The sequence below is a fragment of the Onychomys torridus genome, chromosome X, assembly GCF_903995425.1.
Source record: "Onychomys torridus chromosome X, mOncTor1.1, whole genome shotgun sequence".
NCBI lineage: Eukaryota > Metazoa > Chordata > Mammalia > Rodentia > Cricetidae > Onychomys > Onychomys torridus.
Genome location: NC_050466.1, coordinates 35651350 through 35720300, shown reverse-complemented (window position 1 = coordinate 35720300; position 68951 = coordinate 35651350). Strand labels below are relative to the sequence as shown.

Below are 68951 nucleotides of genomic sequence, written 5' to 3'. Positions count from 1 at the left end.
CGTTTAGATCCCAGAGTGGCAGTAATTACTCTTAGTCCCTCATGTCATCCCAACTGACCATAACCACAGTGACCTTGCAAGTATCTGTAAGCATTTCCTTACAGTGGTCTGAGTTGGAAGGCAGGTTCATGAGCAATCCTGTGCTTCTGGCTATCTTGGCAGGGTTGCGGTTCTCCCTGGTGGCAGGTTCCAGAGGACGGTTTAGGTATCTATCCTGCTGGAGGAAATGTAGGAAGGACCCACGTCTCCCATCAGGGTAGACCTCTGGAGCCAGATGCCTGTCAGGAAAGGCACGAGAGTAGGCAGGCCCTAGGAAGTCTGGCCTCTCTTGGGAGGAAAAATGCCACAGCTCTTGAGGATGTGCAGAGGGGGCCTTGGGCATAGACAGTGGGTACTGATCTATAGCCTTAGGACCATATTCAAGCAAGCTGCTGCTGCTGCTGCTGCTGCTGCTGCTGCTGCTGGTGGCACCATGTGCAAGAGATGCTTCTGGCCGTGGCTTTGTCCAAGAAGAAGTGAGACGCCACTGATTCGGGGGCATGCTGCTATCTGGAAAAGATTCAGACGTTATGTTAGGTATTTCCTCCAAATGTCCGAAATAGAAGTACTTTATTATTTCTGATTCAGGTATTATATATATAAACTTAATTTTATTATTTGTATATGAGAGAGAGGTGTGTATATAAGTTCAGGAGAATGGCCATAGCAGAGGCCAGAAAATAACTTCCCTTCCCTGATGGGTTGAGCTGAAGTCATCGGACTTTCTTAGCAAGTGGTTTTTACCCACTGAGCAATCCTTCCAGCCCCATAGTATATTTTTTGACTTGAAGTAAGCAGAAAATGTTTTTTAAAACCCACATTAACCACCATGTCCATAAATAGCTACTGCCCCCTCAAGATTTGTTTATATTATTTTTCAGACTGATTTTGCTTCATTAAAATATCATGAATATCATTGAGTGTGGTGTCACATGCTTATAATTTCATGCTCAGAAGACTGAGGCAGGAGGATTGGCTTGAGTTCAAGGCCAGCCTGGGCTAAACAGAGAATCTAAGAGTACTCTGGGCTACAGTGTAAGCACTGTGTCAAGAAACAAGCAAAACAAACATCCTCCCACTTTTTTTCAAGTTCTAATTTAATGTCATTACTTATTTCCAAGAGATTTATCCACAAACTTAAGTCCAGAAAAAAATTAAGGTAAAAACATTAAACATTCATTATTTTGACTGAATCCAGAATGACTGCTGAGAGGTACAACATGATTTAGAACAAGATAAAGTGGAAAGGCATCCCTCTTCAGGACGAGATACAGAAGCATGACTTTATTTTCATCAGGATCATTCTCTTTTGCTTAAGGACTAAGCTGTATTTTAGTTCTTTTTACTAAAGAAGTCTTTACATGGTATCAAGTTATTTGAGAGGAGATCAGCACATAGCTAATACAAACACTAGCTTTTACATGGCTCTATACTATTCTATAATAAGGCAATAATAGACTAACAAAGGTTCCATTTGTGGGCAGCTCACTTGTTCCCATTTTTTCAATATGTCACTGACATCTCAGTGAACAACTTTGCACATGTATCTTTGCACCTCCATGAACATTGGCTAACTAAGTGCTTGTTAAGTTGTCGCTATTGTTTAGCTCTATCTTATAGCTGATACTTTAAATATAGCAAATGGAAGGACTCCACAGAACTATATAAAGAAATTAGTTCTTACCTTTATTGGTCTTTCACACAATCTAGGTACTGAAACCTAATCTTAGACATGAAAATTGTAAGAAACTGGGCCATGGTAGCTAAGTATAATGGGCTGGTAGGGAACTGAGCAAGAGGAATGAATTCTGGGTAGGAAAGTAGTTGCCTGGTCCTCATCCTGCACCAGTAGAATGGTGACACTGCTTCTACTTGTCAAGTTCATGTGAACTGACTAAGGGATGGAATCTTCTTCAGTCCCTGTTCCAATTGCACTTAGGGGAACAGCCCTCTCTGAGATCTCAAAAGTCTACCATAGCCCAGCACATGAATGGATATTTTCCCATTTTCAGCATCCACTCAGGCAAGAGCAGGGAGCAAAGTTCTGCCAGAGGGTGCTTAAAGCCTGGAGCTTCTCATCTATCTAAGACAATGGAGAAGTGGGCAGGGAGGGGGAGCATGACTGTGATGACAAAGGAGAATTGGCTAGCAGGGGAGTCTGTCTGCGACACTGGTGCCCTTTCCCTCCATGGGCACCTCTTTCATCTGTCCTGAACATTTAGTTTGAATGGATTTTGTATAAAATGAAAAAGTATCTTAGAGGTCAGTGCAGCGCTGCTAGAGTGTCCCTACCCACAGTAGCTTTGCCCAAAATGTGGATGATAAACATAAAAGAAGCCAGATCACCTATGACACAGGCATTCAGATCAACATCTCATACCCCTCACAATGAGCAATGGTCATAGTAGGCTCTTCTGATGAAACAAAAGACTGGGAAATATATTGGGATATATTTCCTACAAGTAAATATTACTTTTGAAAGTGGATATTTCTAGCTACTAGCAACTCAGGGCACTGTGTGCCCTGGAACAGAATGATTAAGCTGATTTCATATAATCAGTGCCCATGCTTCATATTTAATGGGAGTACTGCATGTCCTAAGCACAAATTATAAACAAAGCCCAGCTCTGACAACTGGACATTTTCCATCTTAACTGGCTTTACAGATCTCATACATATGCCTCAGGTACTCACTGAATGTCTGAGATATGGAAAGCAGGGCCACAGAGGGTTTAGATTATTATTATTATTATTATTATTATTATTATTATTTAGATTATTTCTCTTAACTGTTTCTGTTCCAGTTAAGGGGACCTAAGCAATATACCATTGTCCTAAGTTCCATGTAGTCACTGGGTGTACCACAGTACAGTTTAGATGGGAGAATGTCATACACCCCAATGATTGTGAGTGGTCTGAGAGACCCACTTTCCTAGAGCAGGCTTGGATACTTGTGGCCCATTGAGCAGAGACCCTGCATTGGGTGGGCTACTCTTTCTCATGGTTCTTGGGTAACTATGCCTGTAGCACCGCCCATCTACTCTGTGGGCACAGGGTGATACCTTAACCATACCTTAGACTTTTTCAGGGTTGCTGCGGTGGTGACAATCTTACCCAAGTGCCTCCTCTTAATTTCTTCTGGATGCATGTGCAAGAGACCCCAAGGGATGACTTTGATGCTTTCTCAAATCCAAAGTGACTTGAATGGGCAGAGAGCATTTGAAAACATGGATTCAGGGCCACTTGAGGTAGTTTAGGATTTTTATTTCAGTAAGAATATACATGGCTTCCACTCAATAACTCCAACCCTAAGCATCTAGACCCCACCTCTTAGTTCCACCCATGACTGTAGAATTCCTGAGGCTGGTCGGTCTGAAGATCAGGAATGTCCAGAAAGTCTGAAAGTGTTACTCTCCAGTTCGCAGTAGTTAAGTTAAAGTGGTAGCCACTCCTCCTTCTCCCAAGAATATTCATAGATACCACCATTCCCACCCATGCACACTTTTGGAAACCCCAGAACCTTCTTGAAGGCCTTTCTTATACTATAAAGTTTGCATTCAAATCAGGTAATGATCCTGCCTCCATGCTTGGATGGGAGCCCAGAACTTCTATTCTGGACTAGTTTCTAGATGCACAAACTCTAACATCATCTTAGAAATATGAATCTCCAGTCTAGAGTGTATCCTGTTACTCTCTGTGGTTGTAACCTGCTTGTTTCCTTCACAGCAGGTTCTGGCTACATATCCCAGTGAATGTAAACACATATATTCAGTCACAAGCATTGGGGTATGTGAATACACACACACACACATATTAAAATTGCAAATATTTATATACACTCACAAATGTGTGCATGCATACACACATGCACACATAATACACACACCTCTTCACTGAACCTTTCTATTTTAAGGTAAGCAGGGAACTTGGCACTTTTCCACATTGTTAAAGCTGGAGGAATGACAGATTGGCATAACATATATACATATATATATATAATATATATGTGTGTGTGTGTGTATGTATATGTACATGTATGTATATGTATATATATATATTTGTGTGTATGTATATAGAGAGATATAGATATAGATACATACAGTCTGAACAATTTGTACAACCTCTTGACTGGGTATTTTACTCTGTTTGCTGTTACAACACGCCTGAGACTGGGTTTATTTAGCTCATAGTTTGGGATGCAGAGAGATCGGTCAAACACCAGCACTGGTGAAGCCACCCTACTGAATGGCCTCATTACAGAAGAGTGTATAAGTCTGATTCCATAGGGAGACAGGAAGCCAGGTAGCACCTTAGGGGTCAAACTCACTTTTGTATAAGAGCTCACTCTCTTGATAATTGAGGACTAATGCAGAGTCTCAGGAGAACTGCTTTAATCCCTTCTGAGAGGAGCAACCCACCTCTTAAAAGATACCGCCTCTCATATCAGCACACTGAAACATTACACAGTCAATGTGTAACCAAACTATAGCCTTGGTCACCTCACCAACAACAGTTTATCTTAAGGATATAATCAAAGATACAAGCAAAAAATTAGCTTCAAGGATGATTAAGGGTCTGTTAATACTATACTGAAAGGTTAGTGATAATCTAGATGTTATAAAATCAATGAATGTGGTTCTTATAAAACATGATGCTCTTAAGATAAAAAATGCTGTCATAGAATAACTAACAATGACACAAAGAGGTATCATTCTGCTTATTGTCAAATAAAAAGAGATTACAACCTATTATACACAAAGTGGCTTTGCGTAAAATTTGAGGTGTGTGCATTTTTGTTTTCAAAATTTTCAAAATGAGCATATTATTTTGAAGGTTAAAAAATTCTGTTTTTTGGGTTTTTTCCTTTTTTAATTTATTATATTTGTGTTTTAATTTTACACATCAGCCATGGGTTCCCCTGTCCTCCCCCCTCCCGTCCCTGCCCCCACCTTCCCCCAGCCCCTCCCCTCCATTCCCATATCCTCCAGGGCCAAGACTCCCCTGGGGATTCATTTAAACCTGGTGGATCCAGTACAGGCAGGTCCAGTCCCTTCCTTCCAGGCTGAGCAAAGTGTCTCTGTGTAAGCCCAAGGTTCCAAACAGCCAGCTCATGAACTAAGGACAGGTCTGAGTCCCACTGCCTGGGTGCCTCCCAAACAGTTCAAGCTATTCAATTGTCTCACTTATCTGGAGGGCCTGCTCCAGCTGGGGGCTCCACAGCCTTTGGTTCATAATTCATGTGCTTCCATTAGTTTGGCTATTTGTCCCTGTGATTTTCCAATCTTGGGCTCAACAATTCATGCTCTTACGGTCCCTCCTCTTTCTCAACAATTGGACTCCTGGAGCTCCACCTGGGGCTTGGCCAAGGATCTCTACATCCACTTCCATCAGTTATTGGATGAGAGTTCCAGCACAACTGTTAGAGTGTTTGGCCATCTGATCACCAGACTAGGTCAGATCAGGCTTTCTCTCGACTATTGCCAGCAGTCTACAGAGGATGTATCATTGTGGATTTCTGGGGACCTCTCCAGCACTCTACCTATTCCTGTTCTCATGTGGTCATCATTTATCATGGTCTCTTATTCCTTGTTCTCCCTTTCTGTTCTTGATCCAGCTGGGGTCTCCTGCTCCCCTAATATTTCTTTCCCTCGAGAAGAAGGATGTGGAGCAAGGGGAACTCTCCTCCATTGCTGGTGGGAATGCAAGCTTGTACAGCCACTTTGGAAATCAATATAGCACTTCCTTAGAAAATTGGGAATCAATCTCCCCCAAGACCCAGCAGTAGCACTCTAGGCATATACTCAAGGAATACTCAATCATACCACAAGGGAATTTGCTCAGCTATGTTCATATCAGCATTGTTTGTAATAGTCAGAACCTGGAAACAACCTAGATGCCCTTCAACTGAAGAATGGATAAAGAAAATATGGTATATATACACAATGGAATACTACTCAGCAGAGAAAAACAATGACATCATGAGGTTTGCAGGCAAATGGATGGATCTAGAAAGAATCATCCTGAGTGAGGTAACCCAGACTCAGAAGGATGAACATGGTATGTACTCACTCATAGTAGGATACTAGATGTAAAACAAAGATGACTAGACTGCTACACAACTCCAGGGAGGCTACCTAGAAAATGGGACCCTAGGAAAGACACAGGGATCGCCCAATGACAGAGAAATGGATGAGATCTACATGAAAATTCTGTTATTTTAAGACCATCTTACTATTCTTCCCAGACTGGCCCTGAGCTGGTCTCAAACAATCCTCTTGCCTTAGCTTCCTAAGTAGCTGGGACTACAGGTAAACCTCACTGCATCAGCTACGTGATTTTTAAATCCAAAACCAAAAAATGACTTGACTCATAAACCACCAAAATATGAGTTACAGGTGTGAAAGTAAATATATGATTGGTTGATTGCCTTTCTTCTGACTCTTTCACATAGTCTCCATCCTCCTTCCTTCTCCTCCTCTTTCCTTCTTCCTCTTTCTCTGACTTTAATACTAGTGCATTATAACCCCATGTGGCACTTTGTCTGAAACACACACACACACACACATACACACACACACACACACACACACACACACACACACACACACACACACCTTACAGCAGAAAAGTCCAACTTTTGGCCCGCACATTCTGCACATATTGACTTTGTGCTCTTTGTCCATGTGATTGGTGACACATGTCCCTTCATATTTTATTCACCCCAACAACAAAAATACATGATCTTTGAACTAACTAATGACAAAATCCCAGCAGAGTTGGAGAATCAGCTTAGAAAGACAGTCCTATTCTGGGACATCAAAGAGTCCTGGTTAGTCCTATCCTCTCTTTCATGGTCACTTCCTTGGGACACCCAGTCTCTCTTTGCTAGATATCCAGGTTCCTTCTCCTAACAGGAATTTTGGATGCAGCATGTAGGCTTGTATCTTCAGGTTGAGTGGCTGACAGCACTGCACAGGGAATCCTACCTTTGTGGTAAGATTCTGGACAGGTGACTGGACTAGGCACCTCAGTTTCCTCACCAGAAATATGGGTATGGTAATCAATAGGGTTGGTGTGAAGATAAGGTAAGATAAGCCATATGGCAGTTTCCAGCAAAAGGCCTTCACATGATAGTCATGATATATATGTCACAATATATAGATCCTCTCAGGTGCCCTCCAGTTACTGCCACCACCCCTAAAGGTAAGCACCATAGATTTGATTTGCTAGTCATTATTATTATTACTACTACTACTATTATTATTACTAACAAACTCCCCCAAATATCCTTCACTGACCTCAAACTCTCACTCACCCTACTTCAGTCTCCCAAGTACTGGGATTGAGATGTGTGCACTACACTCAACCAGCTTTGCTCATCTTTAGATTGTCTAAACTGTGGTCACTTTTGAGGAATGGAGTAAAGGCAGTTATTTCATGTGGTATCTGGCACCACACAGAGGCAAGGCACACACAGGCCCAAGTCCCCTTTTCTTACTGGAAAGGAAGGCACCAAGTTGGCAGTGCTCAAGGGACCATAAGCAAGTAGCAAGACTTTATGTCACATAGCTGTTCTCTGGGGATGAGAAGCATGGTGTTTCTTTGCCATCCCACTAATGGCGGCAGATAGGAAGTCTTTGTGATTGACCATAGAGGACCTGTACAGGCTCATGTCAGCACCCCTGACCTTCTCTTAATAGCCCTTGAGCATGTTACCAGGTCTAAGAATGTACCTGGGACTGGGGCTAGGAGAAAGGGGATAGGAAAAACACAGGTTAGGACAAGCCCTATGAGCACCACGACCATACCCTGACTCAAGAAATCAAAGCTATTGAACTTTGCCCAGATACTGACTCTGAAGTCCTCAGTGTCCTCTTAAAGAGGAGGTAACTCTAAAATCTCTTCAGCTATTTTATTTCCAAATGTACGCCTATTATATATTATACACATATAATTAAAAGAAACAAACAACTCAGACTTAGGGGAAGAAGCCAGGAAATTTGGTGGCATTTCCATATAGTCTCTATGTTTGGACCTTGCATATTTGGCTTGACAGAGTGCCTTTAGAATGTGTGCAAATCTTCTATGGGTGCCTATGAATGGGGGCCTGTTCTCCTCTGCCTGGCTGAGTGGTGCCGGGGCTGCCTGGGGTTGGCCTAAAGGGGTTGAGAGAATGCTAAGCAGCAGTCAGTAATGAAAGGCCACTTCATAAATACCCACTATGTTTGAGGCTGGCTGTGTGTCATATAACACCACCAATGAGAACCTCTACCAGCCTGGATTTCTTTCAAGGAGACAACCAAGCTTAGGAGAAACCTGACTCCTAGCTATGATAAGAGAAGCCTTGAGGGAGACAGTCTTTTCTTCAGTTGCTCAATCAGCTAATGAAATATTTGCCTAGTCCCAAACCAAATGAGACAACGTAAGGGGTCTGTGAGACTGTTGTGAAGAAAATGCAAAATCCGTGAAGCTAAGTGGAGAAGAAAGCCCTCATCTCTCTTTGGCCCAGGGAAGCTGGTTTTCTAAAGAAACAAGGCTATGCCCAAGGTTCCCTAGTAGGCAGCAGCTCCCTAGACTCATACAAGGTGAGGACACAAGTCCCAGAAAACACTAAAACAGCCACACAGTAAAGCCCTGTACAGCATAAAAGCTCATGGGAGGGGCCTGATGCTCTCTGATCCTAATGCTTTGAATGTAGGCCATCAAATCCATAACAGTCATTCAAAACAGCATGGCACCACCCTCACAAACACAACACTTGCTACTTGTCACTTGGAATCCATTATCTCACCAACTAATTGCAAACATCCTTTTGTAGTTTAATAATTGTCCATTAGCATCAAGAAAGCAGGTACAGGCAGATGAAGTGACCTACCCTGGGATCACACTCACAAGAAGTAGTAGAGCTGTCTGGCACCAAGGCTAACTGGTTCTAAGGCTATGCATCACGAAGCAGCCCTTCTCTGTAATGACCTTACCTATGGACTCAATGTGACTTGTCTTCTCTGAAACTCCCATTGGATCTTAATCTCTCTAGAGAGGTATTAAGAGGTACAAAATGTAGTTAGTCTATTGTGATTATAGGAGGGGCTTTGGGAGACAATTAGGGATTCAATAACGTCATCAGAATTGGTACTGCATGATTAAACTTCAAGTGGCTTTATGACAAGAAGGAGAGAAGCCACATAATATACATACTTTCCTGATCCCTTGCTATGTGATGCACTGCATTGTGACTCTGTCAACAAGAAGACAATAGCAGAAATAGGCCCTTGACCTTGGATCAGAATTCTGTGCCAAAATATTTTTCTTTTCCTTTTTTTGAGACAAGGTCTCATGTACTTCTATGCTGGCTTTGAACTCCCTATTTAGCTGAGGATGACTTTGAACTTCTGGTCTTCCTGCCTCCATATTTCACATGCTAAGATTATAAGGATGTGCTACCATGCCAGTTTTTGTGGTGCTGAAGCTCAAATCCAGGGCTCCAAACATGCTAGACAAGTACTCTACCAACTGAGCCACATCCCTAGCACAAATCCCTTTTCTTTGTAACATATCCAGTCTGTGTCGTTGTGCTGTGCTCCAAATCACAGTTCCATTCACCCAACCGGTATTTACTGAGTGACTTCCGTGAGTCAGGCATCATGGTAACTAGTTGGGAAACAGCACTTACCAGATTGAGTACCCACTGCCATATGCTCTTCCACATCATTCTAACCCACAAGATTCTCTGAGAAAATCACATCACTTACCTAGAAAATTGAGTTCTGTAAAAGTAACACATCAGATACACACTGATGCCTTGCCTACACCAGAAGAACAAAGGCAGGATGATGGACTCTGAACATAGGTGTCTTTGCTTACAGAAAGGAGCTTCACACATCTACTTTGCATAAACTGCCCCCAATTAGAGCCCCCCATAGTCAGCCTATAAAACAAGGTATCCAGCATGTGTGCTTGGCCACAGAAATAGCGAGCTCCTAAAATCAGTTGGGCCTCAGCCTGCATGAACATGTTGAGATAAAAGGGACCCACATTGCCTAACTCCATCAGACACAGGAGCCACAATGTCTAGAATCCAGGAATACTTTTAGAAGTCCAGAAATTCTTATTTTGAAACCAAAAGATTATGGAACTGATATTCTACGTATGAAAACAATTGCATACAGTCTGAATCAAGTCCATTTTTATACAAACAAAATTATAAATTGCAATTTTTGTGGAGGAAGGGACCTATGAAGGCAAAAGTGCTTAAGGTCTATGAAAGGCATACTGTGGCCCCTGCTCTATGGCCATGGCTTCCCCCAAACAAGTATTTTCATCGTGCATTGTGACATAGCTCTCTTGAGCAATAGACACCCCTGATCTTGTGAGGGGTGGGAGAGGGATGTGGCAAGACTTCTCATGGGCCTCCCTCTGGCCTAGCCTTTGCTTGCCAGATCATCCATCCACTACTGGCTGGCAGGAGGCTGGATTGTCCTTTATCTTATCGTGGATCCTTTGGTGTTCTTGCCCTCAGGCTAATAGTAATAATAATACCACTGATAAGCTGGTCAGAGTGGACAATGGCAGAGCTCTTAGCCTGTGCAGACTAGAACTCAGACTAGAAAACATAATCAAGGAACTGATGACAAAGGTGAGCTCATTTCATTAGGCACTGTCCATTTTACCCTAAATGTCTAATTGGTGTTTCTCAGTAGGCAGTGTGATGGGCCTTTGCCAGGCACACAGATATTCGAGAATATGGAGTACCACAAAGAGCCCCCTCCCTCCTACCACTCACCATTCCTGAGGATCACATTGTCACCCTGGCTCAAGGAACTCCATTCCTGGGGCCTCTTGAGCTTGCTCAGAGCTCTGGAGAAGTGCTCATCCACCACACTGCTGATGTCCCCTTGGAAGTAGGTAAAAACGACAGACCGGGCATTCCATTCCACCTTTACTGGTTTTTGACTGCTTTTGGGCATGCGGACACCAGTCTTCTTCATGTCTTCCATTGTGAGTGAGTGACACAGGAGATAGCTGTGAACCAAATGAAAAATGTCACTAGCCCTATTTTACCAAGTGGCTCAGTTGAAGTTTTGATGAATGGCATTCTTTTCTTTCTTTTTTTAATTGACACTTAGAGCATCAGAAGGACATTTTCATATGGATACATAATTTACTTTGACTATGTTGCCCCCATTCTTAAGGATAAACCAGTTTGCTCCTACAAGTACAGGTCCTCAGTGACCTCACAAGGAGCCACAGGGTTCTTGAAAAACAGCGAGCCCAATATAATGAGGGTTCAGGAAACAGCTTTCCAAAGTTTGGCCAAGCACTGATAGTGGCCATCTCTTACAAAAGGGGATTAGCAAGCAGCCAGACTAGAAAAGCACCAGGAGAGCATCGAGGCAAATAACATACAGAAGTATGTTCCTCCCAGATGGTCAGTCCAGAACCACCTCAGGCAGACTCCCTTGAGAGCTTGACGAAGCAAGCCAATGTGGTCTAGATACTGTCTACCAGCACTCTTTTCAGCCTGACTACTTCCATGCAAGAAAGTAAAAACTCCTGTGATACTGTCCTACAAAGAACACTGTCCATTTTAGAAGCTAGCAATTATAGCAGCACCAGCTCAAAGGTCTTCAGACACCCACATTCATAGCCAAAAAAAAGCTCTCCAAAACCCACTTTTATGACAGTATATGATAGCCACATTATTGGAAAACTAAAGACTGGATGTTCTGTTTGCCACTGCTCACCAGCTGTTTGCTGTATTGTCTTGGTGTTGGACTGCATTAATCACAGAAGCATTCCAACCCTGCCAGTTCCTTCATGTCCTTCCTTCAAGTTTGAATCTCTATTTGCACCAAGACTCCCTTTCCTAGGGGAAGTAGCCTGCTCCCTTTTCCTAGGAGAAGTAGCCTGCCTGGGACTGCATCTTTACCTTGAACAACCAGACTTGCTGTGTACTCTGGCTAATGGTATATTTAATCTATTCAATTTTGTGAATATAACAAAAAAGTGACTAGAGTTTTATATATTGCCTTTCTGTCTAGTCTATGAGATCCTATGTATCATGAAATCTTTCTTACAATTTTCTTGATGTCTGAGCACAAATTGGTGCTCAATAAACAATGGCTGAATACCATTTCACATAGTGGAAGTACAATGCAAAGAAATCATAGATGATTAGGAGTCAGAGGCATAACCTTGAGGTAGAGGGTAACAAATCCCTCCAGGTTTCATATTGTTCTTAGAAGAATTTGAATAGTGTGAATTCTTCAGCTAGTGTTCTATGATTCTTTTATGGTTAGATTATGCTAGGGACATTAGGAAGAAATCTGGAAACAAGAAGGGGACCTTTCTAATTAGTTTTGTTTTGGTTTTGATTTTTGAGACAAGGTTTCTCTGTGTAGCCATGGCTGCCCTGGGACTCATTCTGTAGACCAGGCTAGCCTCGAATGGGGATCTTTTTAAATGGCTCACTTTTTGGATTATTCTACCACAGCCATGCACACACAAATATTTCTACATAAATATTCATGACAGTTTTGTTTACAACCCCCCCCCAAGAAACTGATTAAATAAGTCTATTACTGGGAAAATACATTTTCTGTGATGTATTCATACCATGGAATATTACTTAGTAGTAAAGTAGAACAAACTAACACTACATAAAACACCAATGAATCTCATTATATTGAGTGAAAAATATCACATATTATATGATTTCACTTATATGAAACAAGCACAGATAACCTACAGTGCTCGAAGCTGGAATAGTGGATGCTTGTGGCATAGAGACTGAGGAGGAAGGGGCAAGAAGGAACCCTCACCACTGCTGAAGGTGTATACAACATGAAGGTGTATAGCAAGGTCTCTCTATGTAACCCTGGCTTATCTCAAATGTATACTCCTCTTGACTCCAACTCCTGAGAACTAGGATTGTAGGCACTGAAACACCACATGCTTGGCCATGTCTTACCTCTGTCTTTATGAGGGTGGCAGTTATTACATTAGTCAAAACTCATCAAACTATATACTGAAGGTCTATTTTACAGTAGGTGAATTATTACTCAATAAAAATACAATATATATTCAGATTCTTTGAGTTGTCTATACAAAGAAAAGGTATTAGGGATGATAAAGGAACAAATATATGGAGATGCTGGCATTTTAAATCTACAGTCTACAACAGCTATTTGTGCTGGAAGCTGTCCATGTTGTCTTCTCCAGTGTTTTGACCTTCAAAGTAGACATTATCACGCCCATTTTCAAATAAGCAAAGTAGATGTTAGAGAGGGTGAAATAAAGCTAGATAGTAGCAATGCTGGCATTCAGATTCAGGTCTCTCGGACTCTAGTCTGCCTGCCTCTAACTGTTCTGACTGATGAGTGGCAGTCTCCCCCCGCCCTTCTAGTCTCAGTCTCTCCACCTATCAAATGTGGGGATGGAGCAGACCTCTAGTCCTCTGAGTCATGAGCCAGGACACTAAAGCAAGGAATGCCAGCAAAGCCCCCAGTCTTCTCCCTCAGGGCTTTCGTTGGAGGCTCCAACTGTCTGATGCTGCAGGTGCCTCTTATTACCTTTGCAGGACAGTCCTCTCGGGCTCTGCCTTACCAGCAGCCCCTGTGGTTGGCTCTGGCTTGACACAGCTTGCAAACTCTTAGCTAAATTCCCCTGAAGCCACACAGAAAGAACTAGCCAGATTCTTGAGATAGCATGGCCACAATCACATTTCTAGTCTCACTGGGAACGGACTAAGAAAGCACATGTCAAATGACCAGGGAAAAGCTAGAGATCATGCCAGCTCACTTGGAGAGCTCACACTATAAACTATTAGAGACACTGAATCAACCACAAGTTCTACCACTGCCTCTTTTTTTCTCCGCACACACAGGAACACACAGTCAGCAAGTGTGACTTCTCTGCATCCAGCCTACAAGGAATTCTCTGGGCTACACTTGGCTCCATTGGAAATTGCAATTGATGGATATTTAAAGCCAGAGAGTTAAACTGGATGTTGTGACATATTCATGTGGTTCCAGCATAAAAAAAATCAAGTAAATCGACTCTAAAAGGACACACATTCTGATCATTGTCATTTGTTTTAATCCTATGAAGAACTAAATTTCACCACATCCCAAATCTTGAGTGCTTCATCTTTCAATGAAAGAGGCGTGGTCTGACCCGAGTCACAAAGATACTGCAAAGCTAACTCTAAGGAGATGTCAAGAACAAAAATAAAGACCCAGAGTGTTCCAAGGAGACCCTGAAATATTATCCAAACTACTGTAGAACATCTCCGAAGAAGGACTCCAAAGCCAGAAGCCTACCCTCCAGTCGTCCACACGACACTATAGACGCTTTTACCACACTCCTGCAAAACGCATCAAGTACTCCCGGAGTCGGGTGCAGAGTGAATGATGGCAGTTGTCAGTGACTAACTGGAGCGAAATCCCCCGAAAGACCAGATGAAATCGCACTGAGCACACTGTATCATGACTTCCAATTCACTCCCATGGGAATTCCCATCTGTCTTCTCACTCTCAAGTCCCCAGCTTCTCTTACCTTAATTCTCGGCAGTTACCTGAGACAGCAAAAATCCTCCTCCGGTTCTGAAACAGCTCAACAACTGTGGAAGCAGGAGCTGGGGATGTGGACCCTCCCTATGAGGTTTTCAACCCCTCTAGCTGGGGCTGTGAAAGGCGTTTCCTGCTAGCTATCTATTAAGAATGCAGAAAATGCACTCCAGCGAGTCAACCTGGTTGGGCACCTGCAGGAATGAGGAAAAGAGATAGCTGTTCTGTATTTCTCTACTTTTTTCGTTAAAAAGCACATTGTGGTATTGTCTCCTCAACTGGAAGCCAATTGTTTGCCCAAAACGTCTGTGCACAGAATTGGGTACATCTAGACATTGTTGTGGGGGTTCCATCAAACTGATGTCACACCACATTTCAGGAACTGAGAGGTCACAGAGGTTATCTCTAGTTTCTTCCCTTCTCCTTGAGAAGAAAAGGAGAGTCAGGCCCCTCAAATTCTGGTCTTGTCACAGCCTTCCATGGGCTGCAGAGGGAGCAAAAACTTTTCTGAGCCTGCAGTGCATAGAGATGTTAAAGCAGGGGTCTCCCATCTTCGTTTGAAAACCCTTCAGTAGTAATTATCTCAGTAAGTGGTACCTTTTATTTTGGCCTCAAAACTTGGATCTGTTATTTGATCCTGTGTTAAGCAGTTTTCTATGAGTGTGTCCAGATACCTCAGAACCACAACGGCAAAGCAGAGCAGCAATTCTCAACCTGCTATCTCAAACAGATATCCTGAATATCAGCTCTTTACATTATGGTTCATAACAGTAGCAGAATTACAGTTATGAAGTAGCAACGAAAATGACTTTATGGTTGAGAGTCACCACAACATGAGGAACTGTATTAAAGAGGTCACAGCTCTGGATAAGTGAGACAGTTGTTTAGCTTGAACTGTTTAGGGGAGCCCCAGGCAGTGAGACCGGGACCTGTCCTTAGTGCATGAGCTGGCTTTTTGGAGCCTAAGGCCTATGCTGAGACACTTTGCTGGGATTGGAACCTGCCTCAACTGAATGAACCAGGCTCTGCTGACTCCCAGGGGAGACCTTGCCTTGGAGGAGGTGGGAATGGGAGGTGGGTTGGGGGGGGAGAGGACAGGGGAATCTGTGGTTGATATGTAAAACGAATAAAAAATCTCTTAATAAAAATAAAAGAAAAAAAAGATCTTAAAAGAAAAAAAAAAGAAAGCTGAGAAAAGAGGGCTAGAGAGATGGCTGTTCTTCCAGAGAACCAGGGTTCAATTCCCAGCACCCACAAGGCAGCTCAAAATTTTCTGTAACTCTAGTTCCAGAAGATTTGACACCCTCACACATACACACATATAGGTCAAATACCAATGCACATAAAATTAATTAATTAATTAATTTAAAAAAAAGAAGACTGAGAAACACTGACACTTAGAGTGATTTATTTTGACTTAACAGTTTCTGAGGTTTCAGCTGACAGAGCAAAACATCATGGGTTAGGAACACATGTCAAAGGAAGCTTCATACCCTCTAGTGACCAAGAAGTAAAACAAGTAATAGGTTTCAATATTCTTTTCAAGGGTGTGCCACCAATTAGCAAACCTCTTTCTACTAGGTCTCATCTCCTAAAGGTTCCACTATCTACCATTATGCTTTATGCATATATATAATCTTTATATATACATATATAATACATATCACATATACATATATAATATGAATGTATTGTATATGTGCATATATAATAGTATATTTGTATATATAATGATATATCTGTATATATCATTAGGTGTGATAAGCACTGTGAAGACAAAGTCAGTAAGTAATGGGAAATAGGAATGCTGGAATAGGGTGATCATTCACAGAGTGGAGTGAAGAAAGAGCTTTCCAATAATGTGACCTTCAGCAGAACCCCGAGGAGAAAAGCATGTGGACCTCTGCTTCCTGATCCCTAATGGAAGTTCGTTTCCAAGAGGGAAGATCATATTTTTTCTGCTCACGGTACAGTAAAGAGACAGTGTGGCTGGGAAGGAAAGGGAGAGGGATGTCTTAGGAGGGACCCTATGTCATAAGCTCTCACCTGCCACACCAAGGTTTTTTTGGCTTTTTCTGTGTGTAATAAAGAAATTCAATCCCCAGGGGATTTAAAGGAACACATCACAAATTCTAAAGGTTCTGCCTTCCAAATGCTTTCCAGGTGATGCTTTCTCATCATCACCAGGACAACATCTTATCTTAAATAGATTCCTGCTTCTACTTTTTCGCCTTCCAACCCATCCATCCCAAGACAACCATGATGATCATTTTTGAACATACACAGACTCCAAGAATCCCTGTGCAAAAGCTTCTATCTTGCAAGAGCTCAGCCTACAAAGCCTTCCGTGAGCCAGCATCCCTTCATCCCTGTTTTCATCTTTTCCCAATTTTTATTACTTTTAGGTTAGTATATAAAGTAACAGATTTTATTATCACACGGTCATACATGTCATTATGTTTTGCTGCTATTTGTCTCCCTCTCCCGCTATCTTTCCTCATATCTGGTGTGCCCTTCTGGAGGGTTCCTTTCCTTCCCTGAGACAGTAACTCACTCTGCTTTCTAGCATATATATTCCATTGCCCTCGCTCTTCTCCACTTCTCTAATGTTTTTCTTGTGTGTGTGTGTGCACCTGCACCACGGAAACACACATATTTATACACGCACACCGCAGAAAGAAACATATATTTACACACACACACACACACACACACACACACACACACACACACACATATATATATATGTGAATTTAAATCTAGGTTCTGTATATAAGAGAAAAATTGTCTTTATGAAACTGGCTTATTTTGCTTAACAATTTCATCCATTTTCTTGCAAATGCTTTTATTTTTATTTCATTCATGGTTTTATTTTTCTTTATGGCTGTGTACATTTTTATTGTGAGTGTACACCATATTTTCTTCATCCTGCCATTTACTGATGAACACTTAAGCCGATTTCATATCTTGGCTATTGTGATGGGTGTGTAATTGTCTCTGTCATATGAGGGTTTAGGGTCCTTCACGTATATACAAAAGTGGTATAGCTGGGTCATACGGTAGCTCTATGTTCAGGCTTCCTGAGAAACTTCCATCCCTCTATCACTACCTCTTACTACTCTCCTTCCTTTGTACTATGACGTACTGGCCTCCTGGAATTTTGAACATGTTAGGGACCTGCTAGTCTTTACCCTTGCTACTGCTATAACGCTCACACTCCAGGCATCCCCATGCCTTGCTCTCTCACTTCATTCAAACAGCTGCTCAGTTGCTTCTCTATAACTCTCCTACACAGAGCAACAGTCTTTTTTTTTCCTTTTTTTTTTTTTTTTTTTGGTTTTTCGAGACAGGGTTTCTCTGTGTAGCTTTGCGCCTTTCCTGGATCTCTGAAGACCAGGCTGGCCTCGAACTCACAGAGATCCGCCTGGCTCTGCCTCCTGAGTGCTGGGATTAAAGGCTTGCATCACCACCGCCCAGCAACAGTCTTTTTTTCTGTTCTGTTCATCCACATTTTATTTCATTGTGGCACTATCTTTGGCCATGTTGCATATTTATTTAGAGTTTCTCACAATTTATAAAATAATGCCTAATACATAATAGGGACACAGTAAATACTTATTGAGTGGACTTATGAGATATGAAGAGAGAGATGAGTTCTTAAAGTGTTCACATAAATAACTGCAAAGGTGATGAATCAATGATGTGTACTAAAAACGCTGTAGGAAGGAATCCTGACTTAATCAGTGAAAAAGGAGACTCCTCTCCCAGTAGAAGGACTGCTGGAGTGTCAGTGGGGTGACGAGGTCCCAAACACTGAAAAAGAGTTGACAAGAGGAGCAAGGGGTGCTGTAAGGTGAAGAAACAGTTGGAGTAAAAACCCTAAGGTGCCAGAGAGGCCTGGCAGATCTGAGTAGCAAGACAAAGGGGGTATATATAATTTGTTTTGTGTGTGTGTGTGTGTGTGTGTGTGTGTGTGAGAGAGAGAGAGAGAGAGAGAGATAGAGACCATAAATTTGAAAGGGAGTGAGGAGATACATGGGAGGATTTGGAGGGAGAAAAGGGAATTATATTTAATCTCAAAGGAAAAAGAAATAATAAAAATAAAAAGGGACACACACACACACACACACACACACACACACACACACACACACTGAAAAAGAGGCCATGAATTAGAAATAAAGCGCGGGGGGTGGGGATACCTGGGAGGGGATCTGGAGGGAGAAAAGGGAAGGTGAAGATGATGTAATTATATTAATCTCAAAAAGTAAAATATTTTAAAATAATGAGCTGGGAAGGTAGGCATGGCCCAAAATGAACAGAGTTTTAAGGCCACATTGAAGAATTTATCTTTTCCCTAAAATACTAAGAAGCTCTTCATGGGTTGTATAGTAAGGAGTATGGGCTAAGAGAGGCAGCATCTTCGGCTGTGTGGTTTTTGAGACAGAGTCTCTCTATGTGACTCTGACAGGCCTGGAATTTGCTGTGTCGGCCATTCTGGCTTTTGCTTCCTGAGTTCTGGGATGAAAGATGTGCACGACCACACCCAGACAGATGTGCATTTTATAAACACCAGTCCAGCCAGAGTGAAGCAGAAGGAGTAAGGTAGTCAGTGATTGGAAATAAACAGAGGGCTCTTCTCATGACTTACTAAAGAGACGATGTTAGCTGCATGTGCCCACATAAGTGGGCTTGGCAGATGCCTATCTACAGAACAAAATCAACAAGGCTAACCCCTGGACTCAAGGACCATATGAGTCAGTGGGTGACTGTGCCTTTTTGCCTGAGCCATGGTACACTGGAAGACTGTTGTTGTCTTTGGAAAGAAAAGACAAAGCTCCACTTTGAGAATATTCTTTTGAAGAAGCAATGAGAATTCCATCAGGACAGATGTCTGGGTCAGAGACATCACTGTGGGATTTTATAATTTTCTAATTTTTTTTTAAATATCACAAGCACTATTGGGAAGGAACAGGCAAGGAGGCAAAACAGAAGAGTGCCAATATCCTAGAGCCAGACTGCCAAACAGTGCTAAGACACAGAAAGTTTGGACAGTTGGGACTGGAAAGGGTTTGCTAGAGTCAAAGCCTAAGGGATCAGACACGACCTTAGTGAGAAGTGTATGCTTGAGTGATAAAGACAAAGAAAGCATCAAGAGGGATGGGGAAATGGGAGAGGAAGAGCTAGTATTGATGATATACAAAGAGCTTTGCAGGAGTTTGAAGGGGAGAGGGGAGAAACAGAACAGAATGTAGGATGAGAGGATCTCCTGTTGCTTCTTTTAATTAAAGGAATAGATTTTAGTGTGATTAAAGGCCAATGGAAAAAGTCCAGCTGGGAGCAAGAGGGTGAGTATACTAGAAAAATTATGTTGCTTGCAGGAGAATTAATCAAGTGGAGATAATCATTGCAAGCAAATCAAGCCAGCCTCAGACAAATGCCATATGTTTTTTTTTTTCTTATCTGTGGTTCCTAGGCTTTATATCATGAGATAAAATCATGCACATATACATAAAATGAAAGCAGAAGTAAAAATGTCTAGAGGAACAAAGGAGACATCTAGGAAGAAAAAGAAAAGAAAAGTTAGGGTGTAATGCGAATCTTAAAAGGTCTTATTAATAAAAACAAAAAAACAAAAAAACAGTGCCAGCTATTGGGGTAAATTCTGAAAGATCAGAGAGACAGAACAAGCCACAGCTAATCTTACCTCGCCAACTTCTCAGCCGGTCCTGTTTCCTCAAACTGGAAGCCTCTGAGTCCTCATCTGAGTGGATCTCAGCTGAACTGCTGCTCAAAGCCTAAAGGCTTAAAAGCCTCTAGTTCCTGGTCCTCACACCTTATATACCTTTATGCTTCCAGCCATCACTTCCTGGGGTTAAAGGTGTGTGTCACTATGCCTGGCTGTTTCCAGTGGCTTTGAACTCACAGAGATCTGGATGGACCTCTGCCTCCCAAGTGATAGGATTAAAGGTGTGTGTGCCACCATTTTCTGGCCTCTATGTCTATCTAGTGGCTGTTCTGTTCTCTGACCCCAGATAAATTTATAAGGGTGCACAATATATTAGGGAACACAATATCACAACATGTCCCATTTTTTTGTCTAAAATAAAGAAGTTATAACTAATATAAGAAAAAGTATATACAATAAGTATATACAATATACACAGTCAAGAATTGCATTAACAATGTCTAGTCCATCAACATTTGACAGACTCAGACAAAAAACTCTATTATATAAATTAACAATGTCCAGTCCATTAACATTTGACAAATTCAGACAAAATATTTCATTATTCATCCTATTTTGGTGAGTCAAATATGAAGTTTGTATATAATATACAAAAATCTAATCCAATATAAAATAATTAAAACAAGTAGTTCCTGCCGGGCGTAGGTGGTACATGCCTTTAATCCCAACACTCAGGAGGCAGAGCCAGGCAGATCTCTGTGAGTTCGAGGCCAGCCTGGTCTACAAAGCAAGATCCAGGAAAGGTGCAAAGCTACAAAAAGAAACCCTGTCTTGGAATAAATAAATAAATAAATAAATAAATAAATAAATAAATAAACAAACCAAGTAGTTCCTTTATAAAAGTAGATTCAATAATCTATCTTTTTATCTTATCATATCCATATTCTTTCTTTTTTCTTTTCATAGTAGATTCAATAATCTACCTTTATCTTATCATTTCTATATCTTCCTTTTTTCAGAGTAGATTCAATAATCAACCCTTTTAACACCTCTTGGGAATGTGGGCATCATTTTCTTAAAATTACTTCCTGCTTTCTGGGGGTGAAGACATCTTTATGAGATCACGAAAAGAAAATTTTGGGGTTAATTGTCAAGTCCTGAAAGAGGTAGCTGTATCATTTGTTGTCCAGTCTCTGCACAATCAGAAGGTGCAGGGCTTGTCTCAAGTCCTTGCTCGAGTTGTCTGTGAATCTGGATCATCTCAGCTAGCCATCTCAAAATTGGCCTGGGCAGTTTGTAATCCAAATCAGCTTAATGGCTTTATCATAGTTTATGTGGAATCATCATTGTGGGATCCCTTCATCTGTTTGGAAGACTTCAAAATCTCTGTTAGGCGTGGTCATGCTTCACCGCAGAAATTTTTTCTTTGGGTGCCTCCTCTGTGGTTTGGAGCACTATCAATTGTATCTGTGGCAGAATTGTGTCTCACAGCCAGGCCCAAGTTTGTAATACAACAGGTTCTGTTCTTCTTCACCAAGATATTGATTTTAAATCTCTGGCTTTCCTTGGGTACCAACAATCTCCATGTGAAGAAGGTAAGACCACTTGCCATGGACAGAGCCAGTTTGATCATCCCTTCCACTGTAACAGTGTATCTATTCAAGTTATCAAAAAGGGATCCATGCTCATGGTAATCCAATACCAGTTACAGCTGAGTCCATGTACCATTGTCTTTGCTGTATGCTGCTATAAATCCTAGGACGTTTTCATGTTGTAACATCAGTCTGATAAGTCTTTTCCTTTTGGAACCATGAACATCTTCCCTAGAAGAGAATATCTTCACAGCAACTTCTTCTACCCACTTGCCTCGCCAAACTTCTCCAAACTGACCTATGCCAATGCTTGTTTTTTTTTTAAATTTTATAATTAATTTAATTTTACATAGCAGCCACGGATTCCCCTGTCCTCCCTCCTCCCACCCCCTCACCGTTCCCCGAATCCACCCCCAATTCCCACCTCCTCCAAGGCAAGGACTCCACTAGGGATTCAGCTCAGCCTGGTAGATTCAGTTGAGGCAGGTCCAATCCCCTCCTCCCTACACCAAGGCTGAGCAAAATGTCCCAGCATAGGCCCCATGGAACTATTTAGGAGGCCCCAAGGCAGTGGGACAGGAATCTGTCCTTAGTACATGAGCTGGCTTTTTGGAACCTAGGGCTAATGCATTCTTGTAACACAATGGTCCTGGCAATTGTTCTCTGAACAAGCAGCAGTAAACCATCTCTGGTAGCAGCATCTCTGTTGTCCCCAACACAATGAGAAGCAGCAGGCAATACAGAGAAGCAGCCACCACTTACAAGTTCCTGCTGCCACCGTTTGTGGCCCAGACAGACCCATATCCAGCTTCTCCTCAGCAAGCCTCTCAGGCTGGCCTTGAACTGGGGATCCTCCTGCCTCTGTCTCCTTCAGCAAATCCTACCTGAGTGTGCCACCTCAACTGGCTGCGTGCAGCTCGGGCCTGATCCGGGCTCTGCAAGGCCACAAGCAAGTGGCTTTTGCAAGAATCTGTACCCCACAAATTGGGCACCAAATGTAACACGAATCTTAAAAGGTCTTATTAATAAAAAACTCAGTGCCAGCTATTGGGGTAGATTCTGAAAGATCAGAGAGACAAAACAAGCCACAGCTAACTTCACCTTGCCAACTTCTCAGCCAGTCCTGTTTCCTCAAACTGGAAGCCTCTGAGTCCTCATCTGAATGGATCTCAGTTGAACTACTGCTCAAAGCCTAAAGGCTTAAAAGCTTCTATTTCCTGGTCCTCACGCCTTATATACCTTTATGCTTCCAGCCATCACTTCCTGGGGTTAAAGGTGTGTGTCTTTCCCAAGCAAGACATAGGTTCTCAAGTGTTGAGATTAAAGATGTGTGTGTCACCATACCTGGCTGTTTCCAGTGTGGTCTTGAACTCCTGGAGATCCGGATGGATCTCTGCCTCCCAAGTGATAGGATTAGAGGTGTGTGTGCCACCACTTTCTGGCCTCTATGTCTATCTAGTGGCTGTTCTGTCCTCTGACCCCAGATAAGTTTATTAGGATGCAAATATATTGGGGACACAATATCACCATATTAGGGTTTATGAGAAAGGGAAGACGTGCAACAAAAATTTAAAGGAAAAATAAATATTAAAGATGAAAGTTGTCATTAACAATATAAAATGGCAAGGAAATCAGTATGAGAGGATGAGATTGAAAGGCTGGTAGAAAGAATAGATTTCAGTAGAAAGAGGAGCGGCATTGTTTTAAGAAGAGGAGCTAGGAAGCCCACAGACAAAATGAAGTTTAGGCCTGGGTGCATATGCTAGGGAGCAATCATTTCCATATTTTCAGAAGTCATGGAATTCAATTAGGAAACAAGAGACTTTGATTCCATTCAACTCTACTCTAGGGCATCCCTCTAAACAAATATTCAATCCTGGAGAGGTTCTAGTCTTTGCCTAGTTTGAAAGTAAGAATGTTCTTTTAGATGAATGCTAAGGCTTTCGTTTGTTTTATTCCTTTTTGTTGAAAACAGATTCTCACTGTTTCTCAGGTTGGTCTCAGACTCAGATATCTTTGTCTGTCTCTGTATCTGTCTCTGTCTGCCTCTCTCTGTCTCTTAGTCTCTCTGTCTCTTAGTCTCTCTCTCTCTCTCTCTCTCTCTCTCTCTCTCTCTCTCTCTCTCTCTCTCTCCCCCAAATTCTGGAACTACAGGCATGTAGCAACACACCTGCAGTCTAGAGTTTCTTACAATTGCACTATCTTATTCTAGCAAGAGAGAAGATGCTGCCCCATATGTTAGAAGGTTAGGAACTTAGAATGTTCTTTTTTATATAGTTTTCAAAGACAGGTGCTCATTCATATTTTAAAGTGATGGACTGAGTCAATGCACTAAAGTTTGATCTTCTTTCCAAATCCCACTAAAATGTCAAAAGAAACAGAAAAATAAGACAAACAATCCAGAGAGCCCTAGAAAAAAATCTCACTAGTAGATTATAAAATCATAGCGAGTCAGTTAGTTTACATGTATTAATCCATTTAAATAATTCAAAAAAACAACTGCTATGATTACCCATTTTTTTAAATGGAGTAAACAGAGTCACAGTGAGTGTAAGCAGTCTTTAATAGTCTGGCAGCCTGGCTTTCTAGTCTATATGCCAGATCACTGTGCTGGTGACCTCCCAGAAGCAGTACTGAAGCTCCGGAACTCACATTCTCCTAACGAAGCAACAGGGGAAGGATTTTGAAGAAGTGGTCATGAATCTTCTCAATGGAGCCCCAGAAAGTACTCAGAGTTGGCAGCAGGCTGGAGCTAGAGTGAGTCATGTTGCAAAAAGCAGCAAATTGAGCTGAAGGTCTGCCAAAGCAGACTGGCCACTCTCCAGCTTTGTGCAGTCTTGCTATATAGTGTTCACCTCTGGCTATACCCAGCAAGAACAGCTTTCTAAACAAGGCCCTTCCCATGCACAGAAAGGAAACCTACAGTGGTCCCTCTGGTTGGTAAGAGAAAAGGCGAATGCCCAGGTAATTTGGTGGTCAATAAAGGATATGGCGACAAAGGACATGTTAGTGCCACTGTGACATCCTGCAACACATCCAGTAAGGTGCTTTCCCACATTCTGAACCACTAGGTATCTAGGCTTTGATAGCGCACCCCCACACACCTACACTTACCAGGAACTCTTCTGTAGGTACTCACTCATTCACTTGAACAACTGCCAAATTTAGAGAAGAGGCCTATTGGAGGAACTGTGACTTTCAGATAGATGTACTGAGGACCCCACACCACTTTCCAAAGTGTAGCATCAACTGACAGTGGGATATGGACAAAAGAACCAACATCTAAGGAGAAAGATAATATGGAAAATGGAAGGTATAGTTTAAAATTGGAGTTAGTGTCTTAAGAGATGTCCAAGAGAGTATTATATCCACAGGACAAAATTAGTCTGGTATACAAAAGAAATGATAAGGGATAAAGATACAGTTCTTACAGAAGTAAAATGACCCAACAAAACAACGAGCCATAGAAATCACTTGAAAATTGTCTTAGATTGTGTTCAAATCAGAGGAAAATTTAGATAAATCAAGTGATGATTTTGAGATATCAGGCTATTCATTGAGAAAAGAATCAAACTTAAGGTTTGTACATGTTAAATCTGTTCTCCCCTTTCTCTCCTGCTTCAACATCTCCACCTCCACTCTACCTTTCCTGTCACTGTTAAAGTGTGTGTTTCACACCTTATCTTCAGTGTCCATTTCCATGTCTTTGATCCTTTCCATATCACAGCTTCTTGAATCTGTCTACAGTCACTGTCTCAACTTTTCACCTTTTGATTCCCTCCAAACCCACTACATAGGGCTTCCACTGTGACTATGCCACCAGGCTTTCTCTTCTCAAGGTCACTAATAACCTCAATGCTACTAAATCCAATGGCATGGCTCTGTCTTATAGTCTCAAAGCAGAGGTGGCCGCTTCATTTGACTCTTCAAACATGTTCTGCTTGGCTTCCATGGCAAAACCATGCTCTCTGGTTTTTCTTTGACTTTCTGAGTCCTTTCTTCTCAATCAGCTCTGCTCAATCTTTAAATCTCAAGAGTGCTTCAGGAACTCTGTGGTTGTGTTCTCTCCTTTGCTTCTATAGTTTCCTTTGTCTCTGATCCTTGCCCAGAGGTTTTTGGATGTTGTTGTTGTTGTTTGTTTGTTTGTTTAGAAGCCATCACTTGTGTTTATTATCTGATTTACAATTAATAAAGCAAAGGAAGGTTCATGAAGAGCTATTTGAAAAAAAATGTTCCAGATATGACACAATGGTATTTTCCTGGAGTCTTTTATATAACTTCAACTCACAAGTTTCCATCTCCAGCCCAGACAGACATCTCTCCTCTGACAGATATCCTAATATGTCTAAAACTTTCGTAATTTCTCCCACACTTTACATAAAAGGAAATATCATAAGGCTAAAGATGTAATCATAAAATATACTTTTAAACTAATAAAAGAAAAAGAGAAATAGAGATATGTATCTGGGAAATATATTTCAATAAATATATCGAGATGGGAATGGTCTCTCTAAGCCTCACATGACACTCAGAAGTAATAAAGAAAACACGTTGCTAGTCAAAACACAGTGAATATGTGTGCTCCAATCCACAAGTTATAAAATAAATGGCCAACTAAAAGAAATTCTTGTGGTAACTGCTCACCTGCTCACAATGGTTACATGCTCGCACACACACACACACACACACACACACACACACACACACACAGTGATATATACGTGTGTGTGTGTGTGTGTGTGTGTGTGTGTGTGTGTGTGTACAGAACTACAAATCATGAAGAGCAGGCGAAGAAACCAATGGGGAAACCCAACATGCAATGAGAGCAGGCAAATCAGAGGAAGAAACGAGTCAAAAAACATCTGAATTAACCCAAGTTCACTGGTTGTTAGTGCAGTACAAATTAATATATTTTCAACATTTAGCATGGCCTAAGCTTGAAAGAACAGAAACAGCTAGTATTAGCAAAGGATAGGACCTGATTATTCTCTTGATTGTGGATGTAAATCAGCTTAACATGTCCTGGTGGTAACTTGGCAGAATCCAGCAAAGTTTAAAATGTATGATATAGCATGCAGCAAAACACTCTGAAGTCTAGAAATTCTACTTCTCTAAATATATTAGAGGCATTTAAAAAGAAATACACTTTCAACCAAAACATATTTCCGATTTATAACAAGATAACTCCAAGCCACTACAAAGTATAACACTGTTCATCTGTGCAAACCTCCAGGGAGACTAATACCACTGCTGGGCTTTGCTCAACATAAAAATCCACCCAAAGAATGTTGGCCAACAGGGAGGCATACTACAAAGCCTCTTTATCACTTGGGTAGAGACCGATGCTATTAATTTAGTGATGGTTTCCCAGAGAATACAGGGTGGCTATCTTTCTGGAATGTTGATTAATAATCTATCATATTTAATGGTAGGAAATGAAAACCACCTGTGCTCTTCTTTCCTCCTTTATAAATGATGTAGGAGTCATAGAATCCAAATTCACAGTACAGAAATAACCACCTGTCATTCAAACTTTCCCCATCATGTTTATTTGACAAAACTTGGGCATCTCTTAAGACTTCACTACCAAAACCAACATTTCTTAGGGATGGTTAGGTTCTTGGGTAAAAGAATGGATCATTTTGTTAGCAATCAAAGTAGATCATTATGTGATCAATTTACTTTCAGATGCCATCCAAAGAAACAGAAAGGAGCCTTTTGTACCTCCTATTGATAGTCTCAGTAACGTACATTTCCTATGAAGCTTTTCCTGGTTTCAACTGCCAATAAGGGGTTGATTCCTTTCTTCTGTCAGTGGTTGTTGAAGTGTGGTTTCTGGCCCAGTATCATCAATAGCTCCTGAGAGAGTATGAGAAATGGGGAATTTCAGGCTTCACTCCACCCTCTAAAGTCATAATCTCTAAGGGTAGACATCTTTTGAGATTTGTATGCTAAAGCACAAGAATACCTGACTTAAGGGCACTTTGCCCAAGCTTCATTAACTTCTGGGTACCAATAAGGTCATCATTATATCTGTGCCTTGATACACTCCTTTGGTCACCTACATTTGCAGGACTCCAAATCCTTTCAATGCATATTCTCTTATCCCAAAGTATTTCTAGAAGTCTCTAAGACCCATAATTGAGGAGGTATGGTTTCCTTTTCTTCTGTATATGATGTCCACTGCTATTCAACAGTTAACTTTGGGAGAACAGTTAAAAATGAGGTCAGTTCTCCCAACTGAACAAAAGAACAATGTGTGACGATGTGGGGGGGAGAGATGTTGAAAACACCGGGAACAGTGCAAGGCTAGATGATGTTAGCTGTCCTGCAAGATGTCCTGATAAAGTTAATTGCTAAGCCAAAGGCTATATCTCTTAATTGAAATACTTTACTTTGGGACTTCAAACACATGGTTCTCTCTCTCTCTCTCTCTCTCTCTCTCTCTCTCTCTCTCTCTCTCTCTCTCTTTCTCCCTCCCTCCCTCCCTCCCTCCCTCCCATCTCTCTCTCTCTCTGTGTATATACATGTGGAGACTAGAGGTTGACACTGTCTTTTGTAATTGCTCTCCATCTTATCTCTTTGTGACACCATGTCTCCCTGGATCTTGAGCTCTCCGATTGGCTAGAGTTGCTGTCTCCATCCTCCAGTGCTCGTATTAAAAGTGTGTGCCACTGTACTTAGCTTTTTCCTTGGGCTCTGGGGGTCCAATATCAAGTATTCAACCACCTCACAAGGCCTTTGTCCTCTCTCCTTGCACACATCTGTTTCTCCGTCTACTCTACCCCATTATCATGCAACATAGTTTAATAAATTCCCACATTCTCTTCAAGAATTGGTGTCAGTCTGTATTCTCCTGAACAACAAAAACCTCCTCAAAACAGTTGCCTATAGTTGCTCCCTCCATATTCTTGTCTCACACAGTCTTCTCAACCACTCTTTGGTTTCTTCTTCAGCACTCTACTGAAGTGGGTCTTCACAAAGATCGCCAACAACTTCCAACTTGATAGAGTTCCAATGTAATGACCAACATTCTACCCTCATCTCATCTTCCAGCAATGACTGGTACAGTTTGCTGCTCCTTTCTTCAGAAAATATTTTCTCCTTCAGTTTTCACACTCTTCTCTTTTACCTCCTATTTCACTGATTAGTTCTTGTTCACATGTCTGGCCTTCCTCCTCTGTCTCACCATCAAATGCTCAAGAGCCTGGGAGGCAGATCTTCCCTACCCTGTGAATATCAGTGATTCATTTGGTTCTCAGGTCAAAAATCTAGAGGGTCATTTTCAATAACTCTTTCTTAATCTTTGCCTTCGTGTTTCCCCCTTAATCTCCACATCCAGTCCTCAGGAAACACTCCCATCTCAACCTACAAAATGCACACAGACTGAATCCAGTAATTTCTCACCGTCTCTGATATTAGCCCACTGCGAGCCGCCATCACCTTTCACTTGAACTATGGCCATGATCCCTATGAGCAGTTCTTTCCACTAACCTTTCCTCTGTTGTTTGTCATCTCTGCAGTCAGAATCATCTCCCTGGAGCATAAATCATACCACATCACTCCTGTCCTTAAATCTCCAAAATCTTCATGTAGCCTGTTTGCTAGGATTATGTTTGTTGGTTATTACTTAAGCAATAGGAGAGTAGCACCAGTATAACAAAGAAATGATGCTGGGTCACATGCCAGCATTCTAGGATAAGAGTTTGAAGTGTTTTGACTAACCTTCACACCAGAGGCCTTTTTCAGTATATGAAGACACTAAGCACAAAAGCAAGACATATACACATGGACTTTCTTTTGGCCAGTTGAGTGGTTTCAATATCTGCTATGTGATTTTTTTTCCCTTTGTTAAGCCATCTGACAAAGCTGGGGCACAGGTGAAAATGATACCAAAGAGTAAGTGTTAAATAATGTCACCATTTAACGTAGACGAGATGGACAAGTTTATTGAAAACTGCCTCCGTGAGAAGAGAATGAGGGCTCACATCTTGCAGAAGGAGGCTGACTGGGGGTTTCAAGGTTTCCAAAAGATGAACCGGCTATGCCACAGGACACAAACGCCAGCTGGAGGTTTGGAAAAACCCACTGCGACTGTCCTTAGAATTACAAATTGTTCTTCTGAATGCTCTAATTGCAGCATTCAATGGATTTTGAGTGGTTTGCCCTGACCCTGCCTTTCCCATTAGCCCTCTTACTTTTAGCATTCTATGAAGTTTGCCTGTAGATTTATTCTGACAGAGGGCCGATATCCAGAATATATAAAGAACTCAAGAAATTAGACATCAAAATGCCCAACAGTCCAATTAAGAAATGGGCTATAGAACTAAACAGAGAATTCTCCACAGAGGAAGTTCAAATGGCTGAAAGACATTTAAGGAATTGCTCAACATCCCTAATTATCTGGGAAATGCAAATCAAAACGACTCTGAGATACCACCTTACACCTGTCAGAATGGCTAAGATCAAAAGCACAGAAGACAGCTTATGCTGGAGAGGATGTGGAGCAAGGGGAACTCTCCTCCACTGCTGGTGGGAATGCAAGCTTGTATAGCCACTTTGGAAATCAGTATGGCACTTCCTTAGAAAATTGGGAATGAATCTCCCCCAAGACCCAGCTATAGCACTCTTGGGCATATACCCAAGGTATGCTCAGTCATACCACAAGGGCATTTACTCAGCTATCTTCGTATCAGATTTGTTTGTAATAGCCAGAACCTGGAAACAACCTAGATGCCCTTCAACTGAAGAATGGATAAAGAAAATATGGTACATATACACAATGGAGTACTACTCAGCAGAGAAAAACAATGACATCATGAGGTTTGCAGGCAAATGGATGGATCTAGAAAAAATCATCCTGAGTGAGGTAACCCAGACTCAGAAGGACAAACACAGTATGTACTCACGCATAGGAGGGTACTAGATGTAAAACAAAGATGACTAGACTGCTACACAACTCCAGGGAGGCTACCTAGAAAACGGGACCCTAGGAAAGACCCAGGGATCACCCAATGACAGAGAAATGGATGAGATCTACATGAACAACCTGGATGACAGTGGGAGTAATGAAGGGCAAGATTTGAGGGAAAGAAAGCCTAGGGGAGCAGGAGATCCCAGCTGGATCAAGAACAGAAAGAGAGAATGAGGAATAACAGACCATGATAAATGAAGACTACATGAGACCAGGAATAGGCAGAGTGCTCAAGAGGTCCCCAGAAATCCACAATGATATATCCTCTATAATCTGCTGGCAATGGTCGAGAGAAAGCCTGATCTGACCTAGTCTGGTGATCAGATGGCCAAACACCCTAACAGTCGTCTTGGAACTCTCATCCAATAACTAATGGAAATGGACGCAGAGATCCTCAGCCAGGCCCCAGGTGGAGCTCCAGGTGTCCAACTGTCGAGAAAGAGGAGGGTCTGCAAGAGCGTGAATTGTTGAATCCAAGATTGCAAAATGCACAGGGACAAATAGCCAAATGAATGGAAGCACATGAATTATGGACCAACGGCTGTGGAGCCCCCAGCTGGATCAGGCCCTCAGGATAAGTGAGACCATTGAATAGCTTGATCTGTTTGGGAGGCATCCAGTCTGTGGGACCAGGATCTGTCCTTAGTGCATGAGCTGGCTGTTTGAAACCTTGGGCTTACACAGGGACACTTTGCTCAGTCTGGAAGGAGGTTACAGGACCTGCCTGTACTGAATCCACCAGGTTTAAATGAATCCCCAGAGGTGCCTTGATCCTGGAGTGCTGTGGATATCGCTCTGTGTAAAAAAAGTTCTGATTGGCCAGTGGCCAGGCAGGAAGTATAGGCAGGACAAGAGAAAAGAGAATTCTGGGAAGTAGAAGGCTGGGGGGAGACACCGCCAGCCGCCGCCATGGAAAGCAACATGTAAAGACACTGGTAAACCACAAGCCATGTGGCAAAGTATAGACTAACAGAAATGGGTTAATTTAAGATAGAAGAAGTAGATAACAAGAAGCCTGCCATGGCCATACAGTTTCTAAACAATGTAAGTTTCTGTGTGCTTACTTGGTTGGGTCTGAGTGACTGTGGGACTGGTGGGTAAGAGAGATTTGTCCTGACTGTGGGCCAGGTAGGAAAACTCTAACTACACTGGAGGACATGGGAATGGAGGGGAGGGGCTGAGGAGAAGGTGGGGGTGGGGGCGGGAGGGGGGAGGACAGGGGAACCCATGGCTGATGTATAAAATTTAAAACACATAATAATGAAGGAAAAAATTATTTATTAAAAAAAACTCAAACTTTTTTTTAAAGGTTTATTTGTTTATTATGTATATAGAAGAGGGTGCCAGATCTCACCACAGATGGTTGTGAGCCACCATGTGGGTGCTGGGAATTGAACTCAGGACTTATGGAAGAGCAGTTGGCGCTCTCAACCTCTGAGCCATCTCTCCAGCCCAAACTCAAGCTTCTTAATACCCCCTCCCATTTTCGCCACTACCAAAATATCCTGAGTCCAATCCTAACCTGTGGCTCCTACTCTAAGCCCAAACCCCATCTATTGCTTGGGCTGCTGTGACAACATATTTTCTAATCTTCTAGTTCTTTCTACACATTGAAAGTTAAAACAAATGAATCTTCTTGGTGGGAACAAGAGGACAATGGCATGGAAACAGAAAGGGGAGCATTTGGGGAGAGGAGGCCAGTGGGAGGAGGGATGGTAGAGGATGGAGGAGGGGGATGCGTTAGAACAAGGTACAATGACAAGTATGATGAAAATCTCACAATAAAACCTATTGCTTTATATGTTAATTAAAATATAATTTTTAAAAAGAAAAATTTAAACACATAGCTTAAAGATTTTTCTCTTTATGTACAAATCACACAGCATCACTACTTGTTTTTTTAATTTATTTATTTTTATATTTTATATGCATTGGTATTTTGCCATGGGTGTCATGTCCCCAGGAACTGGAGTTACAGACAGTTGTGAGCTGCCAGGTGGGTGCTGGGAATTGAACCCAGGTCCTCTGGAAAAGCAGCCAGTGCTCTTACTGCTGAGCCATCTCTCCAGCCCCTCCATCACTAATTGTTTGAAAACATCAACTCTCTAGGGACTTCCTGCTACAATCTAAATAGAAATCATCCTTGGAAATCTGCATTTGCAAGAGTGTCAAGCCCCTCTCAGCCAGGGCCCAACCTCATCCTCTCCAACACCCATCTGTTGCTCACTCCACTCCAACCACATTGACCTTGTTTGGGATTTTGTTCCTGTCTTTTCTTTTTCCTTCTTCTCCGAATGGAACAGTCTTTTCCCAGCTTTTCACCTGGTGGTTAATTTCTCATCATGTGGGTATGAGCCTCAATTTGCCCTCTACAGCATCTTTCAATCCCTATCTCTCCAGTTAAAACATTGCCTTCACTGACCAGGTCATGTCTAGCATTTCACCCTAATTGCATTTGTTTCCAGTAGCTATCGTCAGAGTTTGCCTTCTTAATATCTTTTGAAACAAATGTGCAATCTGTCATTTCTTAATTCTCCTTCATTAACTCTTATTCTCAGATCAATAATAGTGTCTGGTCCATAGTCCATATTCACTTAATGAGTGATTTGGTCTAGCTAGCATTATCACTTTGGGTATGGGAGGGTTTTTGTTATTGTTTGGAAGAGATGGATTCTGTTTTATTTTGTTTTGGTTTTATCACTACCAGAGATTGAACCTGAAACTAAGAACTCATGTATGCTGGTCAAATTGTGTACCACTGAGTGACATCTTCAAGTGGTTTGAACATCCCCAAGTGGTTTGGATGTATAATAAGCAAACTCCTATTGCTCTGAAGAAGACTCAATACTAATGCTATTTGGATGGGGAGGAGAGATGGCTTGCCATAGATACGATAGTCAGGATCTGTAAACAGATAATGCTTAAGCAGACTGAAAGCTAAGTAAAAACATCTGAGGCAGAGGCATATGCAAGAATCCTGATTCAGGCAAGAGAAATGGAAATAATGCCTGTATGACTAGACAGTGGTAGCTAATATAAAGTTCTGAATCTGGACAAGAGTCAAAGACAAGACCATGAGGGTCTCATGGGCAAGGCATGTGAGGATTTTGGAACATTTGAACAAAAAGCCCTCAGGGCACTTAGTGAAGTGGGTCTAATTTTTTAAGGCATGAGACATGCATTGCAGCAGAGACCAGAACAAAGCTGTGGTTGGTACAGAGCTTATATGCTGCTACGGTATGGAACAGGGCAGAGGTTGACAAGCATGACATCCAGAAGTGTAAATTACAGTTCTTTATTAGGTGGGCATTTGCATGTCACCAGGGGCATGTGGAGGTCAAAAGACAACTTGTTGAAGTCAATTCTCTCCTTCTACCATGTGTGCTCTGGGCATCTAAGTCAGGTTGTCAGGCTTAGTGACAAGTGTCTTTACCCAATGATCCATCTTGCCTATACAAGCTTTGTTTTTATTTTAAATTCTCACAGTTGTTGTGCAAAAAATTCCTTTGAAAAGGACAATAATTAAGGTGATAAGCTCAACATGGTGGTACCAGGCTTGTGAGAGTAGAGGTAGGGACATGCATTTCAATTCTAGATATATTTGGAGTTAGAGCCAACAATACTCTGGTATACAAGGTGAAGGAGAATAAAAGATGATCCTTAGATTTTAATTTGAACAGCTGAAGTGCTGAGGGAGAACAAGATTATTCCCTTTGATGTTTACTTCACCAAGAACAGTGATGAGTTAGTCATGAAGTCACAAACCACTTAAAGTGAGCTAGAGAGTGTGCATGCATGTACAAAGAACAGAATCATTCATTTAACACATAACTACTGAACCCTTAATGTGGGCCAGACACTGTTCTAGTCTCTGTAAGAGCAGTACTCCATATAAAGGTAACACTCACACAACCCCATCTAACATACTGGGTAGACTCCAGCCCAAAACATACTTGCTATTTGACTCAACCAAATTATATTTCAGATTCTATAAGGATGAATTTATAGTTCAATGTTAGAGCCCTTGCCCAGTTTGAGGTTGTTGGGTCAACCTACAGTACCCATGGAGGAAAAAAACAAAAGATATATTAGGTGTGAATATATCAAATCAATAGTTTGACATTACTGGTGTCTTAATATAAAAATCCACATATCCCAGTATAAGATGGTATCAAAAGAGTCAAAATGCAGTGTAAAGTTTGGTAATTTCATCTGTAATTTCTTTAGAGTCACCCAAAAATCAAATACAATGTTAGTTTAAAGGTAGTATAAATCTCTTTGATAATAAGAAAAAAAGTTCCTTTAATCTCAGCACTCAGGAGGCAGAGCTAGGCAGATCTCTGTGAGTTTGAGGCCAGCCTGGTCTACAAAGTGAGTTTCAGGAAAGGCGCAAATCTACACAGAGAAACCCTGTCTCGAAAAACAAAAACAAAACAAAACAAAATTCAAACTTGAACATCAGACATTCAGTTGAATCTGGACATTTTCACATTAAGATGTTGCAGGTTTATCATTATTTAAGTGTAATTATCATGGTCAAACTGAAAAGCATAAATCACTGGACATTTTATTCTTAGATCTGACTGTTCTGAAATCATTCTTGTTATTTTGGTAGAATATTTGGAGGTGATGCAAACAGTAAGATGCTGGCAGGTACCATTCTTTACCTCAGCTGGAATGACAAACCCATCTCAGTGTAGCAACCTGTGAGTTCTACACATGCCCAAGATAGGGAGCTAAAAGCCCATCTGCTCATGCTTTCCAATGGAAAATTAGAGCTGACCTAGAGCACCAAACACGTAAGGGCCATTTCACACAGTAAAGAGTTTTGTTTTTCCCTCAAGCAGTCATCCCTGTGACTGATGGAATCCAGAACTTAGGCAACTCGCAATAGCAATTTGTGATTTAAGGAGTGATTGGGAATACAGAAATGGCTCAGAGGTAAAGAGCACTTACCATCACCCACCTGACAGCTCACAACTGCCTGTAACTCTGGTCCCTGGGTATCCAACATCCAATTCTGGATATGTTAAAAAGGCAGACATATATTTAGGCAAAACATTTACACAAGTAAAATAAATAAATAAATGTTTGTTTTTTTAAAGGAAGAAATGGTGTTAACTTTTTATCATGGAAGCATTTTATTGTAAGATATAAACCAAGCCATGTCGTGTAATAAGGTGTGATAAGTGAGAAGAATATTTTGAGCAAGATGATTTTAAAGAAGTTATTTTTCTCTTTAAAACTATTTCTGCCGGGCGGTAGCAGCACACACCTTTAATCCCAGAACTCGGAAGGCAGAGGCAGGCACAAAGCTACACAGAGAAACCCTGTCTCGAAAAACCAAAAAAAAAAACAAAAAAACAAAAAAACAAAACTATTTCTTTAGCCAGGCGGTGGTGGTACACGCCTTTAATCCCAGCACTCGGGAGGCAGAGCCAGGCGGATCTCTGTGAGTTCGAGGCTAGCCTGGTCTCCAGAGCGAGTTCCAGGAAAGGCACACAAAGATACACAGAGAAACCCTGTCTCGAAAAACAAAAACAAAAAACTATTTCTTTTCTTTTTAAAGATTATAATCCCATCATTTCCTCCTTCACTTTCCTCCCTCCAAACCTTACCATACATCCCTCCTTGCTCTTTTTCAAATTCACCATTCCTCTGGTCAGCCCTGAAACATAAACATGCAAGTAACATTATACAAACTGAGCAGGCTGTACTTATGTATATATACATACAAACATACATGTATTACATTACATTTTTTTTTCTTATGGCATACCCTTTGTATCTGACAGAGAGTCAGGAGGGGGGAAAGAACAACCAAAAAGAACACAGATAAATGTTCACAAAGGGCAAACGTGTAAGATGGGTGTGATGATTCACACATTCCAGAGCTTGAGACGCAGAGGCAAGAGGGCCAGGAGTCATAACTTGCGTAGTGAGTTAGAGTTCAAGGCTACATACAAGAATAATGAATTAAATCCAAAGGACAAATGTATAAAGCTGAAGTTCCCCAAGCCATGGCACTGTTCAAACTATTAAGAAACAGTACTCTGTATTACATGGGAATGTTTGGTTTGCTTTTAAACACTTATTTGTGTGTGTGTGTGTGTGTGTGTGTATGTAGGTGCAAACAGGCCATGACATGTGTGTGTGGAGACCAGAGGACAGCTTAGAAAAAATGGTTCTCTCTTTCCACCATGTGGGAACAAAGGATTGAACTTGGGTCACTAGGCTTGGCAGCAAGAGCCTTTCCTCACTGAGCCACCTCAACAGACTTGTTTACTTTTAGAAGGCAAGATTTCCATTATTTAAGAAAAGCAGAACAAGAATGTGAGCTAATTCTGATTGTCACTCCAGTCTTCAGGAGTTAGCAGGTAATTACGTTAGGAAAATAGACTGCATTAAGGAACGGAAAAGGCAACAGCTTCAAATACATTGGATTTGGCTCTTGGGCCTTGAGAAAGACCAATTATTAACTACTTCTTGACAAGGAAGTAAAGGAGAAGAGTACACAGAACAAAATTACCCAGTTTTCCCATCATGTCCCATAATGTTTCTTTTGTAGAAAGGCACAATTTTAGTGTTTCATTCAAATTGCCTGTTGTAGAAGTCAGTCCTCTGAACACAACAGCTGCCATCTTTAGCAGATCCACTATACTGTCTTGCAAGAGATTGTCACTAGCAGGCCTGTTGGCCACAATGATCCTCAATGAAGGCAATGTTTACTAGACCCTCAACTCTGATTCCAGCCTCTCCTTCCAGCAATTTGTATTCAGTTCTGCCCTAATGCCCTAACTGCATGTGGCCTTGGGGATTCTGGAGGTTAACTAGGGGAAATTACATCTCTACAACTATGGAGAAGCCACCATCCATGCTGTGTGAATACTTTCCATGTAGCAGCATTGGGATCACTCATGCACATAAGCAAACTTTCACCCATGCTCTGTAAGTAAACCCAATAAATTTATCAGTTCTCCAGGTTAGCTGAACTTTAATGGACTTTTACTTTGTAGCAAAGACCTTGAAAGGAGATAGATGTTGTTTTCATCTCCCCCGTGGAAGGAATTCTGTAATAGTGCCAAACATGATAGTACCATCCTCTAAAATAGTTTGAAGTTTGTACTTCTGTGTATGTGTTGGGTGTTGCATTCATGTACATGTGGGTAAACATATATTCCAAAGTTCTATGTCTGGTATCTTCCTCTATCACTCTCCTGTAGTTAGAGTTTTCCTGCCTGGCCCACAGTCAGGACAAATCTCTCTAACCTGCCAGGCCCACAGTCGCTCAGACCCAACCAAGTAAACACACAGAAACTTACATTGTTTACAAACTGTATGACTGTGGCAGGCTTCTTGTTATCTACTTCTTCTATCTTAAATTAACCCATTTCTATTAATCTATACTTTGCCGTGTGGCTCATGGCTTACCAGTACCTTACATCCTCCTTGTCATGGTGGCGGCTGGCAGTATCTCTCCACCCAGCCTTTACTTCCCAGAATTCTCTTCTCTCTTGTCCCACCTATACTTCCTGCCTGGCCACTGGCCAAACAGCATTTTATTTATACAGAGCAATATCCACAGCACTTCCCCTTTTATTTTTTTAAAGGAAGGTTTTAACTTTTACATAGTAAAATTACATATAACAAAACAATTATTAATCAAGAATTACAGTTACAATATTAAAGAAGATATCCTATCTATCTTATATTTGTGAGTCTAAGGTTTTATATCTAACTTATCTTTTATCATAACTGAGGAAATTATAACTATCTAGCCTTCAACCACATCAAAGACCTCAGAAGGATATAATATTACCTGAGAACCGGGAGAAGGATGCAAGCAACTTTCGGGAGTCTTGCAGGGTAGACAGACAGAGACAGCTGGCAGCCTGGACAGTCACCTAATGTTCCTTTGTAAAGTTGGGGCATTTGTCTTCAGCCCACAGGGCTAGAGTCTCTCGGTCACTTTTTTTAGTGTCCTGTAGAATGTCTGGCAGTTTCCTCTGCGAAGCAGGAACCTGAAGGACCATTTTGTCAAGTAAAGTTCAGTGGTCACCTTTCTATGGGTCCTGCATGTCCAGTTGATCAAGCAGTCCAGGCAAGAACAGTTTCTTGCCCAAATGGCTATTTTTGCCAAGGTGAAGATAAACTCAATATGAAGTGTCTTCAGTGCCCATCCCCTTCTCTGAAGTAAATCGGTGCTGCCAGGAGCATACATGTCTCACTGTCCAGAAGGTCTAAATTTTAAAAATATTTTAAATGCCATATTCTGTAGGTCTTTGAAGTATTTGAAGTTTACCTATCTATCTGAAATATCTCTGTGTATACCTAGAAGACTTAACTAACATGTTACATACAAGTTTGACTATCATAGGTGACTAATTATTAATCTATTTTTAATTACCCATTACAATTTAAATGAGTTGCATAAACATAATACCTCAAATGAGAGTAGAAGTATATATACAGTATAACAAAATTAACTTTAAGTTTCTTTCAATAGACTAAAATTTATACCAATGTAAAACATTTTAAACAAGTTGTTGTTCTTTAAAAGTAAGTTCATTAATTTGCCCTTTCATCCTATTATATCTATATCATATCCCCTTTTCTTTAGAAAGAGATCATATTTATAATCAACCTGTTTTAAATAAAAATATTGTTGTTTTTTTTTTTTCTGTCCCACACCAGAGGGCTCTTCTGATTTGGGACACAAGAATCTCTTAAACTTTTCTTTTAGCAATATGTCTGGGTTTAGAGAAGGAGTGAGCCAATTCCATCTCCAAAGCCAGCTTGATAATTTTGGGAAATTGGGCGTAGTTTCTCTTACTACTTCCTGCTGGAGGGGGGCGCTGTATCTTATGGGGACATAAAGAAAATTTTAGGATTATGAAGTAGTCCATGAGGGTAAACCTCTGAGCCAGTTGCCTTGAAACCATTCTGGATGTTGGATCATCTGAGCCATGGTGTCATCACAGACCTTTCAGGTGGTCTTGGCTGATCAAATCTGATGTATCTTAATCTGGAACAAATCCACAGCCTCTGGCTTTCTGTGGAAACAAAAGCAGAGACTCTTTTCCAAAGCAACATATCCTTATATCCAAATTTTGAAGTCAAGGTACCTTTAAAATTTACATATTTGTTTAACTCAACAGCTTTTACGATCAAATCTTTTTCTGCAGTTAAAAATCTCAAAGACAACACAAACCAGATTCTCTGTGTAATATCCATCTTTGTAAGACTGAAAAGCCACTGTGGCTGCTGGCTCCGCCCATCTCAGCTTCCCTACATGGCGTTGGTACAGTTTACCACCAGCTCTGGGTCTGGAGCCATGTGTACCATCAACTATCAGAAGCAGTTCTATCAAAGCAGCGCATAATCCCAGAAACCTTTTTTTTTTTAACTAGCAAATGCTAAATCTACCATGCAGCAGAATAAAGTGCCGCTTGTAGACTCCTCATTCCTGCCACACTGCAGGTCAGATGCACACTCCAGGAACCCGCCACAGTAGCTCAAACGGGCAGGCTGCCGCTAACTTGAGAGAGACAACTAGGAAACTGTTTTTAACTCCGCTTTAGAATCTTTTTTCTCAGGTTTTAGGTGGCAACTCTTGCCAACACGTTGGGCGCCATTTGTAGTTAGAGTTTTCCTGCCTGGCTCAGTCAGGACAAATCTCTCTAACCTGCCAGGCCCACAGTCGCTCAGACCAACCAAGTAAACACACAGAAACTTACATTGTTTACAAACTGTATGACTGTGGCAGGCTTCTTGTTATCTACTTCTTCTATCTTAAATTAACCCATTTCTATTAATCTATACTTTGCCGTGTGGCTCGTGGCTTACCAGTACCTTACATCCTCCTTGTCATGGCGGCTGGCTGGCAGTATCTCTCTGCCCCCGCCTTCCACGTCCCAGAATTCTTTTCTCTTTTGTCCCGCCTATACTTCCTGCCTGGCCACTGGCCAAACACCATTTTATTTATACAGAGTGATATCCACAGCACTCTCCACATTATTTTTTGAGTTAGGGTCTCTCACTGAACCTGGCACTATTTGGCAAGTGTAGCTTGCTGGTGAGCTCCAAGGGTCCTCCTGTCTCCACCTCTCCAGGATGAGGATTATAAGTCGGCACTGTTCTGGCTGCCTTTTTTAAATGGGTGCTGGTTATCTGAATTCAAGCGCTTATGTTTGCAAGGCAAATATTATATTCATTGAGCCATCTCCATGCCATCTGAAATTTCTTTTTTTTAAATGATTTTTTACATCCTTGCCAAAGTTTCCCCTCCTTCCTGTCCTCCTAGTACCCCCCTACCTCCCCTCTGCTCCCCACCATCCATTCCTCCTCCATTTTTATTTCAAAAAGGGTAGGTCTCCCATGGCTATCCATCAAACATGGCATATCAAGTTGCAGTAAGGCTAGGCACCTCCTCTTGTATTAAGGCTGACAAGGTGACCCAGTATGAGTAGGGTCCCAAAAGGGGCTAAATCAGAGACAGCTTCTGCTCCCACTGTAGGAGTCTCACAAGAAGACCAAGCTATACAACTGTAACGTAAGTGTAGAGGTCCTAGGTGAGTCCCTTGCAGACTCCTTAGTTGTCCCTTCTGTCTCTGTGAGCCCCTGGGTCCAGGTTAGTTGATTCTATGGGATTTCTTGTGGTGCCCTTGACTCCTCTAGCTCCTACAATCCTTCCTCCCCCTCTTCAACAGGATTCCCTGAGGCTTTCCTAATGTTTGTCTGTGGGACTCTGCATCTGTCTGAAGTTTCTTCTTAATCCAAAGTACTCATGGACTAGAGATCATGGTGTTCAAGCCATTCAAAGGTATGCCTACAGCTGCTTCTTTTTTCATAAGCTAGGGGTTGAATTCCACATGATACATTTGAAAAACATTACGGATAGTAAAAAAAAAAAAAAAAAAAAAAATTTTTTTAAAGTTTCCATGTTGAGTGTTTTGCCTGCATGCACGTACATGCATTACATGTATGCCTGATGCCTGTGAAGGTCAGAATAGGGCTTTGGATTCCCTGGGACTGAAGTTACAGATGGCTGTGAGCCCCCATGTGGGTGTCGGGAATTGAAGCCAGGTGGTCTGCAAAAGCAACAAGTGCTCTTAAGTGCTGAGCCAATTATCCAGCCTTTAAGGAGCATTAAAGGCAGAAATTAAGAGAACTGTTGAGCAAGTGTTGTGTGCTTTTAAACTGACAATTTCATACATGTATATAATGTATTTTCATTATTTCTACCCATTAGACATTGCTAATTCACTTATGCCACTGAACAAAATATTAACCATTTCATAGCTGTTGGTGACTTCTAGTGTTCACATGAAAAGAGCATGAGTATTATTTACCAAATATAACACACACACACACACACACAAAATGGTAAACTGCTAGGGTTGGCAATGCTTTGACAATCAAGTCCAAAACGTAGTAGTATTGCCATATTTCCCAACTGCAAATGCTAAGGAGTCTTTGCCAAACTGTGTTAATCCTCCTTAATCCCCCAAACAACTGATCAGATATACTGTTTAATGGCAGAGTCTGCATTTTTCAAATTATGCTTTTCTTTCTGGGTCAGGGTTTCACTCTAAGACTGAGGCTGGCCTGAACCTATGGAGCCCAGGATGGCCTTGGACTTGCAGTGCCACCACCTCTGCTTCTCAAGTGTTAGGATTACAGCTGTGTGCTGCCACTACAATCAAAATTACACACTTCCCATCAAGACCCCTCTTGTCATAGTTGTATGCCTATTTATGTTGTAAAACTGCACATTACAAGCAATGTGTATAGAAGGCAAAGCATTCCTTTCCTTTAGAGATAGTCTCTAATAAGTAGATGTTTGAGCACTGATGCAGTTCAATGCTCCCAACAGAACTCAACACTACATTATTAGCAAGTTCCTCAATACTGAATTGAGAAAGCTCCACCAAAGGTAATTCATAATTGTATTGGAACAACCTGATGTGGCACAACACTAGGACTGTAAGTGTAAAACAAAACACTAAGTATATTCCTAGGGAAAAAAAGTTAGTCTCCAGGGGAATCTATGCCCCTCTCCAAACTGTATATAAGAAGCTGTGTGATGCTTATGCATACATCTTTCTGGAGAGGCCTCATAACTTCAGTCATCTTCTAAACTGGCACAGTAGAACTCCAATCACCGTCTCTCTGTTTTCAATAACTGAAGCTGGGGACCACATGCACATCTTGGCTTTAATAGAAAGGGGTAAAAAAGAAAACAGGTAACTTCCAAGGATTGGGGAAGGGGTCTAAAATGTCACTTTTTTGTGACTTTAGGACCATGTGGTGCAGAATGGGGAAGGTTATCCCAAGTGGTAACACTGCTGGAAATAAGGGCTGTGGGAGGAATCAAGCAATATTTGATTCAAAACACAAGTCAACTCAAGTCCACATTTCAGTTTCTGCATATTATCAATTTATCTTTATTTCTGAATATCACAAACTCCAATTAGAATACTTTAAAAATATTCTTTTGCATGCATTTAACAAATCCAACAGAACAATGGGTATCCAGTTTACTTGCATCGTAACTATGGAGTTTTAACTGAAGAACCAATAAACATATTTAAATCCATTGGTACAGGTGAGAACAAAAACCTTCTAGACATTAGTCTGATGGCATCCTACCACTATGCACATGTTGATGTAACACTACTACTGACCCTGAAGCACAGGCAAATAGAGACACAGGGCTCTCCCTAAAAAGCAAGTGGAAAGGATTAGATTCCATCATCATCATCATCATCATCACTGCTGAGGACAAAGCTGCTGTCTGTGGACTGAGACCCATCTTCCTTCACATTTCCCACAGTCCCTCTCTCATCAGAATCATCAAACAACTTCTCATTGAGACCCTCTTCCTCATCAAAAAATTTGTCATTGGAATTATCTTCAAACAGCTTGTCACTGGCATCTTCATCTTTCCTTACATCTGTATCTTCTCCATCTTCCTTTCCATCTGAGTCATCGAAGAGCTTTTCATCTGCGCCATCTTCTTCCTCCTCTCTGTCATCAGCATCTTCACACTCCTTTTCATCTGCTTCTTCTTCATCCTCATTCTCATCGGACTCATCATCAAAAACCTTTTCAAATACGACTTCTTCCTCATCTTCATCTTCCTCCTCCTCCTTTTCATCTGAGTCTTCATCAAATTCTCTCTCAGAGCCTTCCTCACCTAACACTCTTTCAGATCCTTCATCAAATTCTGATTTGTCAGTGTCATTTTCTTCTGACTCTTTCTCAACATTTTCAGGGGACTCCTTGTCAGAGGCATCCTCGTCGGAATGTTTTTTAGCACCATTTTCTTCTAATTCTTTGTCAGAGCCATCTTCAGACTGCTTTTCTGAGCAGTCTTCCTCAGATTCTGAGTCATCGTCTTCTGACTCTTTCTTGAGGCTTTCTTCCCCTTCAGACTCTCTGCTATGGTCATTGTCTTCAGATTCTTTGGCAAAGCCATTCTTATCATAGTTATCTTCACCTTTCTTCTGAGATTCTCTTTCAGGACCATTCTCTTGAGACTCCTTTTTAGGACTACCCTCTTCAAGCTCGCTCTCAGGGCAGTCTTCTTCACTCTCCCTCTTGGGGTGGTTCTCTTCACACTCTGACTTGGGGCGGTCCAGTTCACACTCTGTCTTGGGGAAGCCCTCTTCACACTCTCTCTCAGGGTACCCTTCATCAGACCCACCTTCTTTAGCATCTTTTTCAGAAGCATCTCCTTCAGATTCTCCCACATCTTCTGCCTTTTCAAACTTGCTTTCATCGATAGTTTCTTCAAATGCTACTCCAGTTGTAGCTTCCTGAGCACTCGTGCTAGACATGCTCAGGTGCTCTGAAAAATGCCTTACTCTGGAAGGCCCTGCCTTTTCTGGACCACAGATGGAATCCATACGCTGGAGGCCTCTGTTAGCCTCAGGGGCATTGAGGAATGCCTCCCAGCCTCTCAGCCTTTCCTCTCTTTCTCTTGACGTCTCCTCTACCTGTGTATAAACAGAAACTAAGGTTAAGGTAAGTGTTTGGTGAAAGAAGCAACAAATTCTCTGGGCATTTCTAATACTGACACAAGTACCCTGGTTCTGTAAAGCAACTTTTCTAGAGCAGTCCAAGCACTGCCTTACCCTGGTCTTCAAAAGTATATACCTTGATTATACAACCTTAAATACAGTTAACCTTAAACAAGATCATATAAATAAACATGAATATCCCAGTACTGCTGAAAAGTTTCATTTCCTAAAATATTACTATTGGAGCTCTGTCCATTCTCTGTAACAAGAAAGTTGAGGAATAATTTAGTTTACTCTGTTCTTTTCTTATTCTGAGAAAACCTCAAAATTTCAGACTTACATAGTGAGAAGTGAGAGGTTTTTCTCTATCTTCCAATGCAAAACATTATTTACGAGATATATTATACAAAACAGATGAAATCAACCCCCAAACTAGATCTGCAGTTGGCAATGCAACAGTTCCTGTGCCCTCCTTGATAGCTGCGGGATGTACCTGATAATCTGTAGTCCCATCCCAGGCTTGAGCAGTGATTTGACGGCCACCAAACCACCTTCCATCCAGAGTCTGGATACAATAATCAGCCTCCTCTGGTTCCCTGAACGACACAGAAGCCACACCATCTGGGTGCCTCTGAAAATTCAAGAAAAAGAAGGACTCAATAACAAGATTAAAAATCAGAAGACAGGTACAGAGTAGTATTTTCCTGACACTATGAACTAAAAGACTTCTGAGATCTTTCTTCCTTTTTCTTTCAGCCAGTAGCTAGCTGCTTCTTTAGCTTCATCTTGTCTAGCAAGAACCAGTACAGTGTCCTTGCAAATGTTTCTGTTAACATTACCCAAGAGGGAAGACCATGTGATAAGAGTGTAAACTGGGAGGTCAGAATTGCCCTGGGATTAAATCCTGCCTGTCAGGAGCTGAAGGAGCACTGAGTGAGGGCTTCTGCACGAGAAGATGTGGCTTCTTCAACTGCACAGCTAGCAGCTACCTGCTTCAAAGGGTTCTGAGAATTAAGTGGCATGTAGTGTAAAGCCCCTTGTGGCATATTAGCAGTACATTGTTAAGAAATGGTCAGAAGTACTTTTTATCAGTTTTGGAAGTTCAGAGAAAACTAAACAAGAGTTTTTTCCTTGACTGTGATCAGGTGAATAATTGAGAGAAAGGCTAGAACTTGGAGGAAACTAACATTCAATATATTTTTCTTCTAGTTGCTGTCACTTGATCGCGTACTCTTTAAGAGTCAGAAGGAAGGGAAATAAGCTTGGCATATCAAAACAATCCAAGACTCGCCTTGTAAACCATGTTCACTGAACTACTGATGACAGACAGCAGGCCTGCGATATAAAAACACTAATCTAAAATCCAGGGCAATCTAAGTCACTTCCTCAGCTCGGAAGGATGTCAGGACTTACTGGTGCAAGCCATGAACTTACATCAAACAGAAGGAGCTTCCTAATCTGTCCAAACTTTGAACATTCTACTCGAAGGTCTTCTCTGATCTCATTCAGCACCAATGGATCATCCTGAAAAAACAAAAAGGATTAAAATGGAGCTCCTTCCTTCTTCATAACTCAAGAACCAAATTTATTACTGTGACAAATTTACAAATGAGAAACATTTGTCTGCAGACTACAGTAATAAATAAAAAAATCAAAATAGAATTAAGTTAGATGACTTCACTCACTGCTACTAGTTCAGGTACTCACTGCTACTCAAAGTGAGAGAGGAAATGGACAAGCAAGGCAGAGAGGAGGTCCACAATAGCAAAAGAAAACGATATGCTTATACGTGTGTGTGTGTGTGTGTGTGTGTGTGTGTGTGTGTGTGTGTGTGTATTTTTTAAAGCACACAGTAAAATATTCTTGTTGCTTTTCCATGTGAATGTACTAAAAAAAAAAAAAACTGAAGCATTACTAGTACCAGTGGTCTCTAGTTCAGGAGGACTCTCCTCCCAGAACTCTGGAAGGATCAAGACTCCCAGTAAGGATGAACAGAACTCTAAGCTTCAGGGCATGAAAAGAGTCAGAAAGGCCCACATCACCTCTGCTCTACAGTAGCCTCTTTAACCAAGTAAGCTAGACACAGAACTTTGTGATCTAAACTTTACACTGACTAAGAAGGTGGACAATGACCATATGTGGTTACTGGGCAAGTCCTAATCACAATTAATCTCCCTAGCTACATCTTGCTTTTTACTAAGGATATAGATATAATAAGCTTAAATGTAGCTTCTCACATTGTATATTTCTATTGGACTGTGCTAATGTGCACAAAAAGAAATCTCCCTTTATGTCACAGTTCTGATTCTTCATTTCTTGATATTCAAACTTTCCAGGCAAAGTATTTTTAGGTAAGGCTTCGAACTAAACACTGAACCCATCTGAAGTTACATTACAAAATAATCCTTCATTATTTACCCTGACACCAGAGAGTATTTTTAGGTATGTAACTTCTAACATTACTCAAGTATTTGGAATAAAAATATACTCCATCCTCCCAAATATAAGTTCTTTCTGATACCTTGGGGTAATTCAACAACATTGCTTTTATTTTCCTCTAAAAAGTTTAATGTTGGTGCCTGTTCTTTTGGTTCATAACCAGTCTTCAATCAAACTAAACAGTCCCTAAAATTCCTCTTGAACCCTCTGTCAGGAGTCATATGACACACCACACTATGCCTGGAATCCCAGCTCATGGGAAGTGGCAGGAGAATTCTAAGTTTGAAGCTAGCCTAGGCTAATAAAACCCTGTCGACAAAACAAAAAATAAGAGAATTATAGAACATCTCTACCAGTATCACCCAGCACTTTCAGTGATTATACAGTTGTTCTATGTATCTGTATTACCCAACATAGTAGCTACTGCACATGTGTAGTATAACTAAGGAGAGGAATCTTTATTAGTTATAATAATAATTTATGGTGGCTAGAGTCTACTTGATTTAGATTGTGAAGGTGTAGACTGACATGATTTGAGATCCAGGTTCAGAAACCCTGAACAAAAAAACAAGACATCTTCCTTGTTAACAGGCTCTCATCAAGCTCACAGCATGAGGTATGGAGATAAGGTTGAACTGTCCATTTTAAGGCCCTTGCTAAGGGGCTAAAATAAAATAAAATAAAAACAATTTTGACACTATTGACAACGTAAACAAAAAGAACAAGATTAAACTCAGACTGCAACCAGAATGTTTTCAAATCTGAATTTTTGCATTCCAAACATTTTCTTCCTTGTGTGCTATGTGTTATCATTAATTCTAGAACCAAAGAGAGAAAACAAAAGTTGTTTTTCGATTACTGATAGCATCCATCTACACTAGCAGATGGTATCAGAGGTACAATGGAGTGTAAGCTAGCTTGACAATTCTTATTCATTTAACATCTTATTTGCTGGTTTGGGGATTTTACATGAATATTAATATTCGTTACAGAACTTGGTGAAAATGTGGTCCTGAAACATAACCTCCATTATGAACAGATTTCTTTAAGGATCAAACTTTTATTAGTAACACAAAGTTTTCAGAAGCAAGTGTGGAACTGGTATTCTCCACCAAAATCAGCTGGTGCCTACTGAACTGTACTACAAATCCACAGGCCGTTCCCATCAATCTTTGAGTTCAGATAGCAAGCAGCTGTGATTTGGGGCCACAGTATGAATATTAACTGTCTTATCTGGGATACAATGAAAAGAACACCAGGATAAACACGGAGTTCCAAATACAAGTTGATTCTTTGTTCTATTTTCCTATCCTACCGATTACTACAGGAGCATGCCTTGACAAAGATGGGGCACGGTAAGCTTTGGACCCTCTTGTTAGAAAACATACCAGAATTTTTAGGTGTTAAAGCACCATTTCCTACCTCAAAATCCATGGGGTGAAACATATTTTTGATGATGACAACTCGTTCATGTCGCATCCGGGATGGTCCAGCTCTCCTCTCAGGTCTCCAATCCAACTGCCTAATGTAACAAAAAAGTAACAGTAAACTTAAATCTGGTTTCAGATTTGTGAAAGTTTAATAATAGTCATTATCTAATTCCAACCGAGTTCCACAGAACTTTCTGAAGTTAAAAAAATTCTAGGCAGGGGGCAAAAAAAAAAAAAAATGCTTAGTATCTGTGGTTCCTTATCAAAGTAACTCCAGTCTTCTAGACGAGCACTGCAATTAGATTTCTAAAGCCTCCTCATGATTTAGTATGTACAACTTTCTAAGATGAAAAGGCATCCCTCAGTCAAAGTGGAGGACAGCTTCCAGGACACACAACCCCAGCTGGACACCAAAATCCTTGGCCACGCAGAACACTAACATAGGACACTACCATATTGACTTACACCCTATACCTGTTTCCCCATGCACTTTAATTCATCTCTATACTGTACTCTAATACCTTACACAATGTAAACTCTATGTCATTAGCTGTCATTTGTACTGAAGAGGGACTGGAAGCACAAAGGGTGGGGGACAAGAAGTGTGGGAAGAGGTGATGGAGGAAAGATGCAGTTCAGTGATGCCACTGGTCATGAGCACATCACTTATCATTTTGTTTTAAATAAAGAAGCCTAGGACACAGTTAAAAGAAATCAGCCCAGAAAAAGGAAAACCTCCTCACCACTGCCAAATCAGCCCATGGAAGTAGATTTCTGAAGATCTCTGATTAGCTAATGAAATTCTTTTAGAATAATTTGTAGATGTGTTTGATGGAACAAAACTAAGTAGTTATTACCAAAACATGTTTTATATGAAACTTTTCAAAAAGAATACAAACTTCTGCTGCAGAGATAGTTTCTTCTTATAATCTTTGCACTTCTTCTTCTTTTTTGAGGCATCATACTCGCCCTTCAGCTGGAACTTCGCCATCTCAACATGTAATTTGTAGCCTCTAATTTCATCTTCATCCAAAAGTTTTAATGCAAGTTCCACGGACTCTTTCTTTATAATGGTAAATAAAACAGTAAGTTGAGCACTAAAATATGAAACTTGAGATTTTGAGATAAACAATGCCAGCTATCTACTTTGGTATAATGAATCCTAGAATATAAATCAGGAAAGCTGTGTTCAAAACACAGCTATACCTCTAACACCTGTGTTAACTTAGAAAGGACTAGTTCTCTGAACCCCAACTTCTCCATCTATAAAAAGCTAAAATAATATATTCATCAAAGAGTCTCTGACAAAATTAGATAAAAGAGTGTATGGAAAGACCAGGGCATGGCATACAATAGGTGTTTAGTAAATTGTATTATTGGGTAATGTTTGTCTCTAGTAGCCCAAATTTCTAATCTGCGGAATGACAGGAGATTTGAATAATTTCTGTAACATCTATTTAACAGTGGATGATTCAAGGAACTGGAAATAATAAAGCCAACCTTTAATGTTCAGCCTCATCAAACTAAAATGGAGATCTGTAATAACATACTAAATAGAAGATAATTATTTAATGGCTTATATATTAAATGCATTTATGGATTCTAGGTCCTACATGAACAGGGTACTTACTGCCCCTACTCAAACAGAGTCAAAGATCTAAAGGTACGAGGAAGGCACAAAGGACCTCCGACCTCAGCTGCTCAAATCATATATGGATCCTGAAATAATTAACTTTATTTTCTAAAGTGCAATTTACTGGCTTAACAATCTGTTACTTTCGTGGGACCTAAGTTATAAAAGTGTTTCACAAAGAAATATTTTTCTTTAAAACTCCAATCATGGAGCTGAAGAAATGGCTCAGCAGTCAAGAGCCCCTGCTAGTTTTGCAGAGAACCCAAGGTCAGTTCCCAGAACCATAGTGGGTAGCTCACAACAATCTATAATTCCAGCTCCACAGGATCCAACATCATCTTCTGGCCTCTGCAGGCAACAGCATTCATGTGTACAAAAATTCATGCACACACACAACACGTACAAGCACGCACACACATAAGTAAAAGAAAATAATTTTTTTTAAAAAAACATCTGATCAATACCTTCCTCTTTGAAAAATTTACTTCATAGGTTTTTAGTCATCTTTAGGCTGATAAATTCTCAAATATTACATATAAACATACAAAACTGTCATGATTGTGTTAGGGTTCACTAACCCATCTTGCTTAAGAAACAGATTAAAAGCTGATAACCCCAAACCTTGCCAGCTCAAGCCTACTGTCTTCTGATTCTATTGTATACTATCCACTAACTACACATCCAGGATACATAATTACATTATCTTTTTTTACTTTAATTTGTAGTCATTTTCAGATTCTATGAAAAATTCATGTCATAATTGTGGCCATTTGTTTTTTTGCCAGGCAATAATGGATGATACATGCCCTAAGGTGACCGGTGTTGCAGAAATGATAATTTTCTTTCATAACAAACAATCCCTGTGCAATTTATAGTAACAAGACCACACAAAATTCTGCAAATTTCCACTTTACTTCTCTTCTGTGGTGTTGAAAGCAGTAAGTATAATTTACCATCTCCTTTCCAGTCTAATTCAGGATTAGAAAATTCTTTCTGTAAAGAGCCGGTTAGTAAATCGCTTAGGTTTTGTGGGTCAGAGGTTGATGCTGCAACCACTCAATGCAACTGATGAAACACAAAAGCAGCCTCACACAAAGGCACAAGTGAGTGAGTGTGGTTGTGTTCCGACAAAATTTTATTTGCAAAAACAGGTGGCAGGCTAGACTTTGTTATATCCCATTCCAATTCATTCCTATGTGCTAAATAATGTTGCTGGCATTTTTTTCCTTCTCAGATTTTTAAACTGCTGATTATATGCACTGGTAATGTGATCTTTACAGTGAGGGTTTTTTGAAGTTAAAGAAAAGCCCCTCAATCACATATTTACATAACATTTTGACCTTGCAGCAAACAGTTTCTTAAAACAAGCAAATAACCCTAGTGTTACTAAGTTGACTTTTGGATTTTACACTGTCTTACTTAATACTTCTTTTGTTTTATGTATTTACATCCTTAGTCGAGTATACTGTATGGAAGTAGTAATTTATATATACTAAAATTTAGGAAAGGTACCAGCATCACCACGTACAGTCACAGTCTGAAATTTCAGTTTTCTTTCTACTCTGTTTTGGATGGTTCTTGGCTTAGGTTAGCATCTACAAAAGATTCCAGCCTTGGTTCCTGATTTAAAATTAAAGAGATAAGAAACTTAATTGACCATATACCAACCTTCAGATAACAGCAAAGCCCATCTCCTTTAAGATTTCCTTGATTATCTTTGTAAAGTTTGACCTTAAACTCTTCTGTCTGAGGATCTCTCATAATAATGCCAAATTTGGACATAAGCTGTATGAATTCATCCACTGTGATGTCTGGAGGCAGACCTATAGTTTCAGAGAACAATTTTCAAGGATTTAATAAAGGTAAAAGTTATTCAGCATATTACCAACAAGAAACCTACAACTTAGGTGAGTGTAAAGCTGACTTGTGTAAATGAGTGCAAAACTTCCTATCTATAAATCTGAAGATCATTCATATTTTATATATTAAAATGTATCATAGTTATGCTATGCTTCACTAAATCTGAAGAGACAAATTGATGTAAATTATCTAAGGCAGACATACAGAACAGTATGCAAAATTGAATAAATTTTCTTTATTCTGTACTAAGTAAATCCCAAGTTAGCATAAATAGCTAAATAAAACACACTAAAAACTAAAAATCACTTAGCACAAGGTCTCGACATTAAATGCTTCCAATCTTGAAACTGCATTAAAAAGGGATAAATACCTGACACATATACATTTGTATTTCTGTCTTCTTCAACATGGAACCATCCTAAAAATCAAAATGAAATAAATAAAATATTTGTAAGAAACAACAAGAATCTCATGAAATCTTGGCAACGGTCGTTTCGTAAAACTTTGAGAATGTTCTCTTTATTTAAGAAGACTAAGTCTAATTCAAATCACTACCCACTTTCAAAATACATAAACTTTTTGACTGAGAATTAGTTGTAAGGCTCTCTCTGAAAAAGAAAAGGGCTATCTCGATTCTTAATGACTTTAAGCCTATATTAAAGCGAAAGCTCACATTACCTACCATTCCTTCAATGTTATTATAATCCTCCAAAATGTAAAATGTATGAAATATTTTCCTATTTCATTTTCAAACCCAGGTTTTGCAAAACAGAACTACTTGCCTGATTCGGCCTTTCTCTTTTCTCCCCTCTTTTTGGGGTCAGTGGCTTCTGGGATTGCTTTCTGTGGAGGTTCTTCTATGGTCTTTGTGTTGGTATCCTGGACATTCTCAGTAGAACTAGATGCACCATCACTAGAAAAGCCGTAATTAGCCTGATACGTAGCAATGAAATCTTCAGTGATCTAAATGGGTTAAGTCGGCACATAAGCAGACATGGTTACTTCACTTGTGTTATATGGCTGTACATTCAGTAATAAAATCTAAAACTTAAACAAGTGTTCGTACAAAGAGTAGCTGTAATAATTCAAGTATAATGTGAGAACAGTCACCTTATATAGAAACTGTGTAATATGATTGAAATAAGACAAAAGTACTCAGATTGCCAACACAAAAAGTATGAGAGAATTGTAAGTGATGCTAGCACCTTTTCTAGTTGTTTTATAAATTACTACTTCTCTACAGTATATTTGACTAAGGTGGCCAATACAAAAGAAGTATCAAATAATGAGACAGAGTAAAACCAAAAGTCACCTAGAAATTTAATCATAGAATCCACTTTTTGGTGTACAGATGCACAAAAATACACATGTACACTAAGATTTTTGTGTTTATGAATGAGGCTGGCAACTGTGCTAGAACACAAAATGCCCATTTTAGCATGAGCACTAATTCACATTAGTGCTTAGTGACAAAACAAAATTCAAGATACACTCAATACACACCCATCGCCCTGGCTTTGCAGGGGAAAGCACTATTGCAAAATGGCTGAATGAAGTTATAAGTTATGTCTATCGCTTTTAGGCACACATAAAAGTAAAAATTTAAAACCCAAAGTTTGAAGAACTATGGTTTTCAGTAACTATGATAAAGTTACCAAGTAATTGCTTGTCGGACTATTAGAAACACCCAGAAGGTAGAAGAAATCACATCTACATTCAAGCTGACATTGCAATTTCAGAAATGGGATAAGAAAATTTCAAAAATTTGGAGAGCTTGAGATATGCACAAATATAAAATCAGAAAGAATAGGTGGAGTAATTTTTCAACTAACAACCTGTCTACACAATGGAGACAAGTTTTGTGTAATTGGCTCTCAAGTCACTTTGATATTAATGCTCCTATGAGGCTAAGACTAACAACGTGCTTTCACCATAGAGTTTACACTACCAGGTTTAACACTAGTTGTTTTATTTCCATGTTGAAATTAAACACTTAGCAATTCCCAAGTACTCAAAACGAATGTAGAGATCTTTTCCAACCATTTTCTGTGCTTCCCTAATCATATTCCTGTGGTTACAAGGTTCAAACTTAGATGCTCTGGAACAAAATTTAGTAGAAAAATAAACCAAGATGGCAAGGAAAGTTTATTCAATAGAATGAGGTAAAAGGCTGCTTTCCCACCCCCTTAATCAACAAGCTAAATCTTGTCCACAGCATATACACTAAACATCTCACATAAGTTTGGCTATACAAGAGAAAACTGTTATTAATGTGTTTTCCTTGGTGTTTTTCCTTTTTGCAATAAAAAGCAGTCAACAATATAACAACTGTGACCTTCACCAAAAAAAATAATAATAAGGCATAAAAAGCTTTAAGGCAGTACCCTAAGATTTACTTTCCTTTATATATCGGCACTGAAATAAACTGAACAAATAGACAGCCATCAACCACCGGTTCAAGGACCTATTACTTCAGCAGAGCAAACGTAAGAGGGGTGTCCCGCAAGGGTGTCCAGGGATCCCCACAGCCCCGCTCCACAGTGACACTCAGGCCACTCTTTCTTACCTTAGGAAACCAAGCCTTCTTATCAAGGTCCCACTCGTAGGGAGTGTCATCCGGCGGTTGTCCCAAAGATTCCGTTTCTCCAGAGGGTTCCTTCTGGGTGTCACCTTCCTTGGGGTCTCCGTACAATTCTTGCATTCTCAACTGTTCATCAAACTCGTCGTTCCCGCTTAAGTTGTTGCCACTCATGTTTCTTACGTGGCTGCACGAACAGTGTTCAGAGAAGTGAAGAGGCCAAAACGACGCTGGAGAGGAGCAGAGAAAGGGAGGTCGGCAGAGCTCAGAATGTGCAGTGCAACCCCTGGCCCGCCTCCCTGCAGCGCCCCAGCAGTCCCTGGGAAGTCTGAGGCGCACCGCCCAGGCTCCGCCCTCCCGCCCGCCCCACACGCGCGCGCACGCGCCTTGAAGCTGCCAGCGTAGACGCGGCCACCCACCGGGCGGGCTCCGCGGGGCCTCGATGCCACCGCTTGGTCCAGGGCGAAGCGGAAGCGCGCACGCGCGCCTTCACAGCCGCCGTCCGCTCCGGAGGCACCACAGCTCCCTCCCGCCACAACAGGAAATAATTTGAGAACGAAGTCCACCTCAGGCTGATGCAGTCGCCATTATCCGCGCGTGGCGACGTAGCGGGTCGCGCTGACACGCCCACTCTGGCGTCAAACGGCCGCGACGCTTGCGAGAGCCAGGGGCGGGGCTTCAAAAGCGCGCTGCTGCCGCGTGTCTGTACTCACGGGAACTCGCCGTGGAGAGGCAACCTGCAGAAATCCATGACACCTCAAGAACCTTGGGCTCGGTGGGGTCCTCTGCACTTCGGACGAGGCGATAGCCTGAAAAAACGCTTGAGACTTGCAGTAGGGCTGCCGCTGGATGGGCTTTGCGGCAGCCGCCATCTTGGGGAGGTGGGTGGGACCGTGGAACAAGTTTCTCCCGCTTCGCGAAACCGGTGCACCTCTTTCGCTCAAATCTCAGCCCCTGCGAAGGAACCAAGTATTTAGTTATTTTTAAATTTTTGTCCTAGGGGACACACGGCTTTTGTTCACCTTGGTAACCCAAACACGTAACATGCTGTTTGGGGTCTAGTGAGGAGTGAGTGAATGAGCAAACGAACGATGAGCCGAAGGTCCCATCTCTGCCAAATCTCACCCTTTTTAATGCATCTGGTACCACCTTCAAAAATTCTAAAGAGCTTTTTTATATGTAGATTGAATTGCATTTATCAATATTTGTTGCTATAATGTTAACTATGCGTGTACAATTTTAATTCAATAAAGGTAGTTATGAACTCTATATGTGTAAAAATCCGTATTATAACCCAGACTTGACAGCAGGAAAAAGCTTCCCAGAAGTTACTTCGATTCCAGTCCCTTTGCTTCTAAATACAGTGTTTGGGGTGGGTTCTAGAGCTCTCTGGATCCTCACAGACCTCTGTGAATCTGGTTCCAACCTTAAGAGTGTTTTAAAAACAGTAATTTTTTGTTTCCAAATACATTTATTTTTATGAGGTTCTTGTTTTTGGTAGAGCTCTCAGAAAACTGAATTTGTGTGCATGTTATGGATTTTGCTAGGTTCATTTAAATATTACTAAGTGGTTCTTCGATCTGAAAATGGGATACAGCTCTTTTCACTAATATGTTATTAGGCTTCCATCTCATTCTGGAGTATGTTTACAACACAGGAAAGATACTGTACTACATGATCATCACTGTTCATGGCACACATTCTTAGTGCCTGAAGTACCCTCAACACCCCCTTACAAGAAAATGTTTTTTTTTTTTTTAAAAAAAAAGCCTTATATCTAGGTTCCATGTCACCCAGTCACCTTGTCCATGTCACCCAGTCACCTTGTCCATGTCACCCAGTCACCTTGTCCATGTCACCCAGTCACCTTGTCCAAAGCTTCCTGGAAGCCTATGGGCAACGTAGCCTGAGGTAGCATTGCATTTTACACTAGATTTGCCTGAGCCAATAGAAGCGTGTCCTACAAAGTTTGAGTAAAAACAGATGCAGCATCAGAGGAGAAGGAAAACAGATACCTATGGAAGGGCAAAGGCATGATAAGGGCCTTCTGGGCAAAAGTTCCCCTACCTTGCTTACATGCTTACAAACTTTCTGGAAAAGTTAAAAAACTATACTAAGAGATATATATATATATTTGTGTGTGTGTGTGTGTGTGTGTGTGTGTGTGTGTGTGTGTGTGTGTGTGTGTGAATGACCTCTTGTTTGGGAGTATTCTTGTCCCCACATTTTATAATCTCTAAACTTAGTAGTTGGGAGGGGGATTCTTCTGACAAAATGGTTGATGGGTCTTCAACTTGGGATAATATGAACTGCAGAAATTCTTTAAAACTAAATTTGCTACTTACATAAGCTGTGTGTACATTGTTAAATTGGACACTTTTCATTTCACTGAGGAGGATGTGCCTCAGGACATGTTTCAGTTCTCCATAACCTAGTGACTGTTTTCATGCTTGATGGAGTATTGCTACCTGTATCCTAGATCTTAAGCAAGGGAAGACCATGAGCAACATTAGGATATGTTCACAATTTGTTTTGCATATGTCCATATCTGTCCCTATCTAGAACTCTCACTAAAGAAATTAAATATCCCCTAGGAACATTGCCTGTACAACAACAAGCTATATAAATGTAGTTGTGGATATTATGGCCACCTGTAAAGTTAGCCCCAAGAAGTAAAATCAGTGAATCTTCCCAAAACAAACCCGAAATTTTAACGCTAATTTTCTACCTACAAAAGGGGAAGGAGCTGATGACCTAGGACGCTAAGAAGTTATTTTCTACATATTTCATCACTAACTCATGCAGAGCTCCAGTTTTGGGAAACATGAAAATACTCTCTTGACTTTTGTAACCTGGGACTTTTTAAAATTAGGGTACTAATTATTGATTCTGTGTATGAGTGTATATATGTGAAGTATGTATGTGGTATGCATGGAGTGCAGAAGAGGGTGGCATGTATTTTCCCTCATCACTTTCTGCCTTCTTCCTTTTGAGGTAAGGTCTCTCTCTTGCTGACCCCAGACCTTGTGGTTTGTTGGGCTTGGCTTGGCTTGGCTTTGTTCCTTGTTTTCCGCTAGGCTGGGAGCCAGCAGACACCAGGGACCCTGCTGTCTAGGCTGGCCGCATCAGTGCTTTCATTGTGCCTGCCGGTACTGGAATCCAAACTCTGCTCCCCATGCGTGTTCAAGAAGCCCCTTTACTGCTGGACTCTCTCTCTTAAGCCATCACCTAGTACATTTATAAAATTATTTCTCAAGTGTTAGGCTCAGGAAAGTAAATATATAATGTTTTTCTAATTAAAGAAAATAAAGTATTTATAGTTCTGTGATTTTTAAAATAATAAGTCTTCAAATTGAAATGTTTTCTTATATTCTATCATTATTTTTAGAATACAAACTTACAGAAAGCCATTCAAGCTTTATTTCGTATTTATTTGCTCACCTCCAAATTTTTTACAACAATTTTGCTCACTTTTTAAATCAATGTTAATACGATATTAGCACCCCCACTTTAAGCAAGCCAATTTTAAGGACATTTAAATCCAAGTGTTAATATATGTCCCGCCCCCGCTTGAGCCACATAATTAGCAGAAGTTCACAACAGCACAAGCCATTTAAAGCTCAAAAATACCAAAAGCACTCTAAAAAAAAATCAAGTTTTTAAAAATACAAATGTAACTATAGTGCCAAAGATAAGCTCTAGTTTACTTCAAGAATACATTTTCTGAAAGCATATATTTAAACCTGGCAAATCTACTGACTACAAGGGTTTTATTTTTTCCCAATTACAGTGAGTAACAAGCTTATTTGTGTTAGCAACTTGGAGCAGAGGATAGAAAGTCAGAGCCTTCTGTCTGACTTGCAGAAACAGAGCTGAGCTCTAGGACTTCGGCACCCATCAAGTTGAGTAATATCAAGCAGGTAGATGATGTGATGATGCTTGGACAACCAGGTGATAGAGATTCCAAGTGGCAGTTCTGCAGGGTTTTAGAAAGAGGGCACTGCTCACCCAAATAAATGAGTTTCCTTCGAGGAAAGAATTTCAGACAGTGACAGCTTAGAGACTTGGACAGGTATCTTCCTCTGGGGCCCATGGTCACACCAACACAGTGGCCCTCTGTTCTGCCTATTAAGACAATTTCTTCACAATGTTTATGAGAGATGGCTCTGTCTAGTTATTAACCAATGGCAGTAGAATCCATAAAGTCAGAAAGTGTTGACCCAGCAAGGGAAGCACCTTGCCCCAGTGCTTAACACCCTCTGACTCTCAAACCTTTTTATTTCAATTGCAAGACTTCTTAGAGTGGAACGATGATTGAAGGAAGAGAGCAGTCACTCTGTGAAAGTATATATATATACACATGTATATATACATATACACACACGTGTGTGTGTGTGCATGTGTGTGTGCATGTGTGTGTATGCATGTGTGTGTGCATGTGTGTGTGGGCATGTGTGTGCATGCATGTGTGTGTGTGCGTGTGCGCACGCGCACACGCGTGTGTCTTACAAAACACCATGAGAGATGTTTTATCTCTTTTTGATCTCACAGAGGAGAATCTCTAGATTTACAGCACACAATAATCACAAACACTATTTTATGACAATCACATGAGTACGTGAGAAATGAAGAGCCTCACAAAGGAGGGATCCACTTAGATTTTTAAACATTTGTCTTGTTCATTTACCATCCCTCCTATACAGCATTCTTCACAGTTGACTGGTATTTGCAAACCTGCTTTTCTCTACTTGATGGGCTTCATTGTATTTAGAAAGCCCAAATGGCATTGCTGTTTGCACCTTGAAGAAAACGTTTTGTGTTTTACTTACAGGGATAATTCATTCTGAAAACTTCAAAACAATTCATAAACAACAAAAAACCCAGATACCATACTATGCACAGCTTAAAGCTGGATACAGGCAGTAAGACAAAAATAATCACCTTCTTTTTTTTTTTTTTGGTGGAAAAGCTAAACTTTGTCCTCTCCCTTCTTCCCGCCACAGCCACTGAACACGGTCACACTAATTTCAGACACATGTGTGCTCCCAGTCCCTGGGACCCGCCCCATCACAGTGAGGTTGGTAAGAGGGGTGTCACCAAGAGAAGGCTCAGGCAGCTCTGCCTCATTGAAGCAGCAGAGCTGAGCTTTAAAATGCTTCTGGAAGGTCTTGCTCAGCCAGTAAAGAGCAAAGGGATTTACACAGGAATTGCTGAAAGCCAGCACCCGAGAGACAATGGTGACCATGAAAGGAACGGCCGAGGGGTCTTCATAGCTTTCGTAAGTGAAAGAGTGGTAGAGGTACAGGAGGTGAGTTGGCAGCCAGCAGACAGCGAACAGAGCCACCAGCACCAGTACTGTCTTGGCAATTCTCTTCCGGGACTCAATCTACATGGGGAGAAAATTGCACACACACAAAAATACCCATTTAGCTGGCACAGATTAAAAAAAAAAAAAACATCCTCTGTATTGACATAGAAATTTACAGTTAACAAGCTGGCCTCCCTTTGAACACATGCTTATGAGCTAACTGCCTGGGACACATGGGAAGTCTGCCTGTGGATATAGAATATGACAAGTTAATTGGCATGGTAACCTGTGATCTCGGTCTCATTAACTCTCATTCTGAGGCCTCCCACCATCCTCAGATGTTGAGATACTCTAGTTAACTCAGGCAGTGCTATGGAATCCCCAGTGATTTAATTTCACTAAAAGGAGAGAGAGATACTATTCAGAGCAGCTTTCACTGCATCCGCAGAGGCTGACAGGTGAGAACAGTCTTCTGCAGTTCAGGAAAGTTGTCAGGTTGGTACTAAAGTTGCTTTTAGTCTATAGGGACTTAAATCATATAGTCAGAGGAATAAAAACAAAATGTGCCATCCATCATATATGAGAATACTCCTATTCACATCTGTTAATATAAAATAGAGGCTCACACAAAGCAAAGAAAACTGGATCACATGGACACTAAGTATATGGCTTCAGCCTCATGAGCACAGCTATTCAACTAACTGATAATCTACACAAAAGGCATACTTCTTTCCCTCCTCCATCTCTCCCTCCTCCCTCTTTCCCTCTCCTCTCTCAGTAAATGGGCACTACTTCCCTCTTCTACAGGATAGAAGCCTTCCTGACCCCCAGTCTAACAGGACAATGTTCGGTAGCATCCTTTCATTCTGTACAGATTTATGAAAGGAGAGCACACCTAAGTCCTGCAATGGCCTTAATCAAGTGTGTGAGTCACTGTGTTCTTTTGCTATGGGCACTTCATTTCACCCTGTCCGGACCTCAGCTTGCTCATCTGTAGAGAAGCCATTTTCAGTGAGTAATGTCAGATGAGCCTTGCTAGTTTCACCATTCTATACATGTCTACTATTCTGTGATACTTGCTAAAGCAAAGGATGCTTTGCTTTATAATCTGGTGTTATGCAGGTTCCCTTACTGTTTTATAGGACAACTAACTTTTACTTCTCTTGCACTTGCACTACCCTGTCTATAATACTAACAGTCTTACCATTGACTGAGTGAAGAGTACCATCAGGAACTATGATGAGAGTTTTATATATCTGTGTCACTGGGATTCCTATTGGGTCTCTACACAGATAAATGCAATGGAGCTAGCTGAAAGGTGATGGGGGGCTCACGTCTAAATTCAGGCTGTATTTGCAGGAGTACTAGTCATACATACCTGCTTTCGGGCATGGCTTTGTTCCTCAGTAGGTATATTCAAGGTGCTTTTGTAAAGAGTCCTGGCAATCAAAGAATAATAGACAGAGATAATCGAGAGTGGGATAATATAGAACACTAAGAAACACAACAGAGAATGTAGTTTTTGCAAGAGCCTCTCAGAGACAGGGTAGGAGTTACATGACTCAAATGTTACATTTCTGTTAGGATCTTGGAAAGTGTACACATTTGAGAATATAGCCTCTGGCAGAGCAAATATCATAGACACGATCCAGATGCCACCAGCTTTTGCACAGGTCTTCAGAATAGCATTGGAAGGCTGTCGCTCAAGTGGCTTCACGACCGCTTTGTATCTAGAAACACATAATCATAAGCAGGGTTGAAATCAGTGACACATGTAACTTTAGCAATCATCCAGTTCTTCCTCCTTTCCAGTCATATAGAACCAATTAGAACTGGCTATATTTTCAAATACACAGAATATACCCAGTGATTTATTTAGTCTAATCAGCTTGTCCTTTATTCACTCTTATGAGACATTCCAGATCTGCTATTTTGTAACTTTGTGACAGACCCTCTATTTAGGACAAATATTTTCAGTGTCCTTTTCTGTGTGACTTGAGAATAATTCATCACCTATGTGTTGCTATAAGTATTCTAAACAAGCCCTGTATATGTAAATGACTCATGTTAATCAAATTAACTCCCCTGGATGAGTAAGCAGTCTTAAGTCTTTCTAGACAACATTTCCACCAGTAAAAAGCAGAAATCTCATGTTTTCCCCATTCATAAGGGCTACTTCCTTCCCTATGCTAATGGATCAATAGGAGAGATTAGGGTAAAATCAGAAGCTAAAGCCCATACAACCATGCCTCTTCATTTAGACAGAGACACCTTAAAACCTGTAGCCTATACAGGAGTCTGCCCTCGAGAATATAGACCATCAAAGCAACAATATCATGACCATGATGATGATGATGATGATTATGATGATGATAATAATAATATTAATAATAATAATAATAATAATAATAATGACACAGATCAAGCTTTAGCTCGTGTCAGATTCCAGAATCTAGAGCTCTTCCTGACCGTACTGCTGGACATTGATTACCTACAGATACCTTGCAAAAATTTTAAAGCACTACTTTTAATACTTAGAGCCTCATTTTTCATGCTTTCATGGTTATTCTGCAATAGTTATAAAAAACACACTATTCAAACTAAAAACACTCTAACATGGAGCCCCAGCTCCCTGACAGTGAGACTTTCACATGCTCTAGCCACAGGACTCTAAAAGTCCATCAGAATTAATTTATTTCTCTGGGAATGATAATGTCACCATATGATTATAGAGAAAACAAATAGAATTAAGTGATGACATGACACTGAATTATCAGGATGATGAAAACCTTACTGCTGTCCTTCTATTAGCTAATCTGGGGACTTTCAAATCAATTTGATGCTTTTTCTCTCTTTATCATCCTTCTGGTACATGATAATGCACACACGGTCCATTTCACACCTATGCCAGCATGCTCATGTTGACTCTGTTATACCACTAGGCTGCACTAATGTATAAAGCATGAGTATTTTTCTTTGTACCTGCAACAATTTGCCTGACTTAATAAGCTGGAGGAAAATAAAAACACCGTTTGCTATTCTTTCAAGCACACAATTACATTTCAAAGAAAAGAAACCCCCTGCCCAGAGCATATATTTTCAAGCACTCTTCAGATGCTAACAAAGGCATTTTAACATTTTAAATCTAACTTTTATTTTTAAATGCTACTGGATTTTCAAACCTTACATTTAGGTTACACAGTGTAAGAAAAGCCTACCGGTAGCCAGTAAACGCTAAGCACAAGCTTTTCTTTTTTTCTTTTTGCTTAATTTCACATCCCGGCAATAGAACAGAAAGAGGAAACTCACCTGTCAGCGCTGAGAATTGTTAGCGTGAACACTGACACACCGACAGAAGTGAGCCGGATGAAGGAAAGCACTTTACAACCGATCTTCCCAAACAGCCAGCCCTCTGCCAGGTAGTGGGTTGCATCCACAGGCACACAAGTCAGCAGAAGTAACATGTCTCCAAAAGCCAGGCTGGTGATGAAAATATTTGGAACTGTTTGCATGGTTTTAGTCTTGAAAAAGACTTTGATGAGAATGGCATTTCCGAGGATGCCTACTGAAATGATCACAGCATAAGTGATATAGATGGCACACAGTGCTTCTATTCCTGGAAAGTTGTCTCCGGTCCATCCTTTATGTGTGGTATCGTTGGAGACGACAGAGCTTGATGATTCTGTATCGTTTGTGATGGAAATTAAAGTCTGATTAGGTGAATGAGGCTGCCTTTGAGACATGTCTCCTGCACTATCTGCCTTCACTACCTCTTCTCTGCTCAGTTCAGATGGAGTTGACTGTCACGTCTAGTGCCTACGTCTAGCAATGAGGTGCTATCAGGAGAACAGAACGGAATGGAAAGAAAACCCAAGACATCCGGTTACTCCTTCCCTTCAGTTCTTCTGTGTCTCCCAGAATGCTTGGCTAAGCGCTTACAGATCTGGCACTAGGAAATGGGAGGTGGAGGATGGAGGAGTCTCATTGGCATTCCTATGACATAAGATAAGGAAGGGGGCTAAAGAAATGCCCTGTAGTTGCTCTTCCATTTGGGGGGGGGGGTGTAGTCCTTTGAATAATCTTGTTAAGGCTTATTAAGCCATCTAATTGTTTATTAGAATCACCTGTGTTTTCATTTCTACCCAGCCTGGTCTGGACATATTTTGGTGATTTTTTAAAAAAGCAAAGCAAAACAAACAAACAAACAAACAAAACACCTCACCATCTCCCATCACATGGTAGTCTAATGCAGTCTGTTTTATATGACAAATAAGGATAGATGACCCCCAAAGCACAAACTTGAACCCAATCCTCAAAATTTAATATCAGAGAAACGATGAAGCAACAAATCACTCACACCTTGACAGAGCTCATGTCACTTCCCAAAAGCAATAATCCAGTGACCTGGGCTTAACATCTAACTCTGACACATGGTAATTCCCAACCTTCATGTCCCTGGGGCTGTGCAATATCATACCAAAGCAACTTGTAAGTGATGAAAAATCCAGGCAGACCACCAGTCACTTTGTCCCTTAGTGTCTCAATAAAAACAGGGTTTCCATTCGACGTCTGTTTAAATAGAAATCTTTGGAAAAGATTTCTATAAAAAAGATCTTATAAAGGAGTTCTTTCTGTAAAAATGACTCAAATGAACATGCCTTATTCTACAACCAAATAACACAGAATAATGCCTCTCAGGGTCTTGACCCAAATAATGTTGTAAGAATGAAAATTATTCTTTTTTTCCCAATAGAAAAAAACCCTGCAAATTATTCCGGAGATAAGGACCATGTAGATGATGGTAGCATCAACTAAAAGAAGCTTTGAAAAATTAAGGCAATCACTGTGGCACCAAAAGGAAAAGCCCATTTTTTATAGAAAATGTATAAAGGTGTGTGTGTGTGTGTGTGTGTGTGTGTGTGTGTGTGTGTGTGTGTGTGGTGTTTGGACATGGAAGTAGTTTGAAGGCAGCTCAGAAATATTATCTAAACTTATCAAATTCAATGGCCACACTCAGCTAGGAGAAACTTAGCATAACAATGTGTTTAGAAATATAACCACATTGGAAATCAACCTGGGAAATGAAACAACCAAGTACTCAGCAAACTCCTGAACCAGATAGTAAACAATGCTTGCTATTAATCCTGACAGAATAGGTGCTAGAAATTCTATGAGAAAGTCCAGTGAATAAAGTACACCAATAATCCAGTTAATTTGAACCTTCTACAGCACCCCTAGCCTCTGCCCCTTATGAAATTATCATCACAGTTTGAGTCACTGAGCTAAGTATGTGCTTTTGGTAGGAATTGGGAGGGAGAGTGTTCATGTAAATTCTAATCCCTAAACTTTTGTGTATATATGAAGTGGAGAGAATGCTGTCCACTAGGCTGGGGATTTAAAATAACCCCATTCTGTGTGCGTACATTTGTGTGGTGTATGTGTGTGTGTGTGCACATGTGTGTGGTGTATGTGTGTGTGTGTGCACATGTGTGTGGTGTATGTATGTATGTATGTGTGCTGTGTGTGTGAGTGTATGTGTGTATATGTGTTTGTTGTGTATGTGTAGGGTATGTGTGGTGTCTGTGTGTGTGGTGCATGTATATATGCATGTTGTATATGTGTGATTGTATATGTGGGGTGTGTGTGTGTGTAGGGGGAGAGGAAAATAGAATATATGTTACAGAAAAGTGGAAAGAGTATATGTATGAGTGTATATGTGTGAGTTGTGTGTGTGTTTGTGTGTGTGTGTGTGTGTGTGTGTGTGTGTGTGTAGGGGGAAGGGAAAAATAGAATATATGTTACAGAAAAGTGGAACGAGGATACTAGGACTATAGCACAAAGTACTGAAAGGGTACAAGATGGAACAGGAGAGTGCTTGTTTTTATACTTCTATGCAAAGTAAAAGTTTCTTCTTACTTAATAGGATTTGATTAATTATAAGAAGATACAGTTTGAATTGTGAATGTAATCTGCAATAATAATTCCAATATATTACCAGCCTCTCTGTTTTTATTCATAATTGCAAGCCCCTAAATTTTGTCTGCATAATTTCCTACTTCAAGAAGACATGAATACTCAGAATGGCCTTTGCAGAGACCAAGTGAAATAAACACAAATTGTAGTGGTAGATTCTAAGAGTTGGGTTTTTCAATTGAATCTTCTAAGTGGAATGTTTTGTTAAACACGAATTATCATCATGACTAAACCTAATGCCTCCCTAAAAGTGGACATTTATGGAGACTATTCCCAGATGTAGCCACCTGTACCCCACTCACACATGCCTATCTCATACGCCGTGATCAGTGTGAACTACAATTAAAATTGAGAACAAAATTTACATTGACTAAAATGTTTAGGCTTTCTGAACATTGGGGTACAAATTATGAGGCAGGTGAGTTTATCTCCATGTGTTTTTAATCTCTTTTCTCAGTAGTCTTTCTTTTTCAAGAATTTTCTCCCATACCCCTAATCACATGTCCCAGTTCCACACAACTTACTTTCAGCCTTTTACTTATTAATCCCTGTTTAAGGTGCTTCAATTAATGAAGACCAGCTGCTTACCATATGGCCCCACAATTTTAGTCTTAGGTATAAACCCAAAATAAATGAAAAGCATATGTCCACACGGAGACCAATATGCAAATGGTTGTGGAAGAATTTTTCATAAAAAATGAATTATAAATAACCTGAATGCTCTTCACTGAAAACATAAAAAACAGAAATAATCATTTAATAGAGGAATACTACACAACAACAAAAACAACAAACTTTCCCTACTTGTTGCAAAATGGATGAAACGTATGTGAAATGAAATACTTCAGACATATGATCTGAGTCCTTAATATGAAATTCTGGAAGAGTTGAGACATGGACATGACATCAGCACTTGCCTGGGTCTGGAAATTGGAATGGGGATGATTGTTGAGGAGCACAGGAAGCAACTTGGCATGCTGAGGTGTCCTAACACTGTGTCGTGTAGTGTAATAATAGTTGCCTGTTTGTAGAAATTGATTAAAATGCAGGCTGGACACTCTCAACTGGCTGGTCTAATGATACAAAGATTCGATATCAATGACATTAAAAAATGTGGCAGAAAAGTAAAACTGAGGCCAGATGCCTTAAGAAGATATGGATGGGGAAGACGTGTTTAGCAGTCTCCACAGCACTTCACCAGGACTAGAGCTCATGTTTATAAGAGAGAGAGATACAGGGGTGAGAAAGACTTAGCACCTAGCCTTAAAACTTAAAGCAAAGGGAATACACAAACCGCCATGCAATCTGAATTTCTCAGTAACACATGCTTGCTCACATGGGATATTTAGTTTCTTTTCAAGTCTTCTACCTCAAGCACTTCTGAATACCTATAAAGATAGTGAGCAGTTCAGAGCTAGAGTTAGTGGTAATTTTTTAACCCTTCCAGGTCTTTCAAAGGGTCTTTACTGTGCTCATAAATGGATATTCTACCTGGCATTGTTGCTGCTTGGAGTCCCACCAAGCCATACACTTTGCATATCACTCCCCCAAGCCTAATAGTCTTTCTCACAATTTCACCAAGCAGTGCAGTCCTTCTCCAGTGGTCACCACTGGTCTGCTAGACCTTGTTATTTTCCGTCCAACCTATGAAGGCATGCAGTCCCCTGTTAACCTTCTCATTATTTTTTTAAGAAGAAACATTATAATGATGTCTTTATTTAAACAGACTAAAACTCTCTAGGGTTACTTTCATGTTTCCAACTCCCCACCCATCAGTCTCCTTTGTTCACTGCAGTCCACTGGGTGATAGATAGCATAGTTTCACCTCTTGAGATGGACTTCACACCTGCTAGAACCCAGGAGATCTCACTACTGCTTTCACCAGATTGATTTTGCTATTCCGTGTATATTTGGGAAAGCTGAAGGACTGGAAAAATCAAGGCACCAACCTGAACCATGGTTGCAGGTTTCTGAGTCTGTGCTCCTAACCAATCCCCTATCAGAGAGAGGTAACTTCAACCGAACCACAAGCTTTGACTAGCTCCAGCAAAGCATACTGTCTTGATCCACTCCCACCAAGATGATTTCTCAAGATGTCATCTGCACTTTGTCTGACTTGGGTCAAGAATGTCCTAAACAAAAATTCCCCAGATCCTCAAGAATTCTGACCATTTAGTGGATTTGAGGAACCTTTACTAGGTATTTAGGATGACATGGTGTTCTCAGCCAGAACATACTTGAACTACCTGGACTCTGCCTCTTTCTGCATGGAAAGCAACCTTAGGCCATGCATCCAGAGGTGGAGATGAAGCAGATTTTGCAAGTTGTCAAGAGAGGGACTTTGCTTCATGTTTAGAAAAGGGTAGAAAAAGGCAAGGGTGGAATCTTAAACCCAGTGCTGAGAAGAGCCACAAAAGTAAGAAAAACAGCTTGAAACTGAGACCAGAGAGTGACTTAGAACTCCTTCAGCACTCCTTTTCCTGAAAACCATGACTGATCATGTGGACTAGGGGAGGGACCTATGATCTCCAAGAGTAGGGACAGAAGGCTGTTATAGTCTGATATGTGACAGGATCTGCACTGTCTTTCCCAGGTCATGCAAACCCTTAGCACCGTGGTTCAAGAGAATTACTTTCTCAGGCCACACTCACACTCAGAACCTCTCTCTCCTTGAGGATAGACTTCTGGGCTGTGGGACTGTGTCTGTGGTATCTTCATTATTACATGTTACTTTAGTGTCTAAGACATATTTCTGGTAGAAGCTCAGAGGATGTAAAAAATAAAGCATTAAACACAATGACATGCAAACTAAATATCACTTATAGGAAAATAAACGTGCAGATAA

The 68951-nt window shown here is 40.7% G+C and overlaps 3 protein-coding genes across 3 annotated transcripts; all 3 read right to left on the bottom strand.

Annotated features, from left to right (window-relative positions):
- Positions 1-31: 31 nt before the first annotated feature.
- On the bottom strand, positions 32-11036 carry Vgll1 (vestigial like family member 1). The gene is made up of 4 exons (XM_036175555.1): positions 10823-11036; positions 6703-6742; positions 2211-2275; positions 32-549 (listed from the first exon to the last, which is right to left on the bottom strand). Exons 1-4 carry the CDS (start codon positions 11034-11036, stop codon positions 32-34), a joined length of 837 nt encoding a protein of 278 aa, XP_036031448.1.
- A 32241-nt stretch (positions 11037-43277) lies between these two features.
- On the bottom strand, positions 43278-55442 carry Htatsf1 (HIV-1 Tat specific factor 1). Its single transcript, XM_036175407.1, has 10 exons — positions 55245-55442; positions 54814-55055; positions 53030-53210; positions 52618-52665; positions 52056-52210; positions 49654-49817; positions 48747-48846; positions 46320-46409; positions 45379-45516; positions 43278-44861 (listed from the first exon to the last, which is right to left on the bottom strand). The coding sequence occupies exons 2-10, from the start codon at positions 54997-54999 to the stop codon at positions 43605-43607; spliced, it is 2319 nt and encodes a 772-aa protein (XP_036031300.1). The 5' UTR covers positions 55000-55055; positions 55245-55442; the 3' UTR covers positions 43278-43604.
- A 4352-nt stretch (positions 55443-59794) lies between these two features.
- Positions 59795-63876, bottom strand: Brs3 (bombesin receptor subtype 3). The gene is made up of 3 exons (XM_036173977.1): positions 63443-63876; positions 61512-61863; positions 59795-60211 (listed from the first exon to the last, which is right to left on the bottom strand). Exons 1-3 carry the CDS (start codon positions 63874-63876, stop codon positions 59795-59797), a joined length of 1203 nt encoding a protein of 400 aa, XP_036029870.1.
- Between the last annotated feature and the right edge of the window lie 5075 nt (positions 63877-68951).

Excerpts from the sequence above, each read along its gene's own strand:
- Vgll1 (XM_036175555.1), bottom strand. The coding sequence starts at position 11,036 with ATGGAAGACATGAAGAAGACTGGTGTCCGCATGCCCAAAAGCAGTCAA. Across the intron at positions 6,743-10,822 it reads CAATGTGATCCTCAGGAATG|GGACATGTGTCACCAATCAC; the intron begins GTGAGTGGTAGG and ends TAAAATATGAAG. Across the intron at positions 550-2,210 it reads CATGGAGGGAAAGGGCACCA|ATAGCAGCATGCCCCCGAAT; the intron begins GTGTCGCAGACA and ends AATCTTTTCCAG.
- Htatsf1 (XM_036175407.1), bottom strand. The coding sequence starts at position 54,999 with ATGAGTGGCAACAACTTAAGCGGGAACGACGAGTTTGATGAACAGTTG. Across the intron at positions 48,847-49,653 it reads AAACTATCTCTGCAGCAGAA|GCAGTTGGATTGGAGACCTG; the intron begins GTTTGTATTCTT and ends TTGTTACATTAG. Across the intron at positions 45,517-46,319 it reads GGAAGCTCCTTCTGTTTGAT|AGGCACCCAGATGGTGTGGC; the intron begins GTAAGTTCATGG and ends TTGAATTTTCAG.
- Brs3 (XM_036173977.1), bottom strand. The coding sequence starts at position 63,876 with ATGTCTCAAAGGCAGCCTCATTCACCTAATCAGACTTTAATTTCCATC. Across the intron at positions 61,864-63,442 it reads ACAATTCTCAGCGCTGACAG|ATACAAAGCGGTCGTGAAGC; the intron begins GTGAGTTTCCTC and ends ATGTGTTTCTAG. Across the intron at positions 60,212-61,511 it reads AAAGCCATGCCCGAAAGCAG|ATTGAGTCCCGGAAGAGAAT; the intron begins GTATGTATGACT and ends CTCCCCATGTAG.